General features: G+C 42.7%; 8 protein-coding genes across 8 annotated transcripts in view; 3 read left to right on the top strand and 5 right to left on the bottom strand.

The window, feature by feature from the left end:
- Positions 1-3,058: 3,058 nt before the first annotated feature.
- LOC116723785 (lysozyme C-like) lies at positions 3,059-5,119 on the bottom strand. Its single transcript, XM_032568888.1, has 4 exons — positions 4,672-5,119; positions 3,958-4,116; positions 3,802-3,880; positions 3,059-3,724 (listed from the first exon to the last, which is right to left on the bottom strand). The coding sequence occupies exons 1-4, from the start codon at positions 4,805-4,807 to the stop codon at positions 3,658-3,660; spliced, it is 441 nt and encodes a 146-aa protein (XP_032424779.1). The 5' UTR covers positions 4,808-5,119; the 3' UTR covers positions 3,059-3,657.
- Positions 5,120-7,173: 2,054 nt separating this feature from the next.
- LOC116725075 (lysozyme C) lies at positions 7,174-10,895 on the top strand. Its single transcript, XM_032570968.1, has 5 exons — positions 7,174-7,302; positions 8,144-8,303; positions 9,133-9,291; positions 10,504-10,582; positions 10,668-10,895. The coding sequence occupies exons 2-5, from the start codon at positions 8,174-8,176 to the stop codon at positions 10,747-10,749; spliced, it is 450 nt and encodes a 149-aa protein (XP_032426859.1). The 5' UTR covers positions 7,174-7,302; positions 8,144-8,173; the 3' UTR covers positions 10,750-10,895.
- A 2,683-nt stretch (positions 10,896-13,578) lies between these two features.
- On the bottom strand, positions 13,579-23,430 carry mbd2 (methyl-CpG binding domain protein 2). The gene is made up of 7 exons (XM_032569719.1): positions 22,989-23,430; positions 20,410-20,569; positions 19,479-19,619; positions 19,149-19,239; positions 18,900-19,077; positions 17,509-17,636; positions 13,579-14,168 (listed from the first exon to the last, which is right to left on the bottom strand). Exons 1-6 carry the CDS (start codon positions 23,096-23,098, stop codon positions 17,519-17,521), a joined length of 798 nt encoding a protein of 265 aa, XP_032425610.1. The 5' UTR covers positions 23,099-23,430; the 3' UTR covers positions 13,579-14,168; positions 17,509-17,518.
- A 2,372-nt stretch (positions 23,431-25,802) lies between these two features.
- On the bottom strand, positions 25,803-29,323 carry LOC116724220 (tubulin alpha-1B chain-like). Its single transcript, XM_032569718.1, has 4 exons — positions 29,181-29,323; positions 27,732-27,954; positions 27,301-27,449; positions 25,803-27,002 (listed from the first exon to the last, which is right to left on the bottom strand). Exons 1-4 carry the CDS (start codon positions 29,181-29,183, stop codon positions 26,025-26,027), a joined length of 1,353 nt encoding a protein of 450 aa, XP_032425609.1. The 5' UTR covers positions 29,184-29,323; the 3' UTR covers positions 25,803-26,024.
- Positions 29,324-30,163: 840 nt separating this feature from the next.
- On the top strand, positions 30,164-37,117 carry c8h18orf54 (chromosome 8 C18orf54 homolog). The gene is made up of 15 exons (XM_032569723.1): positions 30,164-30,370; positions 31,532-31,673; positions 31,745-31,886; positions 32,151-32,318; positions 32,451-32,610; positions 33,288-33,342; positions 33,416-33,566; positions 33,644-33,753; positions 34,124-34,244; positions 34,313-34,453; positions 35,085-35,148; positions 35,222-35,264; positions 35,481-35,633; positions 36,342-36,397; positions 36,955-37,117. The coding sequence occupies exons 2-15, from the start codon at positions 31,533-31,535 to the stop codon at positions 37,049-37,051; spliced, it is 1,602 nt and encodes a 533-aa protein (XP_032425614.1). The 5' UTR covers positions 30,164-30,370; position 31,532; the 3' UTR covers positions 37,052-37,117.
- Positions 35,949-39,853, bottom strand: LOC116724223 (sperm-associated antigen 16 protein-like). The gene is made up of 3 exons (XM_032569722.1): positions 38,949-39,853; positions 38,379-38,483; positions 35,949-37,896 (listed from the first exon to the last, which is right to left on the bottom strand). The coding sequence occupies exons 1-3, from the start codon at positions 39,819-39,821 to the stop codon at positions 37,249-37,251; spliced, it is 1,626 nt and encodes a 541-aa protein (XP_032425613.1). The 5' UTR covers positions 39,822-39,853; the 3' UTR covers positions 35,949-37,248.
- Positions 39,854-41,045: 1,192 nt separating this feature from the next.
- On the top strand, positions 41,046-52,894 carry wdr91 (WD repeat domain 91). The gene is made up of 18 exons (XM_032569721.1): positions 41,046-41,141; positions 42,850-42,983; positions 43,053-43,232; positions 44,093-44,300; positions 45,244-45,326; positions 45,598-45,707; positions 48,431-48,599; positions 49,511-49,687; positions 49,753-49,919; positions 49,994-50,048; positions 50,129-50,224; positions 50,392-50,486; positions 51,255-51,408; positions 51,559-51,667; positions 51,747-51,859; positions 51,930-52,037; positions 52,261-52,350; positions 52,603-52,894. The coding sequence occupies exons 2-18, from the start codon at positions 42,861-42,863 to the stop codon at positions 52,765-52,767; spliced, it is 2,202 nt and encodes a 733-aa protein (XP_032425612.1). The 5' UTR covers positions 41,046-41,141; positions 42,850-42,860; the 3' UTR covers positions 52,768-52,894.
- Positions 52,895-60,537: 7,643 nt separating this feature from the next.
- Positions 60,538-60,948, bottom strand: part of LOC116724150 (perforin-1-like) — a 2,972-nt gene continuing 2,561 nt past the window's right edge. Inside the window, exon 2 of the mRNA XM_032569578.1 lies at positions 60,538-60,948. This exon is cut by the window's right edge and continues 160 nt beyond it. Coding sequence (XP_032425469.1) covers positions 60,711-60,948 — 238 coding nt within the window. The 3' untranslated portion in view covers positions 60,538-60,710.

Below are 60,948 nucleotides of genomic sequence, written 5' to 3'. Positions count from 1 at the left end.
ATAAAGAAGAATCTGAAAACATGGATATTTTCTCCATATTTCGTGTTTTTTTTAAATCTCCTCTCGCTGCGGACCAACTGGAACCAACCGGAACCAACCGGAGCGACTCGGTTCTGTTCGGTTCGGGCTGGAGGTGAACGGACCTCAATCAGAGCCGCATCAATGGGCTCTTTGCACCTGCCGCTCTGACGTCACATCCGCATGCGCAAATACGGCTCATTTTTTTCCTTATGAGTGACCATGACCGCAAGGAAAGATAAACTCGTATTTCAAAGGCAATTGAAGCAATACCATGAACACTGTTGTGTTCCACGGTGCACAGTGTCTTCTAAATATAACAGTCGGTTAAGTTTTCATGGATTTCCAAGCGATCCTGACTTACAACAATGATGGCTTGTCAATCAAGCTAACATCGCATAGCAAAGTTTGCAGCCTTCACTTCCCTCCGGATCAGTTTCATCAGCCTAAAACTCCTGGCGGGAGAAGAATGGTAAAAAAAAAAGGAGCCTCCCTGTGCTATTTCAATGGAACAACTTCTGTGTTCAGCCTGGAAGAGCCAGTGTATGGGAAAGAGTGAGCCGCCTGTGGAATGCACGTATGCAGATCACGATTATTGCTCTGTCCCAGAACCAGCTGGCCTGGACATGGTAATAAATGGAAACCATAAATTAAAAGAAGAAATAAAAGCCCTAACAAGCCAGATCGAAGAACTGAAAATCCATTCTACCTTCGGATTACAAAGGTTGGCAGGGTCTGATGATGACATCCGATTTTACTCGAGGTAAGCATCCACACCGCAACAAACCTTTTTCTTTTTAAAATTTGTGTTACTCGCCCCACCTCTGGTTTCTTAATTAAATATGTCTGAACTCAAAAATACAATAAACAAAAATTATGGGGCTTCTCGTGCTTCTGAAGCAAAAAGCCCGAACCGTAATCTCCCCGTTACTTGGTCTCTGTTTGACACTAACGACAAAAAACACACATTAAAGCAATAAACTTAAAAATGAATACAAAATAACGTAAGAACATTGTCCGTTAGAAAAAATAAGAATGTTTAGATATTTAAATAGTACAATTGTATTAGTAAAATGTCCGAGAATATTGCCTATTAGCATAAGCTAAAGCTAATGTTAGCCACGAAGTTTAAAGAACTTTAAAGTAAGACTCACCTTCATATCCATGAATGTATGACGATACGTACATCTTAAAACCTTTTTCCAGTTTGCTTGATGGGGCTTTAGATCCCGCCTTACAAATACGATGTACATCGTTAATTGTTAGCTTTGGCAAGCGCTGCAAACACCGACTGTAAAATGACATCTTTAATAGCCCGGACAAAAATGAGCCGCTTTTCCCCGAACGCGGAAGCTGAGGTGCAAAGAGCCCATCAAACCGTCTGCTGCCTCTCAGAGCTCTGATTAAACCGGAAACACCTGGGAAAACAGGTGTGCACCGCCGAAATGCTTCCCCAGCGCCGCAGCTTCGAAGCTTCAGTGAATGATTTGGTTCTGTTTGATTCAGCAGCCAATCAGCACGCAGCCCGAACGGAGGCAAAACATTTCCAGACTGATGAAGATAAACTACCATCATTATCCTCTGTAGAGGAACATGGCGCCGTGATTTATCTGTTACCAAACAGAAGAAAGTTCTGGTCCAAAGTTCTGACCAGAACCAGATCTACAGGTTCTGCTGGACCTGGACCAAGATAACAGCATGACGTAGTTTTACTGGAAAGCTACATCTGAGCTGAGCGACAAGAATCATTAACGTTTGTTCTGCTAATGCTAACGCTAAGGGGCTATTCCAGTGTGGTGCTAAGTGCTGGAAGCTAGCGCTACAGTGATGCATTCTGGGTACAGAATAAATGTAATTTCCTGAGCCACACTGCGGGTGGACAATGTGAGGAGTACAGGAATATTCTGGATGGATATGACAAACTTTTTCTATCAAAACAAATTAAAACTGGCAAACAAACATGGCTGCATTTTTTAAACATGGCTGCTTTTTTAAACATGGCTGCTTTTTTATGCAGAAACCCGCGGATGTTGTATTTCTGTTCATACTTTGTTCTCTACTGCCCAGGTTTTATTTTGTTACTGTATGTTTCATGCTTTAAGTTATTGGAACAAAAACGAGAAAACATGATAAGAGGAAATGAAACAAACTTCAAAATAAAAGCATACACATCTCAAAAACCAAAACTTCAACACAGATGTTGAAATTTATCCAAAAACAGCAAAGTAAGTTAGTAAGTTAGTTTGTTTAAAATGTGTTTAGAGGCAGCAAAGTGTGCTAAACGTTTAGCAACGCTAAAGCAGCAAGCTAACGCTTTGCTGTGCTATCAGCACATTAGCAGCAGTGTGTTCACCACAGTTTATAAATAGCTTCCTTGTTCTTTGCATTAGCCTAAACATCAGACATTTTAATATAAGCTAAAAGTTCAACAAAACAAGTACAGCATATTTAAAATACTCCTAAAAGTACATTTTCCAACAAAGTTACTCCAGTAAATGTAACTAGTTACTACCAAACCTCGGCGGCTCCTGCTGTTAGTTGATAATTCAGTAAAACTGTAAAAAGAGTCGTTGTTGGATCAGTTAAAGGTAAAGTATTGCTCTGCATCGAACCGGCCCTCAGCTCCTCCATCACTGTTTCCAGAACCTCCTCCGGCTCCGGCCCGCTCATGGCCCGCACGGATCCATCCCCTCGGTCTGCAGATGAATTGATCCGGCTGCCTCCACTCGGCCGGTTGATTAATGGCGTCGTGCGGTGCAGCTGCAGGTTGCTGCAGGTTGGAGATGAGACGGAGAGACGGGCAGCTGCTGCTGGAAGCAGGAATAAAACCAGACAGAAACCCAACGAGGTTCTGATTAATGCGGTAAAATGACTCCTAAAGTTTCTGACTGGACAAAAGCAGCGATAAATCAGCAGGTTTTATTCTGCAGATGAAGCAAAGAGCCGCAATGCAGCCGAACCAGATCAATCACCAAAACTGGATCAATATCAAGTGTCAGCAGGGACTTATAACGATCAATGATCAGTTCTGATAACAGGATGGATGGATGATAGATTTATTAACCCATTCATTTTTAAAAATTCATTTTAATTTCATTTCCTTTATCATTTCCTGACTGGTTCGACCAACTTTACTTTAAGGAGAGATCACCAATCCAACATCATGAAAACTCCAATTTATTAAATTAAATTCATTTATTTAAATTCATGTTTAATAACAAACATCAGAGTTTCATCGTCATAAAACCAGACATGGATCTGGAAATAATAAAGGTGAAATTTCCTCTGATTTTGAGGCTTTTACTGCATCGTTCCTGTGAATCTTGATAAATCAGCCTTGAAGAAAAGCTGAGCTGGAGAAGATAAGAAATGTCTTCAGGTCGATTTTCTAATATTGAATAGAAAATAACGCAACAGAAAAAATCACAATTTCTGTCTGACGAGTCAGGATGTGTTGAATTTGACAGAAGGTCTTTAGAGTCACCGAGCGGTCAGTGAATGCAGCATCAGACCAGCAGAGGAAAGGAAGAGGCTGAGTATCTCTGGATCAGGGGTGTACTTAGTTTTATTTAACCGGATCTCTAAAAGCTACAGACACGATGTTTCTGGATGAAGGTTCATCGGGTCTTCAGGTCCAGGTTAGAGTCTGCAGCCCCTCAGGTAGCTGCTCAGGTCTCGGTTCTGACAGTGACGACGCCAGGCCACCCTGAAACCAAAAACACTTACCAACGACGGTCCAATCAAAGTAAAGCAGTCGCACCATCACTGCATCACAGGACCCACCATGCTCCGACGCCATTGGGATCCCTGACGACGCGTTTGGCGCAGGTGATCGCTTTCCTCACATCGTCTGTCAGGAGTTCTGTGGGAAGATTCAAAAACTGGAGCTTCTGCTTTCCAGGAGAACTCCCAGAGTAAACACGAGGATTCAACGCTTACGGCTGCAGTTGATGCCGCATCCATTGGATGTTGAGACTCCGCCATCTCTGCACCACCAGCGGCTGTTGATCTGGAAGATGCCGTAGTCGGTGGAGCCGTCTGTGTTGCGGTATTTGACGTTGGTGTTGAAGTTTGACTCGTGTTGGGTCAGGCAAACCCCTACAGACAATCAGGAAAGACCAGATGGAGCATCTGTTGGGTAAACACTGGATAGAAAAATCATCTCCCTTCAGGGTTACGAAGGAACTGGAGTCTATCGCCAACGATCGTTGAGCAAGGGACGATGATTAGAGTGGAAACACTCATGAAAAACAACCATCTACCACTGACAATGAGCTGAACACGACCTGGACGTCTACAGGAAACCAGAAAACCAAGAAATGCAAAAGAAGAACATGGAAACTCCATCCAGAAACATCCTGGACCTTCTCACTTTAAGGTCTGTAGGTCCAGTTCTTGGTGACTCGTTGGGGCTTTGGGCGCCTGAACTGAGCAGACTGCAGCAGAGATATAAACCAACCCAACATCTACATCGTTCTTAAACCTTAACTCACATTAAGAATGAAACATTTTCCAAGTGGAACCAATCAGAGATGGTTGCTGATGTTGACGTCTCTGAAAACCAGGAAAAAATTCATAAAAGGACTGAAGATGAAGGAAAACAAAGGTTTTCAACCCAACACCGAAGCTAAAGGTTGATGGTTCAGTACTTACAGTCGGCCAGGCTGATGCCATGGTAACCATCCATGCCATTGGCCTTCAAGGTGCGCGCCCACGCACAGCGCTCAAAGACTTTAGCGTTGGCCACAGCCACCAGCAGCAGCAGCACCAGGGTCTTCGTCATCTTCATCTTCTGGTCCGAATGGTTTCTCTGCTGGTTTCCAGTCGATGTGCTCACCTTGAAGATCTGTGGCTGCTTAGCTGCTTCCTAATCTGATTGAAAGTCGTCCAAATCCAACAATGAAGGAGCAAAGAAACACGATGTTCTGATTTTATCGCCGTTTTCACTCTGAACTCCTGAATTTGAACTTTGTATGTTTTCAGTGTGGAAATAAATCAATATGCAGCAAAGTCCAACAAACTGCAACATTGTGCAAGAAAATGACCACAGAACCCAGAACAAATGTTAACATTTGGTGAAGTTTTGATCAAATGTTGGTTCAGTAATTAGTGTTAATTATGTCAGGATCAAAGCCGATTCTTCCAGTTTCCACTGGTTTTATTTTACTGGTCACAGAAGCTCCAAATATTTAACATATCAAGTTTTAAAATGTTAAAAAGATGAAACTGAAGGCTGATTCAGATTGTTGCATAAACAGGGAGCAACATGTTGCATCCGTTTATGTTCAGGTTAAGGTCATTTTAGCGCTTTAGCTAACTTTGAAAATGTTTAGCGCACTTAGCTTCCTCTGACTCAGTTTGACCAGATAAATGCTAAAGCGCTAATTTACCTGGTTGTTTTATAAACATTCAGTTAAATAAAGTTTATGGTTATGAACTAAACCTCCTCCAGGTATTTAGATGTTTAATTTCATGCTCTTATTTTGAAGAGGATGTAGATTGTTTAGGCAGCAGTTCTGTTTCCTGTCCGCATGTTTTTTTTCTTCTAATAACTTTAATTAAAACGAGAAAATGTAACAACATTTAGAAAATGCAAATTAAAATGGTGCTCAATGTAGACATATTGAAGTTAGCGCCTTGGTGTTAGCATCTATCTATCTATCTATCTATCTATCTATCTATCTATCTATCTACGGTATCTATCTATCTATCTATCTATCTATCTATCTATCTATCTATCTATCTATCTATCTATCTATCTATCTATCTATGTATCTATCTATCTATCTATATCTCTATCTATCTATCTATCTATCTATCTATCTATGTATCTATCTATCTATATCTCTATCTATCTATCTATCTATGTATCTATCTATCTATCTATCTATCTATCTCTATCTCTATCTATCTATCCATCTCTATCTATCTATCTATCTATCTATCTATCTATCTATCTATCTATCTATCTATCTATCTATCTATCTATCTATCTATCTATCTATCTATCTATCTATCTATCTATCTATCTATCTCAGACTGAAGCTCCATCACTGTTAACTTTGGTGCCTTCAGGAACTTTTTTAATGACTAAAATCGAATGTAATCCTGATTTATCCGTTAATTTGTCCCTAATGGAGCAGAAATTTTCTCTCAGACTCTTTAGGAGACGATCAGCCGAACTTGTTGGGAAAAACTCCATCAATGTGAAGTTTGCTGCTCTGATCAGTGCAGTGGAGCTTCCTGTGGCAGCTGCTGCTTGTTGTTTTCTGACCTTTGACCTCACACCCAGTGTGTCTCCAGTGTAGAACGTCGCCGAGGCGACCGGGAGAGGGCGGTTTGATTCCAGATGCACCGTCATCGGTGGAGATGGTGCTGGACGGAGGGAACCGAGCGTTCCTGTTCATCAGCAGGAAACAAGGACAGTTTGGAACCTGAGACTCTAAAGATCGACCTGAGACCCGTCCAGGTGACCCCGCCTCTCACCTGGACGTTCGCTGGAGAGGCACCAGCACCTCCTGACCCCACTGGGTCAAAGGTGTTAGAAAATAGATGGATGGATGGTTGGATGGATGGTTGGATGGATGGATGGATGGATGGATGGATGGATGATGGATGGATGGATGGATGGATGGATGGATGGTTGGATGGATAGATGGATGGATGGATGGATGGTTGGATGGATGGATGGATGGATGGATGGATGGTTGGATGGATGGATGGATGGATGGTTGGATGGATGGTTGGATGGATGGATGGATGGTTGGATGGATGGATGGATGGATGGATGGATGGATGGATGGATGGATGGATGGATGGTTGGATGGATGGATGGATGGATGGATGGATGGATGGATGGATGGATGGATGGATGGATGGATGGTTGGATGGATGGATGATGGATGGATGGGTGACGACCCGACCCAGAGTAACTCCGGAGTCTCAGGCTCCTGGTTCCTCGGTTGGTTTGTGGATCTTTTCTTTCTAACAAATCATAAGTTTCATTAAAGTGACAGAAATGATTTTCTCACATCACGACAGAAACCAGCTGAAAACCAGCAGCAGCTGTTTGCTCCAGATAACATCAATATCAGAGCTGCTGCTCTGCTGGCAGAAACGTCTGTCAGCTGTTTCCGTTTCCCTTCCGGTGGGCGTGGCTTCTCCTGTGTGACGTCATCTCCTCCCTCCGGGACGTTTTTAGTTTTTAATGAGAGGTTTTAGTTCCGCTGAGTGAAGCTGGTGGCTGCAGCTGGACCTCCGACCTTCTTTAGATTTCCTCCACAGGTAAATTACAGATGGATCTCACTTTAAAATACTAATTTTAAATGTAAAAATTATATTTAAATAAACTTTTTGAAGGTGGAAACAAAACTCTCAGGTGAACCTGGGAGATTTTCACTGAGGTTTGCTTTAAACAACTTTAAATACATAAATGTTTGAAAGTGTTTTTGGTCTCAAAGTGTTTTGAACAAAATCCCAGTTTCTGCCAGACTGGTTTAACTGGTTCAGCTGCGGCAGCCTGGCAGGGCCACTGCAGCTTCTGCTAGAAAAAGAAGTGAACTGAAAAAAGAAAAACTAATTTTTTACAAAAATATTAGGACATTTCTGAGAAAACTTACTAGAAAACACATTTACTAAAATTTACTAGATTAATCTCTGAAATCTTATACAAAATCATGGAAATTTCTGAGTTTGAAAAGTCAGAAATGTTTTAGGAAAAAAATAAACATTTTTAGGTGAAAAATCTCAGAATTATTTTAGGAAAAAATATAGACATTTTTTAGTTTGAAAAGTTAAAAAAATCTCAGAAATATTTTAAATTGTGACTTTTCAAGCTTCATTTTAGTGATTTTTATAGAAAATCAAGGAAGAGAAAGAATCATTATGGAGGGAGAGCTGCGTCTATTCTATTCTATTCTATTATTTTCTGTTCTATGACGGTGGTTTCCTCTTACAGGAAGTAATCCGCTGTGAAACCAGAACCTTAAACACAAAGCAGAAGTTCTTCGTAACCAAACCGGACTTTAAGGAAATTGTCTGATTTGCTGTTGCTTCTTGTTGGTCATATTGAAAGTTGCCCGCAGTTCAGTCGCGGCAACCGCAGAGTTTCCTTCTGTTTCTGCAGCAACCAGTCGAGTTGAGCCCAGACGAGGCGATGAAGGTTCTGGTGGTTCTGCTGCTGGCGGCGGTTCTGGTGGACGGCAGAGTGTTTGAGCGGTGCCAGTGGGCCCGAACCATGAAGAGCTACGGGATGGACGGGTACTGGGGCATCAGCCTGGCCAACTGTAAGTCGGTCCGGTCCAGCGAGGCCGGAAACAGATTATTACTATTTCCTGTTGTCGGTATTATCAACAAAATTCACATTTTGACAAACAAAACGGTTTTCTGGTTTCAAACCGGTTCAGGAAACCGGATCATTTGTGACGTCCTCCAGGTTTTATAATGAAATACTTTAAAATAAACTAATCAGACTGAAACATTTTTAAAAATCTAATATTTGCCTATAATTATATGGAGGTTTATGATCTATAGAGGAGAAAATAAGAAATAATGGCAGTAAATTAAATTACTGCTGCCACAGTTATTGGCACAATTAGAAGTATTATAAACATTTAGCTAAACATTTACATTCAGGCTAAATACTTAGCTCACCAACTATTTAGTTTATTTAGATCTGATCAAAAATATTTAGCTCGAATATTTAGTTAAACTAAATATTTAGCTTTAATCTAAATATTTAGTTTAAGGCTAAAATATTTAGTTTGCAAGCTAAGTATTTACACTAAATATTTAGCCCAGTGGATAGAGATAAATATTTAACCTTAAACTAAATATTTAGCTCACAGATAAATATTTCCTTAGTATAATTGAAACTGTGGAATTTATAAACGAATGAATAACAGAGGAAATGTGACATTGACCCTTTAATGACTAAACAATCCAAATTATTGCTGTTTACTTTACAAATGGCTGCTTCCCATAAAGAGGCTTTGTGGACAACATTAGCATGATGCCAGAGGATGACAGGCTGGGATCTCTGACTGTCGGATGCTTCGGTTACTGCCTGCTGACCCTCTGCTGGCCGTTTAAACATGAAACTGGTTTTGTCTTCAGGGATGTGTCTGACTTACTCTGAGTCGAGCTACAACACTATGGCAGTCAACCACAACCGGGACAAATCCACCGACTACGGCATCTTCCAGATCAACAGCCGCTGGTGGTGCAACGACACCCGGATCAGAACCGCCAACGGATGTCACATCATGTGTGAACGTAGGTCAAGAACCTCCAGCTTTTAAATCAACACAATGAAGCAAAATATGTGGAAAATACTGAAACATGGCCGCACATTTATCCATATGAGCTAGACCAGGCTAATGTGTAGCTTAGCTTAGCTTATATGTAGCCTCTAACTGAATAGTTAGGAGTTAGCTAACCCTGAAGCGCTAATCATGAAACACTAGCTCTGCTAACATGCTATACCAACATGGTATTTAGCAGAAGCTAACGCTAAAGTGCTATATTTACACAGTATTTATGGGAAGCTAACCAAAGCGCTAACTTCAGTTGATATTCTGTCTGCTCTTGAAAAACGACAAACACCAATTTAATGTCAACATCATTTCTATGTTCCATAAAGTCCTTGATATTCTATTTATGCTTCTATTTTGTTCTCTACTGTCTGTGTTTTGTTTTGTTCCTGTTTCTGGTTTTAAATAAAGTTACTGGGGAAAAAAAGAGAGACTGTGAGGACAGGAAACGTAACCACTGCGAAAACACACTTCAAAATAAGAGCATGAATACAAACTACTGGAATAAATCTTAAATTCTTACAGATGTTAAACTTTATTCAACTGAAAGTTTACTAAACAGCTAACTAAATTAGCTCTTGATAATTTATTCAGAAAAATTAATTTCGGGGAAGCTAAGTGCGCTAAATGTTAATAAAGTTAGCATTAGCGCTAATGTAAAAATAAACTAGCACCAACTGGCTGCACCTTTGTTGAATGAGGTCAGAGATTTCAATATTTATCCAATCACCATTTAGTTAAATATTTTCATTTATTTGTCATTTTGTAGGAATCAGTTTTCACTATTTTTTTGTCAAAAAGCCATTTTTTTAAAAACTCATAATTAATTTGTAAAAGCAATGCAGAGGCTAAAACATCCAAGTGGTTGAAGACTTTTTAAAGGCGTCTGGTGTTAAAGGCCATGAAATCATTTTCCATTGATCTGAATACAGAATTATTCATCATATTTAATCCATTTAAATCGATTTCTCTTTGTTCTGTTAGCTGAGATCCAGTTTAACCAAAATAAATCAAAACTAATTATATCTGACTGAATTTAAGATGAAATTTATTTACTAAAGTAAGTTTTGTTATTAAATAAAAAGTTCTTAGATTCTCTGTTAAGATTTTTAATGTTTTCTTTCTGTATCGGAGTAAACGAAGCGTTTTTAAACTTCTGTGTTTTCTGTCCCAGAGCTGCTGAGTGACGATGTGGGCGTGGCCATCAGCTGTGCGAAGCGCGTGGTCAGGGATCCCCAGGGCATCGCCGCCTGGTGAGATCATGTGACCAGCCTGGGCTGATCTGCTGCGTTTAGATCGCTCTGTATGCTGATGACGTTTTCCTCTGTGTGGCTGCAGGGTGGGCTGGAGGACGCACTGCAAAAACCAGGACGTGAGTAAATATTTGGACGGATGCGGCCTGGATTCCTCATTTCTTTAAACCAGGAAGAAGAAACTCTGATCAAAATCAAAACTTCATGGAAGCTGATTAAATCTGTTCAGAATGAAATGATACAATCAGAAGATGTGGAAAAGTTCTGCTCTCTATATTCACTGTTCAAATTAAAACGTTGATTTTTAACCTGATGACTTGCTTGTGTATTTTTTAATGATCTGAGGCCCAGATGTCTGTATTTCAGCTTTGCATTCAGAGTTCATTTTGTTCCTGTTTAGCTTCAACTCACCAGCATTTCTTTATTTGTCGGTTTTCTTTTAGTTCAGCTTTTGAATTTTGTTCCTCAGAAACAGTTTGTGTTTAATAAAAACAGCAGATCTGCTGGTTTGTTCCTCCTTTTGGTGATATTTTTGTTATATATGTACTTTCATCATCAGCGTCGAACTGTACAGTGGCTGGATTTAATGTTTTAAAGTAATTATCCTGTAAAAACCTCAAAGCTGTTAAGGGATGCTAAATGCTTGCAAACCAGAGTTTGTGTTTTTTTCTATTTCCAAAACGACATGAAATAAAGATGAGATCTTAAATTAGATCAACGGAGAAAATATTATGCAATAATATGAATGACTGTGTGTTTAAAAGCCACAGTTAAAATGCTCTGGTTACTTACAGACGAATGCTATTAGTGTGATGCAGAATGTATAAAAAATACCGTCTGCTGAAAGCACATGTTGATTTATGCATTTATCCAGAAATCTTTGCTAAAAATGGAGATCGCTTCATAAATTATTCTCTAATTTTTATAACCGTTACATAAAAATAAACGTGTTTGATGGTGAACCCAAATGCAGAAAGGCAGAGGTGGCAAGTAGATTTTGTATTTAATTTAAAAAATGATGAAAAACTTACAAAAAAACACCAGGAGCCAGAGCAGAACAAAAACCATAAATCCAAGGAAAATCCAGCAGGGAAGAAACCGGAAAAATAACAGGAGGAAGCAGCAGATGTGTTCAAGTACAGGGAGAGTGAATGTGGAACCAGGACCTGCTGATTGGCTAACGGGTCGCAGGTGTGAGGGAGAGAAAGTGGCACAGCGGGCGAGAGAGAACACACAGGAGACCAGAAAATAAATCTAACACTAAAAAGAACTAGATCTAAGAAACTAGAGACACAAAATAAACTAGAATCACTAAGAAACTGACAGAAACCACCAGGACTGCTATGCTAACACTAGCATGTTAGCATGGAGCTAACAGGCTAATCTGGTCCAACCTGGTAGGAGTTTGGAGGAAATTCAGTTTTTTTTAAATGAGGAAGTGAAAGATGTAAAATCTCCAGATGTGTGAAACTGGGGAGTTTGGCAACAGATGGCCAGAAGAGGAACCAAACTGGATGGAGGAAACAGGAAGTGAAACCAGATCAGGAACCAGATCACACTGCTCAACAGCTTTTAGATCACATGAGTCCAACTCAAGGCTCCAGGACCAAATGTGGCCCGCCATAGATCCTTATGTGGCCCTTTAGGCTCCAGATGCTAAATTACATCAACCAGGTTCTCCAGTTCTCTGTGATTATGGAAACTCACATGACGTTACTGGTTCTGATTGTACTGGTTCTGGTTCAGTTATTGGTTCTGTTTGGGATGCGGGTCACGGCCAGGGCTGGAAGCTGGAAGGTGGGAGTCGGTTAGAAACTGGCAGCAGAAAGTCATTAGTTGATGCTAATGAGCGCCGGCAGCCCGATGTTATCAGAACCAGAGTTCGACATCTGGATGGGAAACAGTTCATCAGCCCGGTTCTGGAGGACCGGGTCAGGAGGTCAGGGACCTCCCTGTTGGAAGCACTTAACTAGATTTTAATTTTGTAGCCTCGTGATCCTCAGTTGTTTTAGTAAAGCTACAAAATTAAAATGCATCACGTTCTTCTGTGTTTTTCTTAAATCCTGAGGTTTTGTTTTGTAATTTTAGTTGATTTGGTTGAATTTGGACCAGAACTTCATCATCACAGCAGCTGCTCCACCTCCAGCTGCTGTGGTTCTGACCCAAACCAACCTGTTCCCCTCCTGGCCTGTGGGGGCGCTGCACCAAGAACCACTGAAGGAAACGACACAAAAACCTCTGAAGACACTGAGAGCAACTTCCTTCTTCACCAGATGGAAACAAAATGGAGGCGCCAGATTTTTCTCTTTAGTCTTTGGCTGAAGACCAGGAGCCATTTCTGCTGCTAGGCTAGCACGTTAGCTTTGGTTGTATTTACCCAGAATGCCTTGCGCTGTAGTCCACTTCCTGCTTTTGGAGCGGTCTCTGTTCTGTTCACTTCAACCAACCCAGACTGAAGTTTGTAGACAGACCAGAGTTAGCTTAGCATTCACACCTCACCAACCGAACCGGACTTTCTAGACAATGGGCTGGAGTTGAATTAAAGTAGATTGAAAGACACGTGACTTTTTCACCTTTTTGGCCCTGTTGGGGCTCCATATATATTGAGATTGTCAGATCAGTGACAGTGTGAGATATCAACGCTGGTCTCCATGTTTACATAGATGTATGCGCTCTCATCAGTCTGTTTACTCTGGTGGCACAAAGACAGATTCAGTTTCTGAGTAAAACTGAGTGAAGAGACTCACAGGGTTCCCAAAATGTGGGTCAGGACCCAGAAATGTGGTCCAACATCAACCAGAAGCAACCAAAACCACCAGCTTCAGGCAAAACGTCAGACTTTTCACAGGTTTATGTTTATATTTGACTTTTCTGGAAAATTTTGGAAAAATTTAAACCTAAAAATCTTCCATTCGAACTGTCAAGATATCCAAACGTCCTGTTTGTTCCAGGAAGTCCTCCGACTTCCAACCGGATCAGAAGAACCACAAAGAAACTGAATATAATCTCTTTATTTACTCCAGTTCAGGAAATGTACACTAAAGTTCTCTGAAGGTATAAAAATTTGTTTTAAATAAGTAATTATTCTGTTTGATATGTCTGTAAATTCTCATAATTATTAAATGAAACCCTGAAGACATGAAGCTCCTCCAATCAGGAGCTCAGAGAGTTAGCAGAGTAAAGCTGTCCTGCAGGCTGGTGCAACGCCCAACATGGCGTCGGTCTGAGGAGGCGGAGTCAGGAGGGGCGTGGTCTCCGGGAGGCAGAGTCACCGGGGCGGTGTCACTGGGGAGGCGGAGTTACCGGGAGGCAGAGTCACCGGGGCGGTGTCACTGGGGAGGCGGAGTTACCGGGAGGCAGAGTCACCGGGAGGCGGAGTCACCGGGAGGCGGAGGCTGGTTCAAGGCTTTGGTTGCTGGTTTGGATCCGTCTGAGCTGCTCCGGGTCCAGGCGTATAAACGGTTTCCTGAGCTGAGGAACCTGAGGAAGGTTGGAGGAAGCGAAGCAGGTTCTGGTCGGAGCGGGCCGGGTTTGAATCTGGATTTGGTTGAAGGAGGAAACCCTGAGGATGGTGGACAGGAGGACCCTGAGGACAGACGGACAGACGTCAGTCCTGGTTGATAATCAGACATTTGATCCTGTTTCTTGTTTCAGCTCAGCTGCAACTAAACAAGACGTTTTAAACATCTCCACCACTGAGCCTCTCAGTAAAGTTTACTTACAATGGAAATCAATTAAGTTATACAAAGAATTAAAAAATATATAAGAAACAATAAAATCAAGTCAAAGGAAAATAATAAATAGTAGTGGGCCCAGAACTGCGCCTTGTGGAACCCCACTTTAAATAACCTGGGAAGACCCAGATGATGATGTCATGGCTTCCAAAGCCTCTGATTGGTTACTTCTCAACACAGGTTGGTAACAAACTGAATCAAAGGACAAGCAGGACGTTAGTGACCCGGTTACTCCGGTTCTGACAGGAGAAACGGGCCGAAAATCCAACAAACTACGACAAATAAAGACTCTTCACCAAACACTGAGGGAAACGTCCTCCATTTCTTCTACTCTCCCGTTCCCATTATTTGCTGTTATGCAGCTACAGGTTCTGATTGGCTGCGATTCCTTCCTGGAGGACGACATCAGCTGACATGATGCTGCCATCACCGAATCGTTTTCACTCTCCTGGTGTTAACTCTAATTTTTCTCTAGCAGAGAACTGAAGCCGGGTCAGTTCTTCTGCTCTGTCTGCAGACGGCTGCTGGTACTGAGCCTGGTTCTGGTTCTGCTGTTAAAGGGGAGTTTTTCCTCTCCACCGTCGCCTCATGCTTTTTAAACCAAGATGGATATAAACTGAAACATCTGGTTTCAGCTGCAGGTAAATTTATCTGTTGTCTCTAATTTGTCTCCAACTTTAATCAGAGGAAACATCCAAAAGTTTCTGCCTGAGTTCATCAAGATTCCACGTTTCCTTGCTGCAGACTGGTTTTCTGACTGGTTTTCTGACTGGTTTTCTGACTGGTTTTATCTGATGCAGACTGGCTGACTGTTAGCTGGAGTTTCCAGAGGAGCTGATTCAGGCGATTTTCAGCTGCTGCTAATTAGAGAATGTTGAAGCACAGAGAATTATCTATCTGCTTCAAAGTCCTTCAGAGACAGTGAGTGAGTGTGTGTGTGTGTGTGTGTGTGTGAGTGTGTGTGTGTGTGTGAGTGTGTGTGTGTGTGTGAGTGTGTGTATTCGGCCTCGATCGGGCTGCAGATTATCAGGATTTTCTAATTATTAGGCGTAATTAAGACAGAGTCGTGGATTATGAGGCTGAATCCTGAAAACGCTGCCGCTGCCGCAGAGAGACGCTGGAACAATACAGAGTCCATCACTGAGTGTGTTCAGCAGTGGTGGGGGAGGGGCAGTGAACAGAACCACACACTGGACCTGCAGCAGAAACACAGACTCTTTTCTGCATCAAGTATTAGAAATACTTTAATTAATGACGTTATTAAAGGTATTCTGCTGATTTCAGGCACAATATTCCTCATAGTGGAACTTTTTTTATAGTTTTCAGACAAACTTCAGTAGTTTAGGTGACGGACAGAGTCCAGCAGAACCGTCTGCTGCAGCAGAGACACGAGATGGAACCAGAACAAATGAGCTGAAACCAGTTAAAACCAGCTGAAAACAACAGAAACCAACTAAAACCGATTGAACTGGACCAAACCACCTGACAATGGCTGAAACCAGTAAAAACCATTTTAAACTGGGTGAAACCAGTAGAAACCAGTTCATGTCCCCCTGGTAAACCAACAAGCTGTTGATTTACCAACATCAGAAATGGAGTTTATCTGCTGTTCATCCCTCATGTTTGTTCATCTTCCTCTGATGTGTCTCCCCCTCCCCCCCCCAGCGTGTTGCTGCCCCCTGCTGGCTGTTTCTGACCTAAACAGGCTGCTGGCTGTAATCACTCCTCCACTCTCACAGCCTCTTTTAGCACAAACAGCTAACATGTAGCTAATCTGCATCAACATCTCCACAGAAACAGAAACACACACACACACACACACACACACACACACACACAGCTGCATTAACAGCAGGTCACAGCAGGACAAACATCCTGACTGACTGATGTTGTGTTGCTGACAGATTGAGTTTAAACGGTTTAATGCTCTTAATGCACCGATCCATGTGCCAGAGGTCGGAACAGGCCTGATTTTAGCCGAATCACCTGCAGCAAAAAAAGCTGAGAATCAAACAAACTCCCACCATTCAGTCAACAAACTGCATGTAGTTTGATTGGTTCGTAATTCAGTAAAAAAAAACAAAAAAAACAATAAATGCTCTGGTGAATTAATGAAAATATTCTTAACTCCAATTTTAATCTAATTTAAAAATAAATGGGCTGTAATGTTCAACGTCACCACTAGATGTCAGTGAGGATCCTAATCAGCTGTGAGGTGTTAAAGTGAATCAAGTCCCAGTTTAAGTGAAGCCGTTGGGCTGAACTCCCGTCTGCAGCCTCATGATGGCGTCTCAACACTCAGGAGCAGTGGTCCCCAACCACCGGGCCGCGGACCGGTACCAATTGGTACCGGGCCGCGCAAGAAATAATTAACTACTTCCGCATCTTTTATTTTGAAAAATCCTAAACCAGATTTTACCGGTTACGTCTTGCGCGTCAAAATTGAGCCAACTTGCAGCAGAAAGAGTGCTGCGCACCCCCGCCCCCCCGGTCCGCGCGACTAAAAAGGTTGGGGACCGCGCTGCTCAGGAGGGTTAAGCCCTGCAGAGTCAAAGTCCCAGAGTTCCACTGGGCGTTACGTCACCTAGCATAGCAGCGCTAACGGGTTCTGAGAAAACAACCCAACCGACGCAAACGCTCCAATAAAATCTGTTTTTCATACCAGATATGATTTCAATTAACTTTTTTAGTGAATTTTTAAAAAAAAGTAAGTTATGACAGAAAATAGTTTCATTCATCTCTTCTCTGAAGAACGGAGGAATTATCAGAATATTGTAAAAATATTAGCACAATAAATATGAAATTTTACCAAAAAACATCTTAGAATTAAAGGATAAAAGTTGTTTTCACGAGAAAAAAGTTTCAGGAAAAGATTTAGTTACTTTTATGTGTTGAGTAATATTACAACTTTATTCTTGTATTATTTAGATTTTATTGTCATATGACCTTATTCTTGTAAAGACAGAATAAAACCCAGCCTGGTTCTGATGTTTCTTTCTAGATTTGACCAGAAGTTGTAAAACGCTGTTCATACAAGATGGCCGCCGAGAAAATCAGCGTTTTGCTCTCAAACTGAACATTTAAGATGCTGGTTGGACGGCTGCTGGATTCTTCCTGTTTCTCTCCTTCACCTGGACCCACGGACCTTGCCTGCATCTCGGTTACCACGGTAACCAGGTCGCCCTGCCTCACCTGTCCGTCTTTAGGCCGTCTTTCCCTGCAGCAGTTCCCGGGAGTTTTCGGCGGCTCTGGCTAAGCCGTCGGCCGTCAGCGCCTCCTCCAGGCTGCGGCGGGCCTGGAACACCTTCAGCTCCTGATCCCTGCCCAGAACACACAGAACCGGGTCAGAACTGCATCTGAGCCGCTCCAGAACTTCTGCTTCGTCATTAAGAACCGTTTCCGTCTGGGCGGATCTGGTTCCCCTCAGCAGAACAGAAACATAAACCAGATCATTAAACATGTTGAGAATCTGTTCAGATTCTGATCAGGAATCAGTTCAGGGTTTGAATTTCTTCAAAATAATGAATCTGTTCAGAATTAGGGAATAGATTCAAGAATCTGTTCAGTTCATTTAGAATCAAGACTTTCTCAGAGTCAGTTTGTTCATTTTGGGGGAATCTGTTCAGGAATGTGTTTGGAGTCAGGAACTGTTCACCTTTGGAATCTGTTCAGTAGCTGCTGGAATCAGGATGTAGAGGTGTTACTGGACCAGAGGGATGACGGCTGATCTGAACAGAACCAGAACCAGTAGAACCACAGACCAGAATGTTCCCGCTTTAATTCACATGAAGAAGAAAAACACAAAGAGGAAGAGGAGGGGGAAGAGGAATGGGAGCAATTTGGGATGACAGGCACATTCAGCCGGAGAGACGGAGAAAGAATGGGAAATTAATGGAGGGAAGAGATAAAAAATGAGGAGGAGGAGGGAATACTGCTGGAGGGAGAGAGGAGGAAGATAAGGATGTTTCTGGAAAGGAGGAGAAAATGAAGTGGAGGAGGAAATGAATGAAGGAAAACGGGAGGAGAGGAAGCATCCGGAAAGAGGAAGATGGATGGAGAGAGACAGAGAGAGAGAGAGATAGAGAGAGAGAGAGCTGGGAAGGACAGGTGATGAAGGACCTAGTGATGGGTTTCAGTGATTCTGCTCCCACAGTGCCCCCTGCTGTCTGACTGCAGGAACAGCAAACATTCAGCCTGAAACCAGAAACAACCAGCAGATCCCAGTATTCCCAGTATTCCCAGAGGAACCAGCTGAGTCATCCCAGTTGGTTCCACAAACCGCTTTAAACTGTAGGATTAAACTTTAATTCATGTTTTAGTTTGAGCCTGGTTCTGATCCAAACCTCCAGGTTCAAACACATTTACTGTTAAAACTCCATGGACTCAACTTCCCAGAATTCCCAGCAAGTTTATTGTGTTGATTATTTCCCAGCCTATTCCAGGCCTGGAGAATCCTTAAATTGATCCTGGGATCAGAACCTCCGCGGATCATCTGGTCTGACAGAAGAATCCTGATTCCGAACAGATTCCTGATTTGAACAGTTCTGGAGGATCCCTGAATGAACCGGTTCCCCGGGCCTCACCGGATCTGCTCATCCGTCACGGTGAAGGGCTTGCAGAGCGGCTGGGTCGTGTTCAGCCAGATGGCCGGGTTCTTCTCGGCCGCCGCCGACGTCTGACCCGTGATCGGCGCCGAGCTCATGTGCAGGGCGCTGGCGATGGCCGACAGCAGGACGTCGTCGCCGGCGTCCGGCCCGATGCCTGCGGACAGGAGAGGTCGGGGGTCAGGGGTCGGGGGTCAGTCCGGGTTCTGCTGGAGGTTTGGGTTTTACCTTGCAGGCCTTTGGGCAGGTCCATGCTGCGCAGAACCTGCTCTGTGATGTCCGACGACCGCAGGCCCGTCAGACGCTTCTCCCAGAACAGCTGCAGAACAAACACGGGCTATGAGCCGGACCAGAACCAGAACCAGAGGTCATCAGAACTGCAGCAGAACAAAGACGACCAGAACCTCGGCTTGGTTCTAGTGGTCATAATGTTTTGCCTGATTAGTTTATAATCGTCTGTGCTCATTGGTCGTCTCTTCTCAGAGCTGATTCCTGATTGGCCCTTCTGCGCTGTCTGGCGGCGGCTGGTTGCCATGACAACCCGGGCCCCGCCCTCACCTGTCGCGGCTGCTCCACGGCTCTCTGCAGGTCCGTCTTCACCTTGTTTCCGGGGTGACTGGTAACCTTGGTAACGGGCTGTTTGAAGATGGACGCCGTCTGTCTGATGGGCAGAGCCGTGTTCAGGTCCGGTTTGCCTCCCTGCAGGGAAACAGAAACAGGTTGGGGCCGGTCTGATTCACCCATTCATCCATTCATTCCCTCAGCATGAACCTGCCAGGAGCTGCAGGGTTAACTCATCGCCATGGCAACAGCAGGAAGTCTGTGGAGCGCCATCCAGCTCTGAACTGGTCCCGTCGAGGTTCTGATGGATCCAGAACCGGTCCTATTAAACATCACTGGGCTGCTTAGTACCAGGAACCCGATGGGTTCTACCGGCCGAGTCTAACTCTAGTGGTTCTGGTTCTGAATGTTTTACCACCAGAACCTAGAGGCTGGTTCTGAGATTCCGGTTCGGTTCTGGAGTCACTTTCAGTTCTTGTTCCAGACGAGCCGGGTCAGAACGGACCAGAACCACAGTTCTACAGAACCTGGAGTCAGACCTGCTTTAGCCTAACAGGTTCTGCTGAGGTTTCATTTGGACTTTTTCTGCTTTTTCACCGTTTCACAACAGAACCCGACCAGAACCGACCGTGTCCTGATTCTGAACTGATTCTTTTTTTCTGAACAGATTCCTGAACCTAAAGAGTTTCCAGCATCCGAAACAAAGAGTGGAAACATTTCTCCTCTGACCTTTGACCTCTGATAAGATTCATGATTTTGAACAGAATGAACTGAATCTAGACTATATAAACCCGACTTTGAACAGATTCCTGATTCTGAACAGATTCTCCAAACAGTGAACTGTTGCCTCCCAGCAGGAGAATCTCTGATTAATCGTGCATAAGCCACGCCCCCTTTCTGGCCCCGCCCCCATCGTAGCTCCGCCTACCTTGGCCAGGTTCTGTGCGTCGTGTCGGAACCGCTGCTTGTTCTTCTGCAGTTTTCCGGGCATCATCTTCCCGGTCCGGAAGTCGAAGCAGGCCAGGTCCACGGCGTTGCCCAGGTAACGGGCCAGCTGCGGCTTGCTCCGGAACTTTTTCCCTGTCGGACTGGAGGAGACGTGAAACTGGGTCAGTCCGGACAAACTGGACCTGCAGGTTCCGACGGGTCCGGCTCAGTCTCAGGACGTTCTGCTGCAGATTGGGTCACATTCTGGGAAAATAACTGAGACGCTCGGAGAGGTTCCGATTAATCACAATTGGTTAATTGTGATTAACTGATTATTGAAATAATCATTAATATATAAATACAGATTTCTATTAGCATCTTTAATGTGTTTCTAATATTGTAAAAATGTTTCAATGGTTAAATTAAAAATGTGGAACAAATATTTTTATCTGATTAATCAATTAATAATTGATTAATCGTCAGAATAATTGATTACTAAAATGATTGTTATTTGCAGCCAGAGTTTAAACTGGGTCAACAGAACCACGATCCACAACTGAAAGAGAAAATAGCCCAGCTGCTGTAGTGGCCTAGTCAAAGTCCTGATGTCAACCAGATGAATCAAGCTGCTGTAGTGGCTTAGTCAAAGTCCTGACGTCAGCCGGATGCTGAGATGGGTGGCTCTCCAGTGTGACTCACTGGGAGCCACTGGGAGCTCTGGGCTCAGACTGGAGCTGCTGCTCTTCCAGTAAGCTGCTGACTGACTTCCTGACTAGCTGATGAGTCACCTCCCGACCCAACCCGACCCGAAACTCAGCCTTTCAGGAAGTGGCGGAACCGCCGGCGGCGCCCAGCGACAGGAAGCGCCGGCGGGCGGCCGCTGCCTTGCCGCAGCGCAGGCAGGCCTGCAGCGGGAGCCGCTTCCTGTGACCCCAGGCTGCAGCAGAGAAGAAGCTGCAGTCCACTCCAACCCCATCTGCTGATGCATGATGGGAAAAGTCCAGACTGATACAGGCCCGGGTCGGCAGGTCCCACTGAAAACAAGCTCAGCTGTACCAAACCTCACCACTAGATGGCAGCATGCGGGACGGCCTGTCCCTTTAAGAGGGTCTGGAGGAGATCTGGGTTTAATAGTAGATGTGAGTCGGGTTTCTGTGTTCTTCTGGGTCGGCTGTGGTTCTGGACCTGGAGGCCATTTTCTCTCCTTCTTATTGTGGAATCATGACCTCTGACCTTCACTGAGCCGGTGAGGCCTGCGGAGCTTCAGATGCTGTTTTAGTTCCTCAGGCCCCCAAGTTAGCATGATAAATACTTAGCATGCTAGCTATAGCATGCTAACTATAACATATGCTAACTGAACATTTAACGTAACAAAGAAGCAAAGGATGAGCTGTACAGACGTTTACCAACAAACAGAACAGATTCAGGAGTTTATATTCAAGTTCTCAAGACCCCACTTTTATTTTGATAGTCCACTTCCACTAAACAGCAAGAGAATTTGCACATTAGCTCAATATTTAATTCTGAGCTAGCTAAACATTTAGTTTGTATACTAAGAGTTTAGCCAACTTGGAGCTAATTAAATATTTAGCAAGCTCAAAATTGAGCTAGCTCTAAGCTAGATTGGAGCTAAATACTCATGTTAATCTAAATATTTAGCTTGCTAAGTATTTAGTTAGTTAACTGAATACTTAGCTTGCACAAAGTTAACTAAATATTTAGTTCATATAACTGCTCTTAATATTTAGCTTTAAATGAAATATTTAGTTATGAAACTAAATATTTAGCTTACTCACAACTAACCAAGTATTTAGCAAACTCAAAGCTAGATTGGATTTAAATACTTAGCTAAACATTTAGCTAAGTATTTAAATCTAAGTAATATTTATTACTCTAAATGACATGCTGTTTCTCTCTCCACAGGCTAAACAACCCAAATTATGACTGTTAATTTCTGACAGTTACTAACAGAACCCTTTAATAAACCACATTCCGTTCAGAACATCAAAGCCCAATAAATAAATAATAAATAAATAATAAACCAGAACCCACACTGGGCCCGGCTCCAGCCTACTTCAGGCCGTCAGTCGGGTTCTGGTCAAGTGATTTCTTCATTCTAGGGTCAGGCAGTGAGCAGGCCTGCAGGATTTAAATAAATGTGACTTAATTATTTAACCGGGGTGTGAATACTTCCTGTATGGTGGAAACGTGTCGTCGGGTCATAAAGCAGAACCCTGCAGCCGGTGTGAATACTTTCACAGAGTTCTGTTTGTTGGCTCGGTTCTAGAAATGAATCATTCTGGACTCTTTGCACACAACCGTCCTGAACTGGGTCAAATAATCCGGGATTAATCTGGATCAGAGCAGAAGTTGCTGGAACTAAGTGAAAGCAAACAGAACCTCGGAACCGGCTGGCCCAGTCCCAGTAGTTCCCGTCAATTCCAGTAAACCACTGGTTCTGTGGAAAAACACTCCCAGCGGGACATTTCTGGAACCGCAGAGCTGGTTCCCATAAACACTTCTCAGAGTAGGACGGCTCGGTTCGGACCAGCAGCTGCTGGTTCCGAACTGATGGATCACCTGTAGTAGTAGACGTCGCTCTTTCCGGCGCTCAGCCCGGACTTCCTGATCACTTCCTCCTTCTTCCAGCCGGGCGGCAGCGCCGGACAGTCCGTCTTCTTCCTCTCCATCACCGCGGGGCTCCCGGTCCGGATCGGTTCCGCTCAGTCCCGGACAAACAGGCGGCGCGCCGAGCTCAGGCGGACCGACGTCACCAACGTTAACGGCAGCGGTCCCGCCCCGGTTCGGCTTCTCTCGGCTTTAACTCGGCCAGAAAGTGAAACCCGGCTCGGACAATTCTGTGGCCCGGGAGGTCCGGACTGGATCCGAGGTTCGGTTCCGAGTGTTCGCGGGGAGAACCGGTGGGTCACAGCAGCTGAACTGGAGCTGAACCGGACCAACGGCAGACTGTGACGTTTCAGTCGGATCGCACTTCTACGACAGGCTCACGCCCGAAGATCGTCTGTTGCACAAGATGACTCACTCCTGACTCAAAAACGTCTGAAACTACAGAACGCTTACAGTTCCGGGATTTATCTTAATAGCATTTCCGCCTGAATAACCAATCAGAGAACAGAATGCAAAGAAACCGCTGAGTTGAGAATAAAGTTAAATAAAACGTTAAGTGACATATATATGTGTAGTTGACAAATAAGCTGTAATAAAAATAGTTTATATTTTTTATTTTATGTATTAATTTAATTCTGTGTTCTTGTTGTTTTCTATTTCCATGTGGATCATATATTGTGTACAAAATTAACTTCCTAAACACCTAAACACATGTATTCATTTCAATCTTATATTGAATTATTATTATTATTATTTTTTATCAATTTGCTGCATCAGTGCCAGAAGTTTAATGGTGAGACGCTGAAAGTTATTTTCAACCACAACTGATTTAATACATATTTTTTGGTGAAGATGTGGCACAATTTGATTAATTTTTCTAAATAATCATAGAAAGGACAACACTACTCCTTAAGTATTTTTACATTAATTCTGTTCAAACTCAAAGAAATGTCCACAAACTCTAGTTTACAGCGACCTCGTTGTGTTCTCTTCATGTCAAATCAGTGCAAGATGTTTTTTATTTTACACTTAAAACAGTTGAGAAAACAAGTCATCATCTACCCAGAATGCATTGTGGCATGAACACGATTTCGGTGCGATAATGTTTTATTTAATTTTATAAAACTAAAGAGTGAATATTTTTTTACATCTGAAATAAATGTTTTCAAATAAATTAGTTGTGTATCCCTTTAATCTGAAGAGGACTGGCGCAGTCCGAGTCGTTATGGCGCTAATAAAAACAAGCTAGGAGACTCCTAGCCGGGATAACCCACCGACATGTCCGCCTCTTATTGCCAGCAATAACTTAAGAATTAATAAGTAAATTCTTTCAGAAGTATTTAATGTGATGAATAAAAACACTGACCTCTATTGTCGGTGTCGTAGGTTTCTGTCTGTAAATGAAAAAGCTGCTCTCACCTGGTGGCTGCAGGAACTTCGCAGCGGGGTCCTTCATCCCAGGATGGCCAAATTACTGCCAGTTCAAAATACACATTACTGCGGCGTTTCCACTATGACGTCGACTCTTTATTTGGCTATTAACCCTCCTGTTATGTTGGGGGTCAAACTGACCTGTTTTAAAGTGTAATTTAAAAAAAATATTTGGAGGTATTTTTCTTTGCTTGAAACTTTTTCTATTTGTCTTGATAGGTGCACTCTACATATAAATTGAAAATGTATTCATTTTACACATTTGCAACCTCCCTACGTCTACATATTACACAGATACTGGCGATTTGACCCGGCAGTCATGTTGAAGGGCAATAAAGGATTAAAAAATGTCCAATTCTATGTTTCCTTGCAGATATGAACCATATTTCACCACACACACACAGCGGGTCAATTTGACCCAGAACAGTATGTGTGTCTCAAGTTCAATTATAAAGATCAACCATTGAAAAAGTCAAAATGTAATATTAAAAAAATGTACGAAATCTAAATTTCAAGGAAATTGTTGTTTGTGTCTAGGTTTTGTTCAGTGGACATAAAAAAATTGAATTTACATTTTTTTATGTCCAAACGAGTAAATGATTAAGTTGTCGTCAATGATCCTTTATTTGTGAGAAATAACAAAAATAATTGCAAAAATATTGATTGAAATGGTTAGTATTGGAGTTAATAATCAGATACAAAATGTTTTGAAGGATTATTTTTGGTTTCTGACATTATTGCATGATTAAACTCTCTTCACATCAAACTGACCCAGGAACATTAATGCTGTCCCTCAGAAACGGACAGCAGGGTTAACAGAATATTAACATGAGAAAACTATAAAATAAGTCAAAAATAAATTTGTTTCAGAGGCACAAATGCTGGACAGTCGCTCTGCCATATCTAGAAATCAACACAATTTCTAAATTATAACTGATTTAAACTTAATCTGGTAAATTTGTTGAAATTTTTATATCAAGACTAAAATGAACAAATTCACTCGTCTTTTGTAAAAGTGTCTTCAATATAAACCTTAAACTAATACTGTAGATAATATTTAATATTTATAAAGTTAACATTTAATGTTTACTGCGTGTTGAGCTCAAAGCTGGTGTAAAAACAGGAGGTCTCACTTCAACACAAACTGTCAGTGTTTACTGGTTAAAACATGTTTGATCTTCAGTGAATTTACTCAGGAATTTTATTTTAAAAAATTAAAGTTCATAATATTATATCATAATATGTCCAGTGAAGTAAAACTCCTGAAGTGAAATTAGTTTTAAAGTTACTGCAGTGAGTATTTGCTGAAACCTGGACATGGAGGCAGAAACTGGACCGTTTTAAACATTAATGTTTTATTCATGATTGTAACAGGAAAAGGAAATGATGTGTAACAGCAGAGAGTAAACAGAGGAATGATCAGAACAGGAAGTAGAGCTGAAAGTGCAGCAGGAAACAGGAAGAGTCATGATCTGTTATGTGATGGATCAGAACATGATGTGGAATGTCTTTCAGTCAGAGCTAACCACGCTACGGTAACCACGGTAACAAACACGTCTAGTACTCCTCCCCTTCCTCGTCCTCGCCCTCCACCGAGTCGACGCCCACCTCCTCGTAGTCCTTCTCCAGGGCGGCCATGTCCTCCCGCGCCTCAGAGAACTCGCCCTCCTCCATGCCCTCGCCCACGTACCAGTGGACGAAGGCCCGCTTGGCGTACATCAGGTCGAACTTGTGGTCGAGGCGCGCCCAGGCCTCGGCGATGGCCGTGGTGTTGCTGAGCATGCAGACGGCGCGCTGCACCTTGGCCAGGTCTCCGCCCGGCACCACGGTGGGCGGCTGGTAGTTGATGCCCACCTTGAAGCCGGTGGGGCACCAGTCCACGAACTGGATGGAGCGCTTGGTCTTGATGGTGGCGATGGCGGCGTTGACGTCCTTGGGCACCACGTCGCCGCGGTACAGCAGGCAGCAGGCCATGTATTTGCCGTGGCGCGGGTCGCACTTCACCATCTGGTTGGCGGGCTCGAAGCAGGCGTTGGTGATCTCGGCCACCGTCAGCTGCTCGTGGTAGGCCTTCTCGGCCGAGATGACGGGCGCGTAGGTGGCCAGGGGGAAGTGGATGCGCGGGTAGGGCACCAGGTTGGTCTGGAACTCCGTCAGGTCCACGTTGAGCGCGCCGTCGAAGCGCAGCGACGCCGTGATGGACGACACGATCTGGCTGATGAGGCGGTTCAGGTTGGTGTAGGAGGGGCGCTCGATGTCCAGGTTGCGGCGGCAGATGTCGTAGATGGCCTCGTTGTCCACCATGAAGGCGCAGTCCGAGTGCTCCAGGGTGGTGTGGGTGGTGAGGATGGAGTTGTACGGCTCCACCACCGCCGTGGAGACCTGCGGCGCCGGGTAGATGGAGAACTCCAGCTTGGACTTCTTCCCATAATCCACCGAGAGGCGCTCCATCAGCAGGGAGGTGAAGCCGGAGCCGGTTCCTCCGCCGAACGAATGGAAGACCAGGAAGCCCTGCAGGCCGGTGCACTGGTCAGCCTGTGGAGAAACAACCGGGTCAGAACCGGGCCAGAACCCGCATCTGCTGCTGCTTTAGGCCGTCAAAGTGACTAATGATGTTAGACGATAAATCATAGCAGAAGTTTGACATCATTTTCAAGTAACGCATGATAATGGTATGATGATTTAAAATCCAAAACATTCAAATTTACTCAATTTAAAATAAATAAAAACAATAAAATTAATTATAAAATCTCCAGATGGCAGCAGACTGAAGACTTATCATCCAGGTTTTGTTGCGACCGGCCTAGTTCAAGCACCATGGAGCTGAACTCACCAGTTTACGGATGCGGTCCAGAACCGGGTCGATGATCTCCTTGCCGATGGTGTAGTGGCCGCGGGCGTAGTTGTTGGCAGCGTCTTCCTTCCCAGTGATGAGCTGCTCAGGGTGGAACAGCTGGCGGTACGTCCCGGTCCGAACCTCATCTACAAAATAAATTAAAAATTTACTCTTGGGTCAATTTATTTACATTAATAAAACCTCAAGTAACTTTTATTATAAAATATAAACAGTCACAATGTCATAAAGGTATGAGACAAAATCTGTGAAAATTAAAATTGAGCTCCTCTGCTTCTCCCAGTGCTAACTAGAAACAACCAATCAGAGCCAGGGGGCGTGTCATAGCGCTGTCAATCACTATGTAAAAAAAAAAAATTATTTTCTTCTAAGAGTTACTGGAGCGTTAAGCCGTGAACTTGGATGTTTACCGATGACGGTGGGCTCCAGGTCCACGAACACGGCCCTGGGGACGTGCTTCCCGGCGCCGGTCTCACTGAAGAAGGTGTTGAAGGAGTCGTCTCCCCCGCCGATGGTCTTATCACTGGGCATCTGTCCGTCCGGCTGGATGCCGTGCTCCAGGCAGTACAGCTCCCAGCAGGCATTCCCGATCTGGACTCCGGCCTGGCCGACGTGGATGGAGATGCACTCACGCTGCAAACACACAGCAGCAAAACGGCTTCAGGTTAAACTACAGGATTCAACAGAACACCAGCTGATAAAGACTGCAAAGATATAAAAATACTGATCTTTACTTTCTGTTTGCAAAACATCTGCTGCAGAATTTATACTTCAAAAGTATTCATATCTTCTGCATAAAAATGTTTTATTCAATACCAAAGCTCAGCAACATTTTATCAGCCATAACTTTATTTTTTCTTTTTACATTTTCATCGACTTTGTCAATTCCTAGTTCTGTTTTGTTGACATTGAGCTCTTTTCACTAATGTTGATTTTGAACCTTCTTTGAAGCCATTTTAATATGACAGATTTATAATCCTGATCAAAGCTCCAACAAATATCTCATTCATAATCTCTGAAAACATTTAAATACAAACTAAACATTTATTAAAGTGTTTGAAAACAATGTGGCGGGCATGTCAAAGTATATAGAATTAGACAAAAACATCAGGAAAATAAAATACACTGAATAAGGTAAAAATTTACAGTATAAAAATACAAGGAACTTATATTTTTAAAAGTCTGCTAAGGTTCAATGAAATAGGCGATCGAGTGGAATAATTTAAGAAAATGTACATGTTTTTAATTTAACAGCAATATAAACAGCGGGAAAGTACAGCAACTGAAATTTAAACACGGCGCTCATTCCATTTTGATTGGCTGTCGGTCTCCATGGTCCCGCCCCCAGCTCCCGGAGGAAAGCGGTTCCGTCCTCCGGCCCAGCTCCAAGCTGGCGCTGGTAGAACCTGGATAGCGGTGCTAATAGAACCGGCCGAGGCTAAGCAGCAGCAGCAGCACCACCAGGACCGGTTCCGAAGGAGAAATCCCAAAGTTATAATTAAATAACGCTGCGGTTTTCAGACGGTTTCTCTGATCCCGAGCACGTGACCCTAAGGATTTACGGCGCGAGCTGAAACCGTTAGTTATTCATCTGTTTGAAAGTGCGCAGTGCGGAAAAAACGACCAAATAATGCCCAGAAAATCCACCATCCTATTTAAAACCTGTGTTTGAAGTAAAAACCCGGGTAACTAACAACTGAGATCGGTTTGTAAACCAAAAGCCGCGTCGCAGCGGTTCTGAACAATTAAAAGGATACTTTAAATCCCACAGAAAAAATTCTTTTGACCTCTCCTGAATTTCCTTTATAAGCGCACATTCCAATAAAAATACCTTCTTACGCTTTTCGAACTATTCTTACCATTCTGTGCAGTTGTTTTTGAGGTAAACGTCAACAAAAAAGCCTAGAAGAGGGTTGGACGTCTTACGGATCGACTGTTAGGCGGTCGAGGAAAGACAAAATGGAGACATGCAGGCGGTTCGAGCCGCTTTATGCAGCGTACCATCAGGCCGGAGGGGTTGGACCGAACCACTGGGTGCAGGGGAAGGGGGTCGTAAAACAAACTAAAACCACTTATTTATGAGGCTCGCAGGTTTCTAAAACCAAAACAGACTAAATATAAAACATAACATTTTTATTTCAAACATGGAAAAAAAATTCATATATCAGGAGAAAATACAGGAAACAAAAAACAACACTTTCATATCCAGTTCAAAAAGCCAGTTTATTAAATCCTAAACTCAATAATAATAATAATAATAATAATAATAATAATAATAAAATGTTTTGCGGCAGATTATCTTTGCAGGTAGAATTCAATAATATTTTTGGTGAAAAAAGTAAAATAAATAAATAAATTTTAAAAAAGCATCCAAAGAACAACAATAATACAGTCTAAACAAACTCATAATACAGACTGAGATTTCTTTTATCTATTTTTTTGTAGATTAAGTGGATTCTGTGCTTATGGAGGAGACAGGCCTATAGAAAACAAATACAGCAACTACAGTATATCGTAATTATGTACTGCCCGGTGTTTTAGTTTTAAATTAGCAAACATAAAATCAAAGAAAATTAATTAAACTGAATGTTTATAAGGCAAATTTTTAAACCAAATGTACATTCTTCCAACACAGCGCAAAACTGTGTGAAATAAAACCGGGAAAAAAATAAATAATAATAATAATAATAATAATAATAATAATAATAATAATAATAATAATAATAATAATGGGGGTGAAAAAAACGGTTTATGTATGAACAGTGGAAATATATCTTTCACAGCAAACAGACCGATGTCAACACTTGAAAGAGTTCAACGCAGCTACTTCCGTTTAATGTTTGACTACTTCCTGTTAGCAACCTGTCAGTTCAAACTGACTCTGAGCAGCTTAGTTGTAGACCGTAACCAGGGAGTCCTCCTGGATTAACCGTAACCCCACGGCTGGACATGGATAAAACACATTTCAGACCATAAAATGATTTTCGGTTATTTTCGTCCATGTTTGCAGCTTCCGGTTCTCTTCGCAGCGCAGCTCGGCGGAGTTTAGGTGAGAAAACTTCTGAGATTCAGTTCGCCATCTTTATTCTGATTCTCCAGTAAAAACTCCCCGTTAACTCAACTTCTGTTAGAGCTGAGGTTGAAACTTTAAACGGGGATTTTTTTTTCTGTTTAGCCATTAAAAGTTATTTTAGCACCGTTTGCGCTACATATAAAACAAGAGATGGCAAACTTCCATCTCCTATGTTGATCCCACAGGGATACATTTAGAGATAGGTAGTAACTAGCTACATTTACTTTAGAAACTAAAAAAATAATCAGATACTTTTAGGAGTAGTTATACTACACTGTACGTTTTGCGTTTACTTTAGTAATATTTCTGGATTCTCTGCCCACTGTGAGTAACTTCACTGAATGAAGAACAAACCTGTTTTAACCAAAAAATGCAGGCCTGCAGTTTATATTGAAGTGAGACCTCTTGTTTCTACACCAGCTTTGTAGTTCTAAACATTTGGAGACGAACAAGAAATCAAGAAACAGTAAACAATGTACATTATAACTGCAAATACTTTTCCCTGTTCTAACTTATAAATACACAACCTTTCAACCCATTAGGTTAATCAATTTTATATAGAAAAAAATAGATATGGAAAAGTTTTTCTTCTAACTAATATTTATTGTTATTTATTTATATTTATATTATTGGTATGATAAATAATGTAATATTATATTATTTACATTATACACATTTATTTTTGTATCATTTATATTATTTATTCTACAACTGATAATATAATGTAAAGAACATTTATGTGTAAATATTATTTATTAATAAATTCTTATGTATACATTGATGAGTAGAATTTACATGTTATGAACAAACAACGCATAGCAAAAACCAAAACAGGTACACATATCTATCATCGTCAAAAACGTAAAAATAAATAAAAAATTACATAAAATGTGTCTGATTAAATCATTTTTAAATATAAAATCTTATATTCTGATCAGTTACTTCAGCAGCCTCTTTTTTACCAAATACTTGTTTATTCCTTAATTATTTTTATGAATGATTACTTTTTACTTGAGTAAAAGTATGTTAAACGACTCTGACTAGAGTACAATGTTTGAGTGCTCTACCCCGGGCATTGGGTAGTGGATTTAAAAATCGGTCAGAACCTGATTTGGGTTTATTTCTGTGTAAATAAAGGATGGAGTCCAGCAGCCTGGGGAGCGACTGTCTGTCCCCGGAGTCGACGGTGACGTCTCTGCTGTCGCGCTCCGGCCACCTGCGCAGCGGCCTGCAGCCTGCGGGCCGCAGCGCCAGCGCCACCTTCAGGTTCAGAGACCAGGTGATGATGATGAAGAGCGATGAGGCGCTTGTTGCCGGGTGATTCTGAGGTGTGTTTTTTTCCACCTGCAGGTCTTTGATTCGGCGTCGGCGGCGCTGGACGCCTACATCACAGACTTCAACCGCAGCTGCCAGCAGTGCAGGTCGCTGACGGCGTCGCTGGTTCTGCCACGCAGCCAGCCGGCCAATCACAGGACGGCCAGAAACAGAGACGGTGCGTCATAGAAACATAATAAAAATAAGTATTCATCCACCATGGAGGGATCTTTTATAAGTCAGGGGTAAAAAATGTGGCTTTTTTTGACATTAAAAACTATTTAATTTCATGATAAAGCAAATTAGCTTAAAATCTAAACCATGAAATAAAGGATTGCATAAATACTCACTGTAAGTGGAGTTTGCAGTGATCTGATTGGCTGATCTGTGTGTAACCTGAGCTTCCTGTGTTCTGATTGGCTGATCTGGTTGTGGCCTGCAGTCCTCCGGGAGCGTCTGACCGACTGGGAGCTGGACTTCCTCAGCCTCCCCGTCAGCTCCCTCCATCACCGCCTGAACCGCGACCGCGTCTCCATGACGACAGAGGAGCTGCTGTCCATCCCCTGCGACGGCTCGATGCCCGTCACTCACACGTCTGCCTTCATCCGAGGTCCTTGAACGCACCACCAGGACTCACACCGGCCCATGTTTCAGAAGTTGTGCTGGAAGTTTATCGTCAGTTTGCGATAAACGTTACGTTAAACGTTAAAGGAGCCGTCTGTGTCTGTCTCCCTGACGTCAGGCGTCCTGTCCCGGTCCCGGGGTTCTGAACCGGTCCCGTCCTGCGCCGGATCCAGACTCAGCAGCAGCCATGTTGCTCACCAACACCTTCACCTAGACCCAGGGCCTCCAGACCAGTACCAGAACCAGAAACAGAACCGTTTTCCTGCTAGGACCTCCAGGTTGGTGGAGTCTGTTTGGATTCTGCAGAACTGGTGACAGAAAAACTACAAATCTTCACAACATGAATCAAATAAAGCTGAGGTTTAAATTATGATGCACGATAAACCGGCACCGACGTTGGTATCGCTCGATATCAGTCCGTTCTTTATCGGCCCGATAAATCAAACTGGGCCAAAATCAAAAACCTATAATTACACCCATCTTAATTCTGTTTGGTTCTGGTTGTTTTTTACCAAAAAGTCTCAAAACTGTAGAAAAAAAAAATCAGTAAATACAAATTATCGGCCAAATCATCAATATTAACATCAGCTATCACTATCGGGCCAACCTTTCATATCGCCGCATTCCTGCTTCATTTTTATAAAAAATCCAAAATGGTGTCTTCAAATGCGCATTAGCATGAATCCAAGTTAATAAAAGAAAGCAAGAATAATGTCTTCCAGCTAGAAATGAAAAATCTGTTTATTATTTTAAAATTCTGCAGTTTATGCACAAAGGCATAAAGAATTCAGGAATCGCTTTTTTATTCCCATTTATGTTAAAAATGAAAACATGGAGTAAAGAGTCGGTGTGTCGTTTGCATTGAATCCTGAGTAAACAGTTTTATCTGATCTTTGCTCCTCCAGGGTTTATTTTGATCTGATGGACTGAATCATTTGAATGTTTCCTCCTCCAGGTCGAGAGGGAGGCTGCAGACGGACAGACTGAGCCAGTCTGCTGACATTCCTGCTGTAGGTGGTTTGGTTTACTGACCTGTTGTAGTACCTGAACCTCCCTCTGGTCCTTTAACCCCGGCCTCCTCAGTCTGCACACAGAGCTGCAGATCTGCACCTTCCTCGCTGGGTGACCAGCAACAAGTCGGTCCTGGGCTGCTCTGAGGTCAGCAGCCTGCCGGACCTGACCTACCCCAGCTGGGTCCTCCGCGCCGCCGAGCCGCCGCCCTGGGAGGAGCGCGGTACGCCGCAGGTCACTTCCTGTCTCTGTGCTCGCTTGGTCTGGTCTGACTGCAGCCGGATGTCTGTTGTTTCCCAGGCGATGCTTCACCTGGAGCGGCCAGAGGGAGAGCTCCATCCTGGGTGTTGGACCTGGAGATGGACGGAGAGCTGAAGGCAGCACCAGCACAGCTGAGAGGGAGGTCAAAGGTCAGAGTTAAGCTTCTTTACCTTTAATCTCATTTAGGGATGCACTCATCCGCTTTTTCACCACCGACACAAAATCTGAGGTTTGTTATCGGGCGATACCGATCCAGAAAAACAGCCTATCTGCCTTAAAGGGGCAGCGTCGTGTTTTCTAGGCTCATGGTTTCATTTTACAGAATAATCCATGTTTCCTTCGGTTGTTATTAAATGGCTCACATACCAATAATATGATATAAAAAACATTGTCACGATACCAGATCTAGATTGTCTTTCAATACCGGAACCGATGCAGGTATTGATATCGGATCGGTGCATCCTGAGGATCCTGAGGATGAAAACGTGTTTCTGTTTTCTGTTCTCGTCTCGTTTTCAGTGTGTGGTTCAGGCTGAAGGGGAGCAGACGCTCCGAGAGCTGCGGCTGCAGCTGGCCGAACACATCTCTGCCCTCACTGCCCAGGGCAATGGATCCGGCAGCCTGGCGGCGCCGTTCAGAGGTACGAACACAGCAGGGTCCAGTCAGCAGCAAACCCACTGAGGCTAACATGATGCTGAACCCGTCCAGACAACAGGATCGAGTCTCTGATCCAGAAGGCCGATCAGGTTCTGGACGCCCTGAGTTCTGGAGGAGCAGAAGGTTCTGGAGGAGCAGGAGGTTCTGCAGGAGCAGAGGGTTCTGGAGGAGCAGAGGGTTCTGGAGGGAAAGGTGAGACCAGGAACTCATGACATCACACTCAGTAAGACATGACATTCAAAACATTCCTTCTGAAGTGAATTGCAGAGAAACGATAAAGAAATTCTTCAGTTTTTGTTAAATACGTCCAACAAACACTCAGTTCATGTCGGACCTTGACCTCTGACCTGCGGCTAAACTCAGACCTGCAGCTTCAGGAACCCTGATGTGGTCCCGCTTCTGCTAATGTGCTAATGGAGGAGCTAACTTTTCATGTAGCGCTTTTGCTAACTTTGAAAATGTTTAGTGCATTTAGCTTCCTCTACATTAGTTTTTCTGAATTAATTCAAAAGCTCTAATAACTGTTTTGTTGGAGTGAAATGACAAACTTGAACCAGCAGAGGGCGGTGGAGTCTGCTGTAGCACATGTAGTAACAATGACACGTGGTGGAAATCAAAATTTAGCCCTTTAACATTATGTTCCACTAAATGCCACGTTGATATATCAGTTTAGTTTCTTCATTCTCTGATAAACACCATGTTTATATTGCGAATTAGTATTAGCTTCGGCTAAATGCCATACTGACGTAGCATTTTAGTGACTCTGTTTGGGGTTAGCGCAGCTAGCTTTTTATTAGCCACTGAGCTGGTTTGTGTTTTTCAGTGAGTCCTGTTGGCACCGAGGACCTGCTGCTGTCCTCGCCTCTGCGCTGCCCCTCCGCCACTCTGTAAGATCCATTTCCTACATGATTGGTCCGTTCAGATTTCCCTCAGTGACTCAAACTTGTGATGAACCTGCAGAACCACAGAGCTGGAGTCGGATCAGACTCTGCTGGATCAGGAGGTAACTCTCGTCCTGGCGGGCATTACTGATCGCTTAATGCTCCACAGTTATGATAATAATTATAACACTGATGGGTTTATAAGAAGCTAAGATGCTAAATCAGTTGAATAAACACAAAATATTTAATCTTTAGAGTCTTTATCTTCGTTTTATTTGCTAATATTTCTCATAATCGCTCTTAAAAATATAATCAAATCACTGAATTCGCTCTCTCAGGTTTTGAGCAGTGGTTACCATGGAAACGACACCGGTACGCAGCCCGGCCCGGTGGAGGCCATGAAGCAGATGCTGTTCCGGCTCCAGGCCGTGGAGGCGGAGCTTCAGAGGCAGCGGATGGACGCCGACGGACAGAAGACGCCGGAGAAACAGGTGGAGCTTCAGCAGAACCCGTTTTACCCCAACTTAGCAAAATAAGTTCTACAGAATCCTGCTAATGGCCCGATTATTGAACTCTGGTGTGTGGAAGCACAGAGACTCTGACCTTTTGACACGCCGCTCTGTCACAGGCGTCACAATTTAACTTTTACGTTTTGTATTTATTTTGGACTTATTTACACAGGATTTTTTACTTTTACTCACATTTTATCTCATTATTTTTATTTAGTTATTATTTTTGTTTTCTATGATACATTGATAAAAGAAATTTAAATACAAAATATGGAAAACATTAAAAATTTTATGAAATAAAATATGAAAGTAATTTTTTTTAAATTAAATATATTCACAATATGGAAAAATTAGGAAAAAGGTAACTCAGATCATACAGATAATATGAAATATTAATACTGTTGAAAATGATAAATATTCATATACAGTAGGTCACCCTGTATAATCAAATAAATTGTGAAAATTATTATTTTTTGGATGCGATATTTGACAGTTGAATCGCTTCATCCGGCCATTTATTTGTTATGTCAGTTTTTCCAGGATTGGTCCTCCATACATTTGCTCCAGAGTTCTGGTTAAACCCGGCCTCTCTTTCTTTAACATGTATCCAGTTCGGTTCCGGGTGTTTCTGTGATTTGTCGCCCCCTGCTGGTCCAGTCGTGGTAAAACAGGAGCTGATGTGTGTTGCAGGAAGCCGACGTTGATCCAGAGCTGCAGAGTTTCCCAGGAAGTCCATCACTAAAGAGGTCAGACTTCAAACCGTTCAACACAAATCCAAACAGAAAAGTTTTCTGGTACTTTACAATGTTGAAATTATTCCATAAAAAAATACAAAAAGTTGTAAAATCTGCATGTGTCATTCTTCATAAATTTAGCAAAATTTGTTGCTTCTTCACATTTTTAGTCAAATTAGGACCCAAGGAGCCACAGGACACTAGGAACGTTGTTAATATGAGGGGAAATGGAGCCTGTTTGTACAGTGAGGCACAGTGGTGGCAGCATCATGCTGTGGGATTTTAAATCCAAAACAAAGCACCTGAGTTCTGCACACAAACTTACTTCAGATTGTCACTAAATCTTTGCGTTCATCAGCTTTAATGCAGCTCTGATTACTAACAGTGATGCAAGGTGGTGGCAGCATCATGATGTGGGATTATTTTAATTTGTTTTAGTATAAAATAAAACACCTGAATTGTTGTTTCTGTAATTGCACTTAATCCAGTTTCATTTCTAATAAATTGCTGTGATCCATCAAGATGAACTTCCTGGTTGTCACTTCCTGGATGTCACTTCCTGTTTTCAGAGTCGGGCTGTACCTGAACCGCCTGAAGCTGCTGGTGGAGGATCCGGGTCAGAGAGGAAGACGGACGGACTCCTCCTCCCAGCAGGACTCGTCCTGAAGCAGACGGGCCGGCCCGGTTCTGCTGACGTTCTGAAGCTCGGACTCAAATAAAAACGTTTCAGTAGCTCTGAATCTTTATTAGAGGAACTCGGCGCTAACTTCCTGTTTCCTCCCGCAGCAGGAAGTGCTCCAGTGCTGCATAAAGTTTATTCTCTGGTAGTTGGACCTGCGGGTCAGTTCTGACGGGTCCAAACATCAGAGCCAGACGTTGATCAGTCCGTCGCTGCCAGCCGACATCAGAGTCTCACCCTGGAGGTCAAAGGTCACGCTCTGGACGCTCTTCCTGTGTCCCGTCAGGGTGCTCACGCCACACGACTCTGCCTCCACCAGCCGCACCAAACAGTCGCCGCTAGCAACCGCCAGCAGCTTCCCCGATTGGTTGAAGGCCACCTGGTTGGCGGCGTGCGGCCCAGCGTCCACGACGCCCGTCGGCGCCGCCGGCTTCCGGGTGTCCCACAGGTGGACGGTGCCCCTGGAGTCACAGGACGCCACGGCGTTCGTGGTGGGGCTGAAGGCGGCGTGGTTGCAGGGGTGGCGGTGTCCACGGAACGTGGCGGTGCTCACGCCCAGCCGGCCGTCCCAAACCACCACCGTCTTATCGGCGGAGGAGGTGAGCAGCAGGTCGGAGCACGGCAGGAAGGCCACGCTGTTCACCGAGGCGCCGTGGCGCCGCAGGATCATCCTGCAGCAGCCGCGGCTGGAGTCCCACATCCGGGCCGTCCCGTCGGCGGAGCAGGACGCCAGAATATGGCCGCCGGAGTGGAAGGAGCTGCCCCAGGTGGGCTGGCTGTGACCGGCCAGCAGCAGCACGCAGCGACACGCAGAGAAGTCCCAGAGTCGGACCTGCAGCACAAACCAGAACCTGCAGTCAGGAGACAGGAAACCAGGAGACAGGAAACCAGAAACTAGGAAACCAACCAGGAAACAGGAAGGAAATGTTTCCTGCGACATGTTTTCCCTTCACAGATCTGGAAAATCCATTAAACTCGACTAAAAACAAGCAAATCTGCTGAAGGATGTGGGAGAGAGTCAAACTAAATATTTAGTTAGCAAACTAAGTAAGTTAAGTATTTAAATTTAAGCTACACATTTAGTTAGCAAGATAGACATTTAGCACTGAACTGAATGTTTAGCTAATATGCTAATTCCCTTGCCAGTAACTGGAAGTGAGCTATCAAAATAAGAGCTGGGTCTTCTTACAGAGTTGCTCATGTCACCAATTTAAATAAATAATCAAGCCTGATCCAAAGTGTTTATAGTTTGGTTTAAAAGTGGATCCAGTGTAATCTGTGGAGCCTGAGTCACGTTTTCAAACGGAAACTCACCGTCTTGTCTCCGCTGGTTGTGGCCAGTCTGGATCCTTCAGGGTGGAAGCTGCAGCCTGACAGCCAATCAGAGTGGCCCTCCCCTATCAGCAGCATCCGGGCAACCTGACGTCAACATTCACAGCATCACCCTACAGCTTAGGTGTCAAACTCAAGGCCCAGGGGCCAAATTGGCCCCCAAAGCTTTTTACATAAATAGAACCTTTGGGGTAATAGATGTGTGATGCTGAGAGCTCTGGTATAAAAAAACAAACATCACCCTTTTTCTACTTCCTGTTTTCTCTTCTTTGTTGTTTCCTCTAGTAGTAACGTCCGGTTGTTTTCATGGACCTAAAATCCGCCTCATCATGGCGCAAAAACTTCGTTTTTTTATTGGCTTAAGTCAATTTTTTCTTAATTTCAATGTTAATTTGAATATTTTGTAACAGTAATTACAATATTAACAAGAAAATAAATTTTTGGACATTAATGGAAACACCGCAATTGCGGATTTCTTTCTTTATATTAGCGGAATATAAACAAAGTTTTACCGCGTTGGTAATGGACGTGCGGTCCCAGAGGCCGGCCTACCTTCTCCCCGCTGCGCGGCAGGTCCCACAGCCTCCAGGTGCGGTCGTCGCTGGCCGAGGCCAGCAGCGGCCTGCCGGGGTGCGGCGCCACGCCGCTGATGGGCAGCTGGTGCGCCCGGAAGGAGCAGAACAGCTGGAAGCTGCTCTTCTCCGGAGCCTCCGGACCGGCCGGCAGCCCGCAGGGCTCCGGGGCTCCGCTCGGGCTGCTGGGTGGAGGCTTCCTGCTGGGTGTCTCCGGTTCCGGTTCCGGAAGCCTCTGGGCTCGCTCTTTCTGCAGGCCGAGGAGCGTCTTGGTCCGCAGAGCCGCTTCGTGTTTGTCCCGCAGCCGCTTCAGCGCCTCCTCGGAGTCCTGCAGCTGCTCCTGCAGCTGCTTGCAGTCCCCGGTCAGGACGTCCTTCTGCTCGGAGAGCCGCCGGTGCTGCTGCCGGTGGTAGTCGCTCTCCTGCTGCATGCGCAGCAGGCTCTGCGCCGCCGTCAGCACCTGCTTCCGGAGCTGCTCGGCGTCGCCGCGTACGGCCTCCAGCTTCTCCAGCAGCGCCTGGCGGTGGGTCAGCGCGTCCGGGACGAAGATGCCGCCGCCGCCGCCGCCGCCCCTGGCCCGGCTGTGCCACTCCAGCTCGAAGAGACTCAGGGTCCGGGTCAGGCCCAGCTTGCGGAGGAAGTTCCGCAGGAAGTCCTCCACCGACTCCGGGATGTCCTGGACCACCGGGTCTTCTGGGTTCACCGGGGGTGAAGAGGCTGAGGAGGAAGAGGAGCAGTCCTCCTCCTCTTCCTCCTCCTCCTCCTTCTCCTCTTCCTCCTTCTCCTCATCCTCATCCTCCTCCTTGAAGGAGTCACAGTTCTCCTCCACTTTGTCTCTTTTCTTCGCTGACATTTTCTGTCCTTCTCCTTGTTTTCGCGTCGCCAAGGCAACAGCTCACCTTCGGAAGTCATTATTGTTTACTCCGTTACCGTGGCAACGCATCGGCGCGTTAAAGAAACAGGACATTTTAAACTTTTGATTCAAATTAAATTTTGAATCAAAACTACTTTATTGATCCCAAAGAGAAATTAAATGTTCAGAGTTAATGATGACAGTGAACTTTATAATGAGTTTAACTGGAAACTTTTATCAGACTCGAAATTATTCCATTAAACTCTTCAGTCTAAATATGTTTATTCAGAAACTGGTTTCTAAATAGAATCTATATCTTCTCTTTAAATTTCTATGTGCTTCTTCACATCTCATGCTAAATCCTTTGTTTTTTTCTGTTAGCCTGTGTCTTTATATTCATTATTTATATCTTAATATATTTAAATTTTACATTAAACAAGCATTAATCACACATTATTTAAAAAATCCGATTAAGAAGTGTTTCATTTATGATTATTAAAGAGTAATAATTTGTAATAATTTGGCTTGAATCAATATTTGTGAAGTTAATTTATTTCATATTAACGCAGTTAATTGTTTATTCTGTTACCATGACGACCACGTGTTCAGCGTTATTTAAAGTTTGTGGGCTGCCCGGTAAGAAACCGGGTCGGAACCAGGCTGGTGCAGAAGCGACGGCAGCTTCCGGTGAGTTCTCCGAAAACATGTTGAGATGTTCGGGAAGTTAGAAGAAAGAAACGAAAAATGTTTTAATCCTGGATTTATTCTCAATGTCTTCCAACATACAAAACAAAAAACAGAATAAAGGACAACAGATTCTGGCCACAGTAAGACAATTAAAATAAGAAAAAACACATTAAAAATAATTTTTTAAGTATAAATTACATTACCTTTTAAATGTTCTATCCATAAAATACATATATTTTTTTAGTTTATTCGTGGTTTTTGATTGGTATGTGTTTAGGATACAGACTAAGTCTGATGAATTAATTTCAAAAATAAAAACTTATTTCTGTTTTTATAGAACTATCCCTCAACTGTAACTACCTTGTATTGAAGTTATTTTCATTTTATTGTTACTTCATTTATGAGTTAATTGTGTTGTTACATTAAAGTATTTTTAGATTTATTTGTTTTGCTTCTACAATTTCATAAATTCATACAATTATCCTAAAATAAGACCAAAGCCTGTTATAATAATTCGGATGGTTTTACTGACTGGCCGGCAGACGGCGCTGTTTCCGCCTGACTCTGGTCACGTGACTTCCTCACATGACTGTCAGCCGGAAGGAATCAGCAGGAAGATCGTCCCTCTCTGTTGTAAATATATATTTTTTGTTTTTTATGAATTGTTAAATATGAGTTAAACATTTTACTGCTCTCGGAGGTTTAGCTGCTAAACACAGAACATTTACCGGTTCTGGTTCCGGTTCGGTGTGTGCTTTAACGGCTGTTTCCGGTCCAGAACAAACAGAAATTCCTGCCTTTAACTGTTAACGGAGGAAATATTAATACTCATGTGTTCAGGTCGATCTGTTTACGGTCACACGTGTTAACTGCAGCGGAACAAACGCTTAATTTAAAGTTTTTAAATTCCGTTTGGGTTAAAGATGGTTCTGGAACCGTTACAGAACCTCCAGAACCGGCTAACCCGGGTTCATTAAGCTAACTGGCTCTTTAAACTGCCTGTTATTTGTCAACACAACGCTGGCTCAGGGTTGAAGTGTAGGAACCGTTTTCCTGGCTGAAGGATTGAAACGTTTTCACTAGCGGCTTTATTTAGTTTTATTCCCTTGAAAGTGAGATAAAAAGTTCAAAGAAAAACAGAAGAACACTGAGAAATATCATTGTTTTAAGATTATAAAACATGGTGGAGGTAGTATTATGATGAGGGAGCTGTTTTCTTTAGGAGCCAGAGGAGCACTGATTGGCATAGATAAAGAAATGTAGTTTAACTCAGATTACGTTTTGTTATTGAAACTCTGGGTTATTGTTTGAAAAAAATACAGTTTGAATAATTTTGGATTTTTATTCTTTTGCAGTGGGTTTTTAAACTAGAGATGTGAATCTTTAAATCTAGCTTTCAGTTTGATTCAGGAACATTTTTTAATTCAGAAACCATTTTTCTGAAACGGTTGAGAGATTCTGTTTAAATCTGCCTGAACCGAGGAAAAGAGTGTAAACAATTAGAACATTTACTGAATCAAATTTAATCAGTTTATATTCAAACAAAAATAGATTTGATCATAGAATTCTGTACCAGTGTTAGCTTAGCTTAAGTATTCAGCTTTTTCTTAAATAAGAAAATATCTAAGAATTATTGGAAATGCATGCGGTGGTCGGTGAACTCGTAATAAAATATAGAAATAGAAGCAGCAAAGACATTTAACTTGCATTTTAAAATCAATTTCTGAATTGATTCACAATTCCCAGGACTAGGAATTTCAATGCTTTATAGATCCTGCTAGGCTTGTTGCAGTAATCAATAAACCAATAAATCGCATGATAAATTAAAATGAGCTCAATAATTTCCTTTTGCATGATTTGTTGTTTCTCTGTTTCTGCCAAAAACTGGATAATAAAAGTTTTCAGTCTCAACTAGCTTCTTTTATTGAAGGATCATTTTGTTTGCAGAGACTCATAATTCATTTTATTTGTTGTTTCTGTTGTTTTGTTTATTTCCATCCATCCATCCATCCATCCATCCATCCATTTCATCCGTTTTCATCTGTTTTGTTTATGTTATATATTTAAAATATCTTCCAGTTGTCAGAATTGAAAGTTTATTGATCTTTGTGTTCTTGCATTATATTATTGTTTATCACAATAACCTTTGGGACGATTCATCGTCCAGAAACACGACAGGCTTCCAGCTTAAACGATTCTCAGGATGTTTCTGCTTGAAAGAAATAAACAACCAAACCTAACAGATGTGTTTAGTTGATGATTTGACATTTTTTGTTGTTGTTGATGTTTCCACTCGAGCGGAGTGTTACTTCCTGTTTGGTCACTTCCTGTTTGGTCTCAGTTCTGGTCAGGATGGGTTCTGCGGTGGAAAGGACGGACAAACACGTCCGGGAGTATCTGCTGTACCGAGGCTTCACCAGCACGCTGAAGCAGCTGGACAGCGACATCAAGGCGGACAAGGAGAAAGGCTTTCGGGTGCGTTGGACCGGACCGGACTGGACTGGACTGGACCTGACCCGGTCTGACGGTTCCTCTGTCCCCCAGGTGGACCGGATCATCGAGCAGCTGCAGCAGCTGGTGCAGAGCTTTGACCTGGCCGGGCTGAAGGAGTACTGGCTGTATCTGGACCGGCGCCTGTTCTGCAGGCTGGAGGACGTGTACCGGTCCACCGTCAACAAGCTGAGAACCAGCCTGTACCGCTACTACGTCATCAACACCATCCAGGTCTGGTACCTGATCCAGAACCAGCTGCCTGTCAGCCAGAGGGAGCCGGTTAGCCGCTATCGCTAGGTGCCGTTACCGTTCACCGAGTCAGAACCGGACTGTTCTAATGTGAGACCAGCAGGAACCGGTCACATAACGCCTCATTTCTTATCAGTTTCTATAAAATACGACTTGAATCAAAGCTGACAAAGTTCCTGATGTTTCGCTACATAAAATACGTTTCATGCAGCGCGCCACAACGGGAAATAAGGCAGAAAACGTGAAAAGCAACTTATAATAACGCTTTGTGTCGACTTTACTGTACGCACAGACCTGTTGCCATGGCAACTGACTGACAGCTTCACCGCCGCAGAAGTGTTCCTGATAAACCTGAATGTGAACCAAAAACACAAAAACATTCTTCACATAAATCACCAAAACAGAACCTTCAGTCCGTTACAGTTTCACGTTCTTTTAGTTTTCAGGGTTGATGTTTATTTTGCGATTATTAATAAGTGACAATCTATGATAAACATTTGCTCTGCTGATAATCTGTCAGTGTAGCTGTGTTGGTCGCCTTATGTTAGAAACACACCGACCTGCAGCACATCTACATGCTAAAATTTCATAGTCAAGCTAGCATAGCTGAGCTCCTTCCTCAGAATTGAAACCTGTGAAATGTCATTTCCTTGTAGACAATTAATATGAAAACATTGGGACCTTTTTCTGATTCTTTGTGTGATTTTGTGTCGTTTTCATGACTCAGTGCATGACCCGTTTCTGACCCGTTTCTGACTTGATTTTGACCCGTTTTCGATCCGTTTCTGACCAGTTTCCGACTTGTGTTTAGCCAGTTTCAAACCCGTTTCTGACCCGTGCAGAAAGGAAACCTGGAGAAGACGCAGGAGTTCTTCCAGAAGCAGGCGTTGGAGCTGCAGGGTCAGGCCGAGTGGCGCGACTGGTTCATCCTGCCCTTCATCCCGACCCCGGAGCAGAACCCGGCCTTCGGGCCGTACTTTTCCCGCCAGTGGGCCGACACCTTCCTGGTGTCGCTGCACAACTTCCTGTCGGTCCTGTTCCAGTGCATGCATATCCTTCACAGGAAGCCGCAGCTGCAGAAAAACAGGCTGAACGAGGCGATAAATCAATCTGACAGATTCGTCTAATTTTCGTCTTTTGTTTCGATGTTTTCGGAACAAGTCGATGTGAAAATGAGAATTTGTTCTCAGTCAACTGATCTGGTGAAGAGAAAAACATTACAGTTTTGGAAAATCTGGATTTTTTCCCAATAGTCTAAAGTCAGAGCACCCAGGGCGGCCATCTTGTTTTACAAGCCTGTTTAGCCACTTTTATGTATTTTGGATCTGAAATCCGAATGCTGGACCGGTCACAACAATCATTTCTGCTGGACGATAAATTGCTCCAGAAATTATCAACATATTGGTAACAGTATAATAGTGCAAGTAAAAACCATAAATCAAATGGATCAGAGTGTTTCTGTAAACAAAATCATCAGAATGAAAGTTATTGTTTTTAATTTATTATCTGATTAATTGGTTATTGCGACATTTTTTTCAAAAATTAAATCATAATGTTACAAGAATAAAGGTGAAATAATACATGAATGAAGTTGTGATATTAGAAGAATAAAGTTGTAATTTTATGAAAAGTCCAACAAAAAAACAACAAAATATTAATGATCCAATCTTTTTCTTTTTAAAACAAGTTCTTGTAATTTTAAGACATTCTTCTGGTAAAATCTTTAATCTGCTAATATTAAAACTTTATTCCTGTAATTAAACAATCGTTTCATAGCCTGGCCCATCGTACAACTCACAGAATGAATAACTGGAATAAAAGCCACTTTTGGAAGATATTTTCTGTCGTTTCTCAGAAAGGAATCCGATTTGTTCTGAAAATAATTGCAGGTTTTATTTTAGTCGCCCAGCAGCAGCCGAACCAACATGCTGCTTTATTTATACCTGAGTCACATTTTGCAGGTGAATCTTTTGGTTCCTTAACTGAGCTCCACCTCAGCCGGTTCTGCTGAGCTTCGACTCCGAGGTCCAGAGGATGACGAGTCTGGCCGAGGAGAACGAACAGCTCCGCCAAGTGGTGAGGGGAGGAAGTGTTTCTGATCCAGTGGATCAGGTTGATCAGTCTGTCTCTACATGGTTTGGTCTGCTTTCATTGCCAGCGCTGCTTCAGTTCATTGAGGTTTCTGAGCAGCATTTCGATCAGGGCTGGACTTTGACTAGGCCGTAGCAGCCTCAGTCCTTTACTTTTTCATCAGCAGTTTCATCTCTGACGCCGTTACGCTTCAGCTGATGTTTGCAGAATGATGTTGTGTTTTATTATTCTGACAGAGTTTTGTGTGTTTCTCCAGCTGTTCGCCCTGCAGACTGAGAGTCGGGACCAGAAGGACGGAGACGAGGCGGTGCAGCACAAGCTGCCGCTGTACGTCCAGAACATGGACCGGCTGGGAGACACTGAGCTGTGAGCCTCTAACATCTCTCTTTACTGATGACTGACCGAAGCCTTGATTAGTGCCTTCCTCCTGTTTTTAGTCAGAATTCAAGACATTTAGTGATATTTTGTTACAAGAGCTGAGAAACGGCCAACAGGACAGATTTTACTGACCCAAAGTGGTTGCCATGGCTACATATCTGACATTTATAGATGTTACTGCTTTTACATGTTACATCTACTTTATCAGTTGTATTTTCTGATATTAAGTTAAGTTAGCTGTTGTTAATATTGGTCAGTTTTAGCTTAAATGCTAATGTTTTTAGCATTTTGTTTCAGTGTTGGGTTTTTGGTTATGTGGTAAAATTGTTGGCTGTTAGCTTCAGTGCTAATAGTTTTAGCTTCATCATCAGTGCTGCATTTAATTAACTTCTAAGGTTAGAAGGTAATTATTCAATGCTAATGTTCTCAGGATTTAACTTCAGTGCTAATTCTTTATCATTTAAAATTAATGCTCAGAATTAAGACTCAGTGTTTAATTGTTTTAATGATTTAAGTTTAATACTTACATTTAATGTCTGCTTTTGTTATTAATGCTGACAGCTTTTACCATCAGTGCTAATTGATGCTAATTGTAGCATTTAGTTTCCTGCTAATGTAGAAGTTTTCATGTTCATCATTAGTTTGTTAGGTTTAATGTTTAATGCACTTGTTTTAAATTTTGGTCATATATTCTGTATTGGCAGCTTTTAGTACTAAGGTATTGCTAATGTTTAGCATTTTGTGCAGTGCTATTTTTGGTTGAAATCATTTTATTAGCATTTTGGGGCTAATGTTGCTTAGCTTTATTGCTAATGTATCTCATATAACTGTCACATGACCTCATTTACTCACTGTGGGCTGTAAGTGGATTTTGGTTGTTTTGAAGTTTGTTAAAGAGACTTAAAACAAAAACTACAGAAAACACACATGGCATGTAGCGAGAGATGTTCTGGAAAAGAACAAAGTACTAAAGGTTTCTTTAGATCTGAGGTACTTGATCTAACCAACATTTTTCAGCACTTAGCTTTGCTGCTAATGTTGTTAGCTCTTAGCTTTATATTGATTTCAACAGTTTAGTTCTACTTCTAATGTTAACAGTTTCTTTTGTTTGGTGTTAGCAATTAGCTTCAGTGCTATTGTTTTCACATCCAGTGTTACCTTGCTAATGTTAGCACTTTGCTTCATTGCTAATGTTAGCAGAATTTAACTTCAAGCATAATGTTTTCAGCTGTTGGTTTTGGTTGCCATGCATTTAGCATTTTGCTTTTGTGCTAACATTGTTAGCATTAAGCTTTGGTGTTAATGTTAGCACTGAGTTTCTGCTCTAATTTCTACTCAAAAATGATTTTTAGCAATATTTTTAAATTACTAATATTACCAAGGGAAGTTATACCCTTAGTAATAATTACTAATTTTAGTAACATTTTTGTCATCTAGCCAAAATAGCTTTAGCATTCGTTAGCGCCTGTAGAACATTCTGGCTCCATAGGTTTAAAACAGACTTATATCTGGTTTTATTTCAATCAGAACCTTTTTAATTGTCCATTTTTTTATTCTTGATTTGTCCTTCCTAAATGTTTATGATTTTAACTGTTTGCTAGCTGTGCTCTCCTTCAGCTAGCTGCATTTATTTAGCCTCATCGACCGTCCGCCATGTTGTGCAGAACTTTCTGTGCAGCGGCGCTAGCTTATGTTTACAGGCCAGACTGCATCAACATGAAATGATTCACATCCAAATGGCAGCGGCTGCTATTTTCTGTTACATTTACTGTTGGCATGGCAACCACCAAAACCAGCCTAAACCATCTGAGTAAAGATTAATATTTCAGTTTGAAAATTGTTCATGAAAAGGTGTTTGTATGAGAAATAACCACGGTGAGTGTCCTAAAGGTAAACTGATGTCTGCATATCGACAGATAATGTTTGTGTCTGTTTGTTTATTCATGTCTTTATAACTCCTCATTTAAAACACTTTAAATCACTTTTGGGTGGATTTTCTTCTTGCACTTGATCAGTTCTGTGTGTTATAAACATTTATTTATATGTGAAGTGTTTTGACCTGATTTGTGTTGTTGCTTATTTATTTCTGCTGTTAGAGTTTAAACTGTGTGCTGTGATGATGTTGCCAAATAAACAATTCACCTGATGAATTGTTATCTTTGTCCATGATCCATTTGTAGAAATCAATTTGCAGTAAAGATCAGTTTCTGTAAAGAAAAGGAAAATCTGAGACTGAAGACCAGAACAGCTCCTGTTCCATAAACACTTTGAGATATAAAATGTAATATTTAGCAGGAAACACATGAAGCCTGAATAAATTGTACTTTTGACGGGTCTGATTCTTCGGAGTGAACCACAGAAACCGTCCAGAACCGTGGAAGATCCACTTCTGCTCCCAGAATGCAACGCTTCCATCCGTCATCCACTTTTTTATTATTATTATCATTAAAGTTTCTGCAGGACATTGGAAACCATCACAGTTTTACTATAAATACACCAATCAATGAACTATTAGAGAAAATGTGTTAAATAACATTTTTATAAAGATAAAAATACGATTTAGAAATCCTAATCCAATGTCATTAAGACCAAATAAAACATTTATAGGTGTTTCTGTAAAATAAGGTGAATCTTTTACCGTGTCAATCAGTTCAGTTTGGACTCGGTTTGAACCAGTTCATCTGTGTTTGTTGAACTCTTGTGTGTCGCAGGGACTTGGTGTCGAGTCAGCGAGTTGTCAGCGCCGCCGCCGCGCCCTCCAGGAACTTCTTCTCCACGCTGCTGCCTCAGGCCAAACGGGCCCCGATGAAGGCGCCGCCGCCCACCTCAGGGTCCCCGAACCAGGCAGTGCTGGGCAGGAAGGAGCTGCCAGCCAATCAGGTGACAGCAGGGGTTTGATCAGCCAATCAATGGACAGCAGAGGTTTGATCAGCCAATCAGGGGACAGCAGGAGTTTGATCAGCCAATCAGGGGACAGCAGGTTATGCTGACTGTTTGGTTTTACCTGTTTAATGTTTGCAATAGTGAGCAGAATCCATTCTTGGTTTCTGATGAGCTTCTGTCCTGGAACCTCAGTTATTTCTTTGGTTCATTTTAGGCAACGCTAACTAAAAGGTTAGCTGTGCTAACCCTAAAGCACTAATCGTGAACATTTGGTCCAATAATGCTAATGCGCTACACCAACATGATGCTTAGCAGAAGCTAAACGCTACACCAACAACATATTTAATGGAAGCTAATGCTAATGCATTGTACCCTAACTTGGTATTTAGTTGAAGCTAACGCTAAAGCACAATAACAGCACAGTGATTAGCAGGAGCTAATCCTGAAGCGCTACACCAATATAGTATTTAGTGCAAGCTAACAGTGCTAACCGTTAGCACGGTTGCCGTCCTCACCCTCAGTCACTAATTTAATTTTGACATCATAATTTACATGCTGTATAATTCCCTTAGATATTGTATTCGTGTTTATATCTTTTTCCGTTCTGTCTGTTTTATTTTGTTCCTGTATGTTTCTTGTTTTAAATAAAGTTATTGGGGAAAAAAGTGGGGAACATGAGGAGAGGAAATGGAACTGCTGCGTCTTCAAAATAAGAGCATGAATATAAACGTCTAATTACTAGAATAATTTTTAACAGGCGATAAAACTTCAACACAGGTTTCAGAATGAATTTATTGTTTTTATTTTGTTAGCGTGGTTCTAGTTCTCTGTTGCAAAACTGAGTTGAACCAAAACACAGATTTTATTTCCCCCATTATTTATAATTAAAACAAATAATTTATTTTTAGGCTGTAAAGTGTAAAGAGTCGTCCCAGTCTAAGGAGGTAAAAGCCGCCTCCAGCCAGTCTTCGTCCAGCGAGGCTCCCAGTTCCCAGCCTCAGGCCATGAACCAGAACAGCCGACACAGGAGGATCCAGGAGCACGAGAAGGAGAGGAAGGAGCTTTTCTCCAGGCCGTCCCCTCAGGTACGCCTCACCTGGTCAGCGCTCTGAGTCTGAGGAGCTTCAGCTCAGCTTTACGTTTCCCTCAGGCTGCAGAGAGCAGAGCGGACGACGTGGATGCGACCGCAGCGAAGAGCTTGTTGGAGCCGTCGGACTCCTCCGGCAGGGAGGACGGAGGCCTGCAGGTGGAGCAGCCCTTCATCAAACTGAGCCAGGAGGAGTACGGCGAGCATCACTCCTCCATCATGCACTGCAGGTACAGAGTCACACCTGAACACCTGAACGCCGACAGACTTTAAACCGGAACTCAAACCTGCTGCCTGTCTGCAGGGTCGACAGCTCTGGGCGCCGGGTTGCCAGTTTGGACGTAGACGGCGTCATAAAGGTTTGTTTATTTTTATTTTACCATCTTCTAACCTCTGAAAAATCAAACTAAGTGTAAGAAACTCTCTCCTCTCTCTGAAGGTTTGGTCCTTCAACCCCATGATGCAGACCAAAGCCACCATCATGTCCAAGTCTCCTCTCCTGTCCCTGGAGTGGGCCACCAAACCAGACAGACTGGTAAGACTTGGACAAACTCTGCTGCTGCTGTGAGGAAAGTCTTGATCCAGTCGTGATTTTTCCATTAGCATCTCTGGAAATCCTCTTTAAAACCGGGCCACAGGACGGATCAGTACTTTAGCACAGGATGGCGGCTAACCCTGGTGACTGAATGTTTGTCTGGTCAGTTGTTATTAGGCAGCGGCGTTGGGACGGTGCGACTCTACGACACAGAAGCCAAGAAGAATCTCTATGAGATGAACATCGATGAAACTCATCCACGGTAAACCATCAGCTAACTGTTGGCTTAAAATCTACATGAACATGCTAACAATGCTACTTCTGGGCTAAAACACTCAGCTGTAACACTTTAGTTAGCATGTTAGCTGCCGAATTGTACAGTAAAGCAATTAGCCTATAAAGATATTTATTTGACCCTTAAACTCAGGTTTGAGCAGATTTCATAATAAATATTAATGTATAAATGGGTCATAAGAACATAAATGCTGTACGAATGGATGAGAGACATTAGCAACCAGCTAACGTATTAGCTGCTAAATGCTACAACCAAACAGTTTGCAGATGATATTTTTTATGCCCATGAAGTTTAAAAAGCAGTGAGAAAAGATTTCATATTAAACTTTTATTCGCCAATAATCCAGATTGTATTATTAATACATCAGAAAAGCAGATTGATAAGAAAAGTTAGCAATTAGCTAAGCAGTTAGCATGAAGCAGCTAAAGAGTTTAATATTTCCTTTGGAATCTGTCAAAAACTTAATTCAGCTTCAAATGAAATTAGTTTTCCATGAATTTCCGGAACCAAATCATAAATCAGTAGCTATTTGTGAATGGAGGTTAGCAACATGCTAGCTAGCTAGCTTTTTAGCTGCTAATTGCTACACTTTAATTTGTTTTTAGTCAATAGAAATAAAACATATTTACATTATGTCAAAAATGTCAACTAAAGAGTACCAAATGATCCAGATGCTGGAGTGTTTTGTCCCAGAGGAGTGAATTTATTTTGATAACTTTGGATTTTGTCTGTCAGTATTTTGTCGTTAGCCTGCAGCCCCAGCGGTTCGTCGTTCGTCTGCTCAGCTGCAGCTCTCAGCCGCTCTGGAAGTGTTGATTCTGTTCCTCGGCTTCCCATCCCGGTGTCCGGTCAGCTGCTGCTCTGGGACACCAAGACCGTCAAACAGCAGGTGGGGAGCTAACTAGCTTAGCAACATATTAGGTATAATATGTTAAAATATTGTTTTAGCTGAGATCCAGTATGTTTTCTGATGCACTGGAGAACATTTAACCTTTGAAAAGGATTTTATGTTAATAATTTAATCCCCTCTGTCTTCCAGCTCCAGTTCTCACTGGAACCAGAACCAGTAGCCATTAACTGCACCGCCTTCAACCACAACGGGAACCTGCTGGTGACGGGAGCTGCTGACGGCGTCATCAGGCTGTTTGGTTGGTGTTGTAAAAACTCCGTCAGCAGTCTGTAGTCATGTTTGGGTGGAACTGATTGGTGCGTCTGCTCCCTCTGTAGACATGCAGCGCTACGAGAGCGCCATGAGCTGGAGGGCTCATGATGGAGAAGTTTACAGCGTGGAGTTCAGCTACGATGAAAACACGGTTTTCAGCGTCGGGGAGGACAGGAAGGTGAGCGCGCGCAGGCCGCGTAGTTCTGCTGGCTCGACCGCCGGACTGAAATCGGTGTGTTTGTGTTCAGTTCATCCAGTGGAACATCCACCGCTGCGGCGTGAAGCAGTCGGAGCAGGTTCTGCCTCAGGACGCCACCGGCCCCTTCGTCCTGTCGGGGTACAGCGGCTACAAACAGGTGAGTCTCATTTAATCACAAAGGATCCAAACCGACCGAACCCGTCGACATGACGACCAGAAGGTGCACAAACTGGACATGATCTTTAGCTTAACGGTTACCTGTGCTAACCACAAGCTGATAATCATAAACATTAGCTTAGCTAACGCTACAGCGCTAAACAGAAAATTAGCTGTGCTATTAGCGGATTAGCTTAGCTGTGCCCGTCTGATCCGTCTTACAGGTTCAGGTTCCCAGAGGAAGACTGTTTGCCTTCGACTCTGAGGGCCAACACGTCCTGACCTGCTCCAGCTCCGGAGGACTCGTCTACCGAGTGCGTACCCTTCATCATCCTCCTCATCATCAGTCCTTTTGCTCATTTGTAGCCTCTTTGTTAGCGGTAGCCTAGCTAAAGGTTTGAAGGGTCGAATCAGTGGCAGGTGTGAAACAAAAGTTGCTTTATTTGTTTTAGTTTTATTGTAATACTCTTTAAAACTTGCTGTATGGAGTTTTAACTAAAGGTGACCTGAGAGTGGAGCCCTGAGGAACTCCTGACGTAGCTGACTCTTTGCTCCTCCTCTTCCAGCTGACCAATGGGGAGCCAGCGCTGGATCGGGTGCTGTCGCTGGGCGGACACAAAGCCCCGGTGGTGACGGTGGATTGGTGCTCCGCGGTCGACTGCGGCACCTGCCTCACGGCCTCCATGGACGGGAAGATCAAACTCAGCACGCTGCTCGCACAAAAGTCGTGACCCTGAAGACGTCGGGGGTCAAAGGCCGACGTAAACGGATCACTGTGCAGTTTCTTATGTTGTCTAACGTCTATTTTTGTTTCATGTTGCAATCAGCATTAAAGTCTGACTTAAAGTTTCAGCCTAACGCCCGTCTTCAGTTTGGTTCTGTTGAGGCTCAAAGGAAAATCTGAGATTCTGGATCCGTTTAATGACGTCAAGGTCAGTTCAACTGATGCTGAAGCACTAGCTAGACCAACAAGGCATTTAGCAGAAGCTAACGCTAAAGTGCTGCAGCAACACAGAATTTAGCATAAACTAATGCTAATTCCTGCTAAAGCGTTAACGTGACGCAACAGGAAAAAGAGGAGAAGAAACCGAACTGCTGTGTGGTCTTTATGCCCTTCAAAATAAGAGCATGGATATAAACGTCTAACTATTTGAAGAATTATTCAATCAATAATAAAACTTCAAACCAGATGTCAAACTTTATTCAACTGAAAGTTTAAAAGCAGCCAAATAAACTATTTCTCTGGAAAAAATAATTTAGAGTAAGCTAAGTTAAAGGTTTTCAAAATTAGCTGAAGCTAACCAAAGCTAATTAGCTCTGCTATTAGCGGATTAGCGTAAGTGCGCCCACCTCTGTATATATAGACTCCTGTATATACAGAGTAAGGGGCTGTGATTTTAAGGTTTAATTTAAGTAGTTGCATAAGTTTTCATATCTGAGGTGTTTAGTACACAGAGCAGAAGATCAGGAAGGAGAATCAGGTTCATTAATATACTTTCCTATAAAATATGATTTTTAAAAGTATTCGACACTGGGACCGTCAGGTTATTTGTCATCCTCCCACATAAAGAATCGTTTCGTTTTGTTCGGCCTCCCCGTCTCGCTCTCTCTCAGCCGTATGTGTGGCAGGTGGATTTCCTGTCTTTGTAATTAGAACCAAATTAGGTTAAACTGCGTTTCTTCCCTCGCCATCGTGTTTTTGTATGAAAAGATGTTAAGAACACAGACATAAAGTTTACAGCGCAGACACAGAGCCACGCTGGGCAACATGATTCTTTGTTCACAAAGATAAATCATTCTCACTGCTCACTCAACGCTCCTCTTCAAGCACAACTACATGTTGTACCTGCAGTTCACATCGAGCTGCACAGCAGAGCAACGCAGTGGGGTTTCATCTTGACTCCTACCTTGATGCAGGAGGTCAGGGGGCTTATAATACCCTGGGGGAAACCCTGGATATATGTAAACACATCAGTGACTCCTGGATTCCTGGGCTTCTCACCCCGTCTCTAAGGGAGCCCAGAGACCCAACGGAGAAAACCCCTCCAGTATAACAAGGCAGCTCCCAGGAGGGGCACTCTCCAGTACCCCCTCCAAGGACTTAAAAAGGTGGGTAAACAGTCAGAACCCGACCCAAACCCGTAGGTAGAGGGAGAGGCTATCCTCTTGTTCACCCCAACGTACAGGCACCAAGATGGAGGCAACAAGAAAGCCCACTCCTGCCCAGCGCCTCTCACAAGGGGCAACTCCAGGGTGGGAGAACATCCAACCCCTTTCAAGGAGACCGGCTCCAGAACCAGAGCCATGCACTCAGTGAGTCCGACTATTTCTAGCCGGAACCCATGGGCTCTTTTCGGGCTGAGCCCGGCCGGGCTCCATGGGTTAAAGCCCGGCCACCAGGGGCTCCCCAACGTGCCCCGCCCCCAGGCCTGGCTCCAGGGTGGGACCTCATGTAGGGGCGGGTACAACCCCTGTTTCCAACGGTCGTATTCATCATAAGGGATCTTTGGGCTGCACTTGGTTCTGGTTCCTCACCTTGGACCTGTCTGCATTGGGTGGCCCAACCAGAGGCATGAAGCCCCGACAGCATAACTCCTAGGATCACTGGGACACTCAAACCCCCCCACCACGATAAGGTGGCAGCCCATGGAGGGGACGTGTAAATGTGTGTGTGTGTGTGTGTGTAAATATGAAGTAACCTATTAATTATGTAAGAAAGAGAGAAAATGAGAGAGAGGAAGAAAGTTGTTATTTAACACGAGGAAACGAGCACAATGTGGTGGGAAGCATATTCTGACTGTTGGTCCAGTTGTGAGGTGAAATGTATGTTTTAGTTTTTTAAAGTCTTTTAGGCTCGAATAAAGTTTTTTAGGCCGTAATTTAACAGGTTGAACAGGAAATTAGGAGGAGAGAGAAGGGAAAGACATGCAGCAGATTCTCCAGGACTGGGAATTGAACCCAGGTTGACAAACCAAACCTAGAAGTAACATCAGAAATAAAACATAATTTACAGTTTTACTATAAAGCTGGTTAAAAAAATAGCTGGATTAGGCATTTCCTGCCCCTTTTTCTTCTCTTTTATACAAGCAGACAACACATAAGCTCAACAACACAAAAGCTTTATATTTATTACAAAATATTCATCTAAGAATTGATTTCTTCCTGTGATGGAAATAATTTCTGATTAAGTTCTCTGTTTTCATACTTTCATAGATTGTTCTTCTTTTTACCTTTTCTACAGTTTTTCATGTTAAATTGCACTTTTTTGTTAAGTTTGTTATAATATCTTGAATCTGTATTTCTAAATAAAGACTAACAGAAAGATCACAGTAACTTTTATTTATGATAAAACCTGTTTTTTCCTTATAACAAACAAACCAGATATAACAAGTTTGAGCTTCTTCAGGGTCCGGAGTATTAAATTATGATAACAATTATCATCTAATATTATGTACAGATTAACTCTAATCTTAATTTAACACCTGGAACCTGAAGAATCCAAACCTGTTAAATCAGCTTTTTTATGTTTGGTATAAAAAGAAAAACAGGATTTATCAAAGAAAAAAGGTGAATGGACTGAACTTGTGTCGTGCCTTGCTAGTCATGTTGACCACTCAAAGCGCTTCACACTACAGTCACATTCACACACACACACATTTACACCCACATGCAGGTCGGGGGGCAACTTGCCGCTAAGTGCCCCGCCCCGGGGCACTTCAACATGTGGCTCAGGAAGCTGAAATCGAACTTACAACCTTCTGGTCATAAGACGACCACTCTACCACCGAGCCACAGCCGCCCTAAAAAAGCCACTGCATGATCCTTTGGCTAATCTTCTTTAAAATACAGATTTAAACAGAATAACGAGCTACAATTCAGTGCAATTTAATATAAAAAGTGAGTAAAAAAGGTAAACTAAAGGACAAACCATAAAAGCACAAGTACAGTGAAAATAAACAGAAATCATTACTATTAAAAGAAGAAATTTTAATTCTTAAATCAATACGTTGCTATAAATACTGAGCCTAGTTGCGGCACTGAGCCGCCTGCCACTAAACCAGCGAAGGGAAAAGGGCTAACGTTCGGCTAATTCAATTCATTTTACAAGTTTAACAATAATACTGGACATGGTTGGAGTTTCTTAAAGTGTTTTGGGGGCAATTTACAGTGACCAACTGACCTGACCTACATGTTTTAGGAGATGTGGGGGGAAACCGGAGCACCCGGAGAAAACCCACGCAAACACGGGGAGACCATGCAAACTCCACACAGATGGTCTCTGTGAAGACGCAGCGCTAACCGCTGCACCACCGTGCTGCCCACGTTTTTTCCAATCGGGTCGGGAAGGGATCTATTTTCTAGTTAGTCGATGGAGAAAAAACTTCATGGTTTTTAAATTTCCTCTTGACGGAGCGTGGCATGGCGCCCCGTTCACAGACCTCTCACGTCTTTCTCCTCTAAATATCCAAATCAAGAACATTAAACATGTTCTTGATCGTCTTCAATCTTTTGGCTTTTTTTTGGCTTTTTCAATCGCAGAATGTTTTGGACTTTTTTCCAAATTAAAAATTTTGATTTCTTCTTTTTACCATCCTGCAGGGTTTTAGTATCTGGACTGTTTAAATCCTCCAGGATGGTTTGTCCAGGGATCTCAGTCTCTCCTGTGGATTCTGGATCCGTGGAACAACTTGATAAGGTTTTTTCTGAGAGTTCCTCCTCCGAAGAAACCTCTTGACTGAAGACTTTAACCAGGTCGACTTGGTTCTGTGAGTCTTTCTCCTCTTGGGAAACTGGGATGTATTTTTGATGGAGATCTTCTTCCTCAGCTTTCAGAGAGTCGGGCAGCAGTACATCCTCTCTTTCTCTGTCCAAATCATTTATCACACAACTCATCTCCTGCTGGTATTTTGCTGCTTCCTGTTTTAATGCAGTGACATCAGTTTCATACAGCCGGTTTAACTCCAGGTACAAACTCTTAATCTTCTCCAACTCAGCCTGGACACTCCTTTCCTGGTCTTGAAGGAATTTAATCTCAGTTGTTGTTTTATCTTGGAGGACGGCAAACTCAGCTCTCATATTGTCTAGACGCGCCATGTCCTCCTCTGATTTCTCCAGCTGAGCTTTTCTCTCCTGCTGGTACGTTTCAGCCTGCTGCTGGATATCCATAATGTCTCTTTCATATTTACATTTTAGCTCCTCGTAGAAGAAGTTAACCTGATCCAGTTCATTTATCAGCTGCTTCTCTCTCTTTTGCAGAACTGTGATTTCTCTGGACATGTTTTGGACGAGCTCCTCCTTCTCAGCTCTCAGGTTGTCTAAACGAGCCTTGTCCTCCTCTGATTTCTCCAGATGATCTTTTCGCTCCTGATTTATCTGCAGCTGAAGGTTTTCGACTTGTTGTTGCAGCTCACAATTGTTTCTTTCAAGCATAACCTTCTCTTTCTTTTCTCTGTTTGTAAGAGCAGTTTCCTCCTGGTTTATCTTCTGCTGGTATTTTTCACGGTGCTGCTGTATATCCATAATGCCTCTTTCATATTTACATTTTAGCTCTTCGTAGAAGAAGTTAAACTGGTCCAGTTTTATCATCTGCTTCTCTCTCTTTTGCAGGACTGTGATTTCTCTGGACATTTTATGAAAGAGCTCCATCTTCTCAGCTCTCAGATTGTTAATAAGCTGCAGATTTTCCTTCGTTCTTTCCATGTTGGTGTCTTTCTCATGTGTTGCCTCCTGCCGACATCTTTCCAAGTCTTGCTTTAGTGAAGAAACTTCGCTTTCATATTTGCAGGTCAGTTCATTATATGAACGTTTGATCAGATTTAATTCGTCCTGCAAAAGTTTCTTGCCGTCTTGCAGGAATGAAATCTTTTGGGACATTTCTTTAAACATGTCGTCCTTCTCAGTTCTCAAGTTCTCCAGGAGTCGTTGTTCTTCACTCAGCCTCGCTTCATAAAGCTTCTGTGTCTCGGCCTCCTGCCTCAGCAGAGCATCGGCTGCTTCATACTCAGAGCGCAGTTCCTCGTAGGAAGTCTGGAGTTGGTCCAGTTCTTCTTGGAGTCCCTGACTTTTCTTCCTCTCAGCCTGTATTTCAGCCACAAATGCTTCCTGGCTGAGGAGGTGGGCCACCTTTATCTCCTCCAAGTCTTGTTGCAAGTTCTTCTTCTTCATGTATTTCACATTGTTGTGAACCTTGGAAGCAATGACCGCAGCGTTACGGACTTCTGGATCACTGAACTTCTCTACTCTCTCAAGTTCCCTCTTTGCCTCTTTGGCCTGGTTGATAAATGTTTCTTTGAGAGCTTTCTGCTTTTTTAACTGGAGTTTGGTCTCTTCCAGCTCGGCCTCCAGGTGGGACAGTTTCTGGTTGTCTTCAAACCTCCCGGCTCTCTCCATTTCCAGAAGGTAACTCAGCCTTTGGATTTCCCCGTGTAAGGCATTCGGGTGTGCAGGAGGGAACCTGCCTTGGGGGTTTTGCTGGCCTCCCCTTCTCGCGTGGGGTCCCATCATCCCACTGTGGTATCTCGGCGTATAATGAGACATTTTCTCCTAAATACAATCGCTAAAATCCTCGATTGGTAAACTACCTGAAAGAGCTTTGCGTCTGAACTGGTCAGTGATATTGCAAGCAATGAAAAATATGCAGAATTGTGTTGCATACAATCCTACAGTTGATGACATCACAGACTGAATCGCCAGTGACATCACAGAATCTTCCTTTGCTGGTGGAGTGACATCATTCCACCACCAAATATCTTCCTCTTCATTCTTGTTTACATTCAAAATAGTCCAGGATTCAGTCGTTTTTAATCAAATATCAGGGCATCAAACTCATTTCCATTTTGGGCCAAAACCTGAATGTTCATAAAGTTCCTGTTGCGCCGGATCGTATTGATAAAAACCAATTCAATTGTTAAAAGTGTTCCTTAAAATAACATGATATTGAACATCTTTTCACACTAATCAGTCCATCCAGGATTGTTTTTGTGGTTTTCTGCCATCAACATCACAGATTTCGTGGCGCTAATTTAGAAATATTCGTAAGGAATTTTTACGATATTTGCTCTAATATATGATGTTAAATGTGATCTTTTATTAATCGCTCTATCGGTCATGGACTATAACTTGACGTCAGGTCAGGCTGAGACAGCGGTCACTTGAACCAAAATGTTTTTGGTCAATTTTGAGAAAAAATGTTGATAAACTCAGAAAAATATGGGGATCTGTTGATTTCTGTGTGAATTTTCCGGTTATTTGTGAAAAACTGGAGGGGCCTATTGCTGTAATTTGGAGTCTCGAGGGCCACATAGAAAGCTACGGCGGGCCAGATTTGGCCCTCGGGCCTTGAGTTTGACATTCTTGCCATATATGATAATTTGGAGAACTTTTTTCAATATCTATACTTTGGAAAGTTAATTTTGCTTGTTTAGTCAAACATTTATTTTTTTTTGTACAGAGGAAAAAGAGAGTGGGAAAGAAAATGTATAATAAATAGATGTAAACAACATGACAAAGTAAAAGATAAAAACTATAACTATTGATTTCTAAATCTTGTTGAAAGTTGAGTCGGATTGATTAAACCTCGTTTTTAATATCAGGCTTAAGACTCAAAAATTGTAAATGAGTAATAGTTGTAATGTACTAGTATTGTTGTGGCTTGTTTATTGTTGCCATAGCAACTGCCTACCAAGATGGCTGTCAGTTAAAACAAAGAAAGTTGTAATCTATATTTTCAGTTTGTTTTTGTTAGCTTTTTAAAGGCACCATGTAGTTCTTATTATAAATATTTTTTCTCCATTAATTCCCATTTTTACTTTTATCAGCAGAAATGTTTCAGTGTTTATTTGTTACCTGTGTTACCTCCTGAAAATGGCGTTAGCTACAGTTTATTAGCTCTAGCTAGCTTAGTGAACAAGCAGACCACCAGCTAATCACGTTAGCATGTTTCAGTAGATATCTTGTGTCTAACGGTTCATGGAAAGTTTGAGGAGTTTAGCTGAAACCAAACGTTTTGTGTTTTGAGAAACTCCTGCAACATTAGCCATGACTTATTATGTTTTGTTTATAGATTATAATCCACTATAATCTACCTGCTTCATCGGGCCAGCAAGGTGAAAAATATAACAAAGATATACAATTTCTGAGGTAAATATTAGTTTGTTCATGTCACAGAACAAAACTTAGTAATTACAGCATTTAAACCTGATTGAAGTCATTGGGTTTGTCTTTTTCTGCCAGGGTATGTAAACTTCTGAACTTCACACTTCGCTGGTAAAGAAGAAGCTTGTTCAGGTCGGAGGACCCAGGAAGCAATCGTCTTTCGAAAGGTGAGCTGCAGGAAAGCTGAGGAGGTTTTGGTACCTGAATAGGACGCCCCGCCCCCCGTCACGGTTGCTTAGAGACGGTTGCTATGCAGCCACGGTGAGCTGCTATCAACCCGCGTCTTTTAATGTTCCTGTTGGAAATATTTTCTATTTCATCTCCAACAAGGAAGAAGACTCAATACATTTTGGTTTAATACGTTTATTTCTTACTTTCAGCTCAGACATTTGAATATTTTGATCCTTTTAGTTTTCATAATTGATCTGAAACTTGATACAATCATTCATGTTTCCTAAACATATGCAGTGATGTAAAACTTATTTCTGCCACACAATGAAGCAGGACAGCAAAACTCCGCTCAACTGAAGCTGTAGGTTAAATACAAGGTTCCTCCTTTGCTCAGATTGCACCGGGCGCTGTAGGCTCCCCTCTTGATCTTAGTTGTGCAACTTCCCAGAAAATCATCGAAGACAACGTCCTTGTCGTAAACTCTGACCGTCAGGCTGCCACCCACCATGGCACTGTAGTAATTAAACCTCTGTGACCAGGAAGGATTTCGATTGCTCTTCACCAAAGACGTTTGACCCATAATCCTG

Source organism: Xiphophorus hellerii, chromosome 8, assembly GCF_003331165.1.
Source record: "Xiphophorus hellerii strain 12219 chromosome 8, Xiphophorus_hellerii-4.1, whole genome shotgun sequence".
NCBI lineage: Eukaryota > Metazoa > Chordata > Actinopteri > Cyprinodontiformes > Poeciliidae > Xiphophorus > Xiphophorus hellerii.
The sequence above is the reverse complement of the archived record's forward strand: the minus strand, read 5'-3'. Positions and strand labels throughout refer to the sequence as shown.

Bases quoted from the DNA above. Each gene is read 5' to 3' on its own strand.
- c8h18orf54 (XM_032569723.1), top strand. From the start codon at position 31,533: ATGGAGTCCAGCAGCCTGGGGAGCGACTGTCTGTCCCCGGAGTCGACG. The intron at 34,454-35,084 runs GTGAGACCAGGA...TGTGTTTTTCAG, and splicing joins AGAGGGTTCTGGAGGGAAAG to TGAGTCCTGTTGGCACCGAG. The intron at 35,149-35,221 runs GTAAGATCCATT...ATGAACCTGCAG, and splicing joins CGCTGCCCCTCCGCCACTCT to AACCACAGAGCTGGAGTCGG.
- LOC116725075 (XM_032570968.1), top strand. From the start codon at position 8,174: ATGAAGGTTCTGGTGGTTCTGCTGCTGGCGGCGGTTCTGGTGGACGGC. The intron at 8,304-9,132 runs GTAAGTCGGTCC...TTTTGTCTTCAG, and splicing joins GGGCATCAGCCTGGCCAACT to GGATGTGTCTGACTTACTCT. The intron at 10,583-10,667 runs GTGAGATCATGT...GTGTGGCTGCAG, and splicing joins CCCCAGGGCATCGCCGCCTG to GGTGGGCTGGAGGACGCACT.
- LOC116723785 (XM_032568888.1), bottom strand. From the start codon at position 4,807: ATGAAGATGACGAAGACCCTGGTGCTGCTGCTGCTGGTGGCTGTGGCC. The intron at 3,881-3,957 runs GTAAGCGTTGAA...ATCTTCCCACAG, and splicing joins ATGCGGCATCAACTGCAGCC to AACTCCTGACAGACGATGTG. The intron at 3,725-3,801 runs GTGGGTCCTGTG...TTTTGGTTTCAG, and splicing joins CCCAATGGCGTCGGAGCATG to GGTGGCCTGGCGTCGTCACT.
- LOC116724220 (XM_032569718.1), bottom strand. The intron at 27,450-27,731 runs GTAAACATCCAA...TTTATTTTGTAG, and splicing joins CCTGGAGCCCACCGTCATCG to ATGAGGTTCGGACCGGGACG. The intron at 27,003-27,300 runs GTGAGTTCAGCT...GTTTCTCCACAG, and splicing joins TGGACCGCATCCGTAAACTG to GCTGACCAGTGCACCGGCCT.
- LOC116724223 (XM_032569722.1), bottom strand. From the start codon at position 39,821: ATGTCAGCGAAGAAAAGAGACAAAGTGGAGGAGAACTGTGACTCCTTC. The intron at 38,484-38,948 runs GTAGGCCGGCCT...TGTTGACGTCAG, and splicing joins TGCCGCGCAGCGGGGAGAAG to GTTGCCCGGATGCTGCTGAT. The intron at 37,897-38,378 runs GTGAGTTTCCGT...TTTGTGCTGCAG, and splicing joins CAACCAGCGGAGACAAGACG to GTCCGACTCTGGGACTTCTC.
- mbd2 (XM_032569719.1), bottom strand. From the start codon at position 23,098: ATGGAGAGGAAGAAGACGGACTGTCCGGCGCTGCCGCCCGGCTGGAAG. The intron at 20,570-22,988 runs GTGATCCATCAG...CGTCTCCTCCAG, and splicing joins AGCGACGTCTACTACTACAG to TCCGACAGGGAAAAAGTTCC. The intron at 19,078-19,148 runs GTAAAACCCAAA...TCCTGTCCGCAG, and splicing joins CCTGCCCAAAGGCCTGCAAG to GCATCGGGCCGGACGCCGGC.
- wdr91 (XM_032569721.1), top strand. From the start codon at position 42,861: ATGGGTTCTGCGGTGGAAAGGACGGACAAACACGTCCGGGAGTATCTG. The intron at 43,233-44,092 runs GTCTGGTACCTG...TGACCCGTGCAG, and splicing joins ACGTCATCAACACCATCCAG to AAAGGAAACCTGGAGAAGAC. The intron at 51,409-51,558 runs GTGGGGAGCTAA...TCTGTCTTCCAG, and splicing joins CCAAGACCGTCAAACAGCAG to CTCCAGTTCTCACTGGAACC.